The 72,089-nt window shown below is 35.8% G+C and overlaps 1 protein-coding gene and 1 non-coding gene across 2 annotated transcripts; one reads left to right on the top strand and one right to left on the bottom strand.

Annotated features, from left to right (window-relative positions):
* Nucleotides 1-16,267: 16,267 nt before the first annotated feature.
* On the bottom strand, nucleotides 16,268-17,756 carry LOC127082324 (dof zinc finger protein DOF3.1). Its single transcript, XM_051022563.1, has one exon. It carries the CDS (start codon nucleotides 17,425-17,427, stop codon nucleotides 16,603-16,605), a length of 825 nt encoding a protein of 274 aa, XP_050878520.1. The 5' UTR covers nucleotides 17,428-17,756; the 3' UTR covers nucleotides 16,268-16,602.
* Nucleotides 17,757-32,240: 14,484 nt separating this feature from the next.
* On the top strand, nucleotides 32,241-32,347 carry LOC127116321 (small nucleolar RNA R71). Its single transcript, XR_007801273.1, has one exon. It is a non-coding gene; the product is annotated as a small nucleolar RNA R71 (small nucleolar RNA).
* The last annotated feature ends 39,742 nt before the right edge of the window (nucleotides 32,348-72,089 follow it).

The following is a 72,089-nucleotide window of genomic DNA, read 5'->3' on the forward strand; positions in this document are numbered from 1 at the left end:
GTAGTTGAAAAAATCTTTCTTCTGCCCATGTCTACTGCATTAGGCATATTGCACAAAAATTCATGTGGGGAATAAAAGACAAGAGTCTTCGGGAAAAAGTTGTGAACGTGGGGTATAAGGATGAAATGGATAGGGTACTATAGTACTCGTCCCCATGCCTGCAGTTTAAAAAAATCCTCGTATCCAAACTTATACCTGCGTGAGCACCAACATTTGTACCCATACTCGTACCCTATGGGTACTTAAGTACCCATACTCGCACCCGTTTACCTGTATTTATAATAAAAAATTATCGATAAATTGTAATTTATCAAATCATTTTAAGTTTTAGGCGACATTTAAAAAAATTCAAGAATGTCATTTTTTAGTTGAGAAATAAACAAACACTTTTATTAAAATGCGAACAAGTTTAATAGTGATGATTTAATAAAATTGATAAGCATACATGTGTATATAAAAATAAAATAAATATATATAAATATATATTGTACGGGTATGAGACGCGGTGGATAATAAGGTACCCGTACCCGCACCCATACCCGCGTGGGCACCAACATTTATACCCGTACTTGTACCCCATGGGTATCTAAGTATCCATACTCGCACCCACTTACCCGCATTTATAATAAAAATTATCGATAAATTGTAATTTATCAAGTCATTTTAAGTTTTTGGCAACATTAAAATAAAATTCAAGAATGTCATTTTTTAGTTAAGAAATAAACAAATACTTTTATTAAAATACAAACAATTTTAATAGTGATGTATTTAATAAAATTGATAAACATACATGTGTAAATAATAATAAATATATAAATATATAAATATATATTATGCGGGTATGGGGTGCGGTGGGTAATAAGGTACCCATACCCGCACCCATATTCGTGTATTTTAGTAGGTAATTCCCCGTGTTCATACTCGTATCCATTTTGTGAGTTTTTACCATACCCATTATGGGTAATTTTTGCGGGTATCCATCGAAGATGGGTACAATTTCCATCCCCATCGGGGTATGCTTTAAATAAGTCATCATTCAGACACTATCATGAGGAAATTAGATTGTCAAATGCGGTGCATTAAGGTTGATCGATAATATTCTAGTAGAGAAGTGGAGTAGGGCATTTGACGAGGGTCGACGATGGTGCCACATGACAACAAATCTTGTGGAATCAATAAACTATATTTTCAAAGTCATTAGAAACATGTCCATAACCGCATTAGTGAGAGCAACCTATTTGAGATTGGGATCACTGTTTGCAATCAAAGGCAAAAAATGGAGTTTAGTGTTATAATTGGGCCAATTGTTTAGTGAAAGTTGCATGAAAGTGATGAAGGATGAAACTATGAAAGTTAGCACACATGTGGTTACAAGATTTGATCGTTATAGATACATTTTCAATGTAGAGGAGACAATGAACCACCATGAGGGGAGGCGAAATGGACACTAGTGGGTCGAACTACATATAGGTTAGTGTGATTGCATAAAGCTCCAAGTCTTCCGTATGCTTTGCTCCCATGTCATTGCGGCATGTTCAAGTGTTTGCCAGGATGTTTGGATCTATCCCCCGTTTACAAAGTTGTAAACGTATTAAGTGTATACAACAATAACTTCCATGTGGTAGCAAAGGAGGAATATTGACCTACATATCAATGAGATATAATTTGGCACAAAGAAAATATGAGAAGGAAGAAAAAATGTCGCCCTAACAACACGCGTATTAAAATCGAAATGGATACGGCTGACAAATTGGTAAGATTGTGTGGTATATATCGTCATCCCGGACACACACGGAAATGTTGTCCCAATGTTGGAATAATCTTTGCATGATAAATTATTATGTTGTTAAAAAATATATATATATATATATATATATATATATATATATATATATATATATATATATATATATATATATATATATATATATATATATATATATATATATATATATAATGACTTTTGGTTACGACAAAACCAACATAAACACGCCTAAAACAACAACACAAACAACAAATAAAAAGACTTAATACCACAACATATCTAAGAGCATATAACAATCACAACAATATCATCTGATGCAAACATCATTGTCATCTTTAACTGGCACCCGCATAGCTGGATATTATCATTGTCATCCGCAATAGAGATGTATGAAACAAGTCTCTCAATACTTTTAATTTTTTCACCATCATTAATCTCTCAAAGTAACTAAATGATCAAGTTCCTCTCAAGTTGCTCGAAACTCCTGATGTTCCAAAAAGACATCTTTATTAGAGGCTTGGTTCTCGAAAAAAAAATACTCATATTTTTTACTACTCACGTTAAAACAAATAAAAAAAAGATTAAGAAGAAAATGAGAAGAGATGTGAAAAATGATAGAAGGCACATCTCTATTTATACTAAATGATGCGTATTAAAATATAATATTTTAATTTTTTTTTACAATATATTAAATCCATATAAATTGACACCTTCTCCTTACACTTAAACATAGACGCCAATTAGATTGATTTGGTCTATATGAGATATCAATTTAATTGACTTCAGTGTTTATTTGTATAGTACATGCGCCAATTAATCTATCTTCAATGTTGCGCATAAATTTGTTTAATTTAAAACATGAATAATATAATAATTAATGAAAAATATGATTATTTAAAAAAAAAGTTATTTAAAAGAAATCCAAAAAAAATTGACATATCCATGGAAATAGATTTAAAGGCAGACACCAAATAATTTGACGTCCCAGGTAGAGAAATGATTTAACACAAATGCATGTTGTAAGAAAAATATAACATTTTGTGTCATAAAATTAAAGCATGACAATTTAGGAAATATTGAAATATTTTGAAATGCATGTTTTTTATTTATTTATTTAGAAAACTAGGTTATTGTTATAAAAAAAAACTCGGTTATTCCACCATTTGAAGGTGAGTTTTCATCTCACAACCTTAACTTCTAAACCTACCATTTTGTAAGTTGTGATAACTAATCTCTAAAGCCACTTTGAGTGACCATGTTAACTTCTAAAACTACCTTTTTAAAGTTATTATGGGGACTCAATTGATCATATTATACATATTAACAAAATAAAAAATAAAAGAGAAAAAATAAGATTTTTATTAAAGTATATCTTATCAAATGTTATGAATGATAAAAATAATACTCCTTCCGTTCCTTTATAAATGTCACTTTTTTGCAAAAAATTTGTTTCTATTTAATTGTCACTTGCAAAGTTCAAGGTGTATTAATTGTAATTTTGTCAAAATTACCCCTAGATAATGATTGGAGAGAGAGAAAAAGTAAAGTGAATGTAATAAATAATTAAGGGTAATATAGGGAAAAGAAGAATTAATGTTTGAAAAGTAACAATAATGATTAGCTTCCTTGATATGTGTAAAAAGTCAAAAAATGACACTTAAGAAGGAACTGAGGGAGTATTAACTAAAAGATATTAGTAGAATTGAAAAAAAAAACATTGAAAATTAAGATGAATAATTCATTTTAGAATATTTTTTTATTTCAAAATTATTCATTATAAGACCGGGAGTATAATTTGTTAATTTGAAAAAAAAAAGCTTTGATATTTCAATAAAATCGATTTGATAAATGTTTTAAATACTATTTAACTAAATTTATAATTGCATGTAAGAAAAATGATATTCTTCACTAAAATTTTACACCATACCGTATTTCATTGTTCACATGGTGAATAATAAAATATTATAATGATAAAATAATTTTTTTAAAATAAAATATAATTTTTTAGATTAAAGGAGATCAATATAAAATTAGGTAATTTATCAATTTTTTAATTCATTAATCAACATTTTATATTTTATTAATCAATTTTATTTTATTATTAAAAAATATTTTTAATATCTGAACGTTTATTAATCAAATTTTTATTTTTTATTAACCAACTATATTTTACTACTAAAAATTATTTTTAATATATAAACGTTTATTAATCAACTTTATAATTTTATTAACGAACTTTTTACATTTCATTAATCAACTTTATTTACTATTAAAATTCATTATTCATACACTGTTCACAAATACTATTCACAGCCACTGTTCATGTGCATGTTCACTTTTCATGTGCATGTTCACTGTTCATGTCACTACTCGACATATTTGTGAAGAGTGACTACTCTATAGTGTATGATGATGGTGTATATAATTTTTCTATGGATACAAATTTATATAATATATCTTTATTGTACATTCATTTTTTAAATAAGATATTCCCTTCATCCCATCATTACTGATTTATTTGGAATAAAAAAAAAATTCAAAATCAATTATACTCTCTAATTAATATTAATTTCCCTATTCTCAATATTTGATACTCCTCTAGTCTCACAATGAGTGATCAATTGACAATTTCACACCTATTTTAAAAAAAATGATATTTTTACTAAATTACCCCTTATCAATTATTAGGAATAGGGATGACAATGAGTAGGATTTGGGCAGGGTACTATAGTATTCGTCCCCAAGTCCGCAGTTTAAAAAAATTCTCGTACCCGAGTCCATACCCGCGTGGACACCAATGTTTGTACATATACTCGTATCTTATGAGTACCTATGTACTCATATCCATATCTGTTTACCCGTATTTCTAATAAAAATGATTGATCAATTATAACTTATCATGTTATTTTAATTTTTTTAACATTTAAAAAAATAAATAAACATTTATATTGAAACGCTTAGAAATTTAATAGTGATGTTTTAATAAAAAAACTTTATATTAACATGTGTACGTAATAATAAAAATAAAAATATATATATAGTGCTGACATGGAGTAGACTGGGTACTAAGATATCCGTACCCACACACATATCTGTTTATTTTAGTGGATAATTGTTTGTGCCCGTATCCGTACTCATTTTACGGATTTTACCTTACCAGTTGTGGGTAATTTTTGCGGACACATAATAAGGATTAGTACAATTGTCATCTCTTAGATGGTTGAATTGAAAAATGTGTATTAGAAATTAAAATGATTCATCCATTTCAGAACACTTATTTATTTCAAATGGACACTCATTTTAAAAAATAGTTTATTAAGAATATTATTCTCTGTTTTATTTATTTATTTTCTTAATCAATATAAAATGGTTAATTGAATCATTCATTATGAGACGAATGAAACAACAATATTGAAATATGAAATGGGTACATTGACACTCTCTCATCTATTTATATGTACTGATCCATCATATGATTTGAATTGACAAGATCATTTGACAACTCCATATATTTCTTTTATTTTTAGAATTTTTTAATTAAAATATTTTTTTAATAAAATACATGTTTACTTCGTTAACTATTTAAAATATTTTATTAATTATTTAGAGTATTTTATAAAGGATAATGCTAACTTTAATTAGTTATAAAAATATTTTCTTGAAACTTGTGTATTATCTTTATAAAAAATTTATAATTAATATTTTTATTATTTTTTTCAATATAAATTTTTTATTTATAAATTACTTAATATGTATCCTTGGGACACAAGTTAATATTATCCTTTCATAAAATCTCAAATCCAAATAAAGGTAAGAAGAAAAAAAATCGTCAACTATCTATTATAGAAGTTAAAATGAGTTTTGTTAACGAGACTTAAAAAATAGATTTTGTTTGGTAATCCATTATTTTATGGACACATATTAAATATCATGTATTGAAAAATAAGGACCAAATATTCATGTATTGAATTTTCCTCTTTATTATCTTTTAATTTAATAATATAAATTCTATATTCAATAAATAAAATATTGTAGATTCAAATATAATTATTACTTCAGTTAATTTTTTAAACGAAAAATAAAGTATTAATTATCAACACTAGAGGGTAGAATACTAAATTTAAAAAAGTAATAAAATACTAATTTAACCAATTATTGTCCGTTTCCTCTTTTCTATTATTCTATAGACATGATATTTTATCAAGTAAGATCTAAATGTGATAAAATTACATCTAAAAAAAAACCTTGAGAATAAGAATATTCATGTAGTCTACAGAGGTCTATTGTTTGTTGGTCTACAATCTATAACTCAGCAATAATAGAAGAAAAAGACAACCTAAAACAAACCTTAGAAACACTATGGCCTAAGATACCCTACCCTGTTATTTCTATTAATTTATTACAACATCATGTGATTATTGTGAACTATATGAGTCCACATAATATATATTATTAAAATATTTTAGCTATAAGAATTCTTTGTGGCCCAGTGATAAAGAATGATTCTGAACAAGTGGTTGTGATGAATATTGGGCAGTCAAATCATTGTAACATCACTACAACATATATCCATAAGAATCTTCCATCACATTCTGTCAGTTTAGCTTTGCTGGACAGACCCCATTTCAATACTCATCCATCTCCATCACAACAAACCACTCACAAACCATTAAAATTCATAATTATCATAATTTCTAACCCACATGCACTTAAAACATATATTAATTACATTTGATCATATCGTTTGTATTCATAGAAAAACATAGCATGATCCTTAAACATAGGTGAATATCATTCATTATGTTTTTATATTTATCTTATTATTAATAATTGTAATTATGATGAGCATGATTTTAGGATCATGTTTGTATTGTTGATGTATATTTAAACACAAAACGTATGAACCAAACACAACACTATGTATATATATTTTTTAATTGTGTTTAAGTCTAATATCCATTATAAATTGAGAAAATGTTAGGTTTATAACATAAATGACTCTATCCTTAATGTCTTAAGATTTCTTTTGAATACATAGTCTTAGATTTTTCATCAAGTGGTATCAGATTCTGATTAGGTATGATAGATGAACATAAGTGGATTCTAGTATAGATCAAGGTTAGTGATGTAGGTGACTCTCACTTGTGAGAAAGATGGTTAGAATTCAAGTGTGAGTGATTGAGCAATACAACGACTATAAATGGAGGAAATGTTGGATATATAAGAGAAAAGATTCATTCCCCTAATAACTTAAAGTCTTCGGTGGATATGTGATGTCAAGGTCTCTAAGATCCTAACGTTTAGCCTATTGGCACTTATAACTCTCCCCAAACTTCCTGACAAGTGGTATCAGAGCCTTGGTTAGGCTCGGTGGAGGAAACGAAAGTGGATCCTAGTATGGATCAAGACTAGTGATGTGGGTGACTCACATTGGTCGGAGAGATTGTTGAGATTCAAGTATGAGTGGTTAAGTCACACATTGCTTAGAAATGAAGGATATGTTGCATATATATCAGAGAAATGACTCATACTCCTAATACCTTAAAGTTTTTTATGGATGTGTGGCGTCAAGCTCTCTTGGATCCTGAACGTTTAGCCGATTAAAACTTATGACGTTTTTCTCTCCAGACTCTCAAACAAGTGGTATCATAGCCATGGTTAGGATTGGTGAGGTAGTAGAAGGATCTCGATCCATTCAACCTAATCATGTATGCTGCAAACACTAACTAGAAAAATGAGCTTCCATCCAATGTTTATGTCAAGTTAGGCAGAGACTACTATCCACTTTGCAAATATTTGGTTTTACAATGGATTAAAGGATGCAGAATTAATGGATATATGTTCGGGGATAAGGAGTACCTATATCATTTTATTAACACAACTTACACAATCAATAAAATCAATATAGACTTTGAGGATTTACTAACACATGACCAAGCATTACTACGCTAGTTAATAAATTCCATCGAATCGATATTTCCACACAGTCGATGCACTGGGAAAGATCTAAGCAACTCTAGGATGAAGCTCTGAATCTTGCACCTGGTCAAAATGAAGACTATTTCTGACAACTTGAAACTTGTAGGACTACATCTCTCTAACTCTAGCTTTATCATTCAGACACTGAATGGTTTAGACTCACAATATGAACCTGTAGTAGTCAAGTTATCTGACCAATCTATCCTTAGTTTGGTTGGTCTACAAGCTCATCACCTGGCTTTTTAGAGAAGATTGGAACAATATAATACTTTCAGCGGCCTCAATCTGAATCTCTTTGTAAACTTCGTTAAAACTGGCCCTAAAGGGAAAAAATGTTGATCAAGAGGAAATTGAAGAGGCTAAAATTTCATAGGCATGAAAAGCAAGAAAGGAAGAGGCAGAATGTCGAAACCAATGTGTCAGGTATGTTACAAATTTGGGCATATACATTGCAGTGCTATTATCGCTTTGATAAGTCCTACACATGTATAAATCAATATGTGGAGGGTGATAGACAAAGAACACACAGTGGCAATGCCTTCATAGCATCACTCTATCATAGTCAATGCTATGAATGGTACTTTGGTAGTGGAGGTGCTTTGATAATGGAGTCATTAATAATGTGACAAATCAAGCTGACAAACTTCAAGAACTTGGTGATAATACTTCTAACAACTCTTTATTATATGAAATGGGGAAAAGCTAAAGACAATTGCTTCAAACTAATCCAAATTAAATAATCTTAATCTACATGATGTGTTTTATTTTTTATAAGCAAATTCATTCAACAAGGAGTACTAGGGGTACTCCATCCTAATGTACAAGATTAACAATATCGCCACCAAAAATCACCAAAAACCTATTGAGTGTGTATAGATTAAATAGTGATAGAAATATATTAGTTGATTTGATTCAAATTGTTTCTTGGTGAAGGACAAATTGGCATGGAAGTCCTTGTTATAAGGGATAATTAAAGATAACTTATACCAACTATCAAATAATAATCTCAAAGAAAATAAAGATTCCATCACCTACATGTCCACTACTACGAAACACCCTTTTTGCCTCAGTTGGAAAAGGGATTTTACCTCACTTTCATATGCGAGGTAACGAAGGGTGTCATGAAAACTTGTCAATTTTCCCTTCAGTTATAATTATAGTGAGGGGGAAAAGTGTATTGGTCATGGGTTTGATCCCTAACATGGAATTTTGGAATTTTTAAAGGGCGAAAAACTCATTTTCCCTTGGTTGTGGATTTAAACCGAGAGGAAATTTTGAGTTGAGCTTAGATATCTAATGTGGATTGCTTATTTCACTAAACCCTAAATGAACATATAACCTTTCAAATTGATTTAGAAAATAACTATATGAAAAATTATATTATATTTGAAGAATAACTTACATTAATGAATGATTTTTGAGCATCTTGTAACTCATTCTTTGTAACTTATTCTTTGATGGTTAGAATTTTTTTTTCAATGTTTCAAATTCTTCATTCAACACTTACTTATCTACTAATCAATTCTTCAAAACATAAAATTTGATGTTTTGCAAAACGAACAAGTATAGAAGAAAGAGTTGAACGAAAAATAAAAGCATTGAGAAAAATTCTAACCGTCAAAGAATGAGAGATGGATATTAAGTTACATAATGCTCGAAAAACATTGATTAATGTAAGTTGTTTCTTCAAATAAAACTTAATTTTTCATATTATTATTTTCTAAATAAACTTGACGGGTTATACGTTCAAAGAGAGATTAGTAAAACAAACAATCGATATTAGATATGATAAACACAACTGAATTTTCCGTCATTCTGGTATCCTCTTGAAACAAGGTGAAGGTTACACAAAGAATAACAAAAATAATATTTAAATCGCAATCTCAAACTCAATCACAACAACTAAACGACAACATATAACTTTCAAAAGATTTCTAAGAAGAACAACTAAACAACAATAACTCAAAAACAATAATCTCAAACTCAACAAAATTACAACAACATCAACAATAAACCTATCACGTACTTAACTCAACAAAAACAACAATATACAACATTCAATCCCAGTCTAAACGACAATAACAACAACTTAAACCAATAATCTCAATCTCAACAAAACTATAACAACATAAACAATAAACTTATTACATACTTATCTCGACAAAAACAACAACATATACCATTCAATCTTAGTCTAAAAAACAACAACAATAACATTAAACCTCTAGGATTTAGGATCTCAACAAAAATAATAACAACAACAACAACATCATTAATGTAACATGAGTAGTGATACGGGACTTAAATAAAATATGAAGGAAGGCGTGCCACTTTAAAATGAAATAAAGCATTAAAATTAAATAAAAACATAAACTACATTTGCTAAGATTGAAAGTGTGTCCTTGAGTTAGTTTTCCCCTCGATTTCCTACTCCAACCGATGGAATAAATGGAATTTATTTATAAAAAAATTAAAATGTGGTACACCCAGGAAATACACATCGGTTATTTATTGGCTGATGCGAAAGGTTTGTCATAAAATATATTATTTGTAATAGTTGTGAATCAAAGAATATTGGCCTGGAAAGCTTGGTCAACCCAACAATAAATTTTTGGAAAAGATGATAAGAGATTGCAAAGTTAAGATGTCACCAAGTGATCAATTCTCATTTTGTGAAGCCTGTTAACTTGGAAAAATCCACCTATTGTCATTTAAGTCCTCTTCCTCTCATGATAAGGAACCCCTAGATTTAATTTGTACTAATGTGCGGGGTCCACCTCAATTTTTTCTTCATTTAGTTTCAAATATTATGTGCACTTTATTGATGACTTTAGCATATTTACATGGATTTTTTCCTTAAAGAAAAAAAAATCAGAAATAATACATGCCTTTATCAAGTTTAAAAACATGATTGAAAATCAATTCATCAAGAAAATAAAAAATTGTTCATTGTGATGGCATGGGTGAATATAAACATGTTCGAAAGATTGTCATAGAATCCTCCATTTAATTTAGAATTTATTATATGTATACCTCTTAACAAAATGGTAGGACTGAAGGAAACATAAACATGTAATTGAACTAGATCTAACTATGTTAGCACAAGCTAAAATGCCTCTTCATTATTAGTGAGAAGCATTTTCATAATTGTCTACTTAATATATAGAATACCTTGATAACTCCAAATAAGAGTAGATACCCCTGAATGTTAAAAAAGGAACCAAACTATAACACTTTAAAACATTTTGGTTCTGCCTGTTACCCATGCCTCAACCCATACAACCAACACAAGCTATAATTTCATACAACTAGATGTGTATTCTTGGGATATATCAACTCTAAAAAAAGGATATAAGTGCATCAATTTTCATGGAAGAATAATTATATTAAGACATGTGATTTTAAATGAATCTTTTTCCCTTCCACGATGTTCCTTGATACCAAAAAATCCTTAAAAAACACTAACTAGAAATAGTTCAGTTTTGTTACCTACTTGTTCTACAGGTGCCACTACACAAGATTCAATTGAACCATGTAACACCACAACAAGTGATCATTAACACACACTCAATTGAATTAAGTGACAATAATGTAGATGAAGATATAGTCGGAAAAATGAATCATTTGTTAATACTAATAAAAATATAGCACAAGAGATAAAAGAAAATAACTCCTTGACTTAGAAGAAAGAAACAACCCCGCAATAACTGGAACAACTCAATAGCAAGCCCAATAGGACAATACCAGCATACATTGGATGAGACCCATACGTAAAGTTAGAATCCACAAGTAAAATGAACCCTATGTTAGAATGATAAAGGATAACTCATAATATAAAGAACCGTATCGTGTAAAAAAGAGCACTAGACAGACCAATATGGAAGGAAGTTATGGATAAGGAGTACAAATCTTTAGTGTCAAACTAGACATTAACACGAGTACCATTTCAGGTTTAACAAAACATCATAGATTCAAAATGGATCTTCAAAACTAAGTACAATTCATATGGCTCAATTGAGAGGAGGAAATCAAGACTAGTGGAAAAAGGTTTTCAATAAACAATTAGACTTGACTTTGATAAAAACATCCAACCATATTGTAAAATCCAGCTCTATGAGAATAATCTTAACCATGATTGTTCATTTTAATTGGCAAGTGAGACAGCTGGACATAACAATGCTTTCTTGAATGGAAAATTCAAGGAAATAGTGTTTATGCATCAACATGAAGGGTATATAGACACTACAATCTCAATCATATTTGTAGATTATCCAAGGATATATATTGCCTAAAGCATGCTCCAAGGGCATGGTATGACAGTCCATGAAGAACTCTTGTAATTTGGGGTTTCCAAAATTCAAAAAATGACACCTTATTATTTTTCCTAAGATTTACAAATCACACTACATTCCTTTTAATTTATGTTGATGACATAATAGTGATAAGTAGTAACAACAAATTTCTAGAAACATTCACCAATCAAGTTAACATTAGCTTTTCTCTAAAGGACCTAGGACAACTACACTACTTCCTAGGTTTTGAAGTTTACATAGATGACAATGGGTTACATGAACTATGCTAAGAGATGTCACCATTATGGTAGATATGGTCATATAAGACCATTTTTGCTTTAAACTCTATGGATATTCTTAGTATTATAGTGAGCCAAAGTCCAAAGGAAAGAAAGGGAAGAAAACTCAAGCTAAGAAAGTGTGGAAACCCCAGGAAGTTGTCAAATGTCTCTTAACTCATGTTTCTCTTAGAGTTTTTTCTAGAAAGGATTGGTATTTTAATAGTGGATGTTCACAACATATGATTGGCGAAAGGAGCCATATTGAAGAGTTAAAGCCCTATTCTAATAGTTATTTCACATTTGGTGATAGAACTAGAAGAAGAATTAAGGGGATAGGTAAGCTGGTGAGTCCATATTTACCATGTCTTCATGATGTGCTGCTAGTAGAAGGATTAAATGTTAACTTGATTAGCATAAGTCAATTATGTGTTCAAGGTATGAATGTTAGCTACAACAAGTCAGAATGTATTATCTCTAGCAAGGATCAAGTGGTGTTAATGAAGGGTTCAAGATCCAAAAATAACTATTATATGTGTATTTCTCAACCATCATCCAAGGTTAAGAGCATGAAGGAGATCATATCTGAAGATGGTGTCAATGGGTTACCAAAACTCAAAAGTGAAAAGGGTAAAATTCATGACGCGTGTCAAGTTGGAAAGCAAACCAAGTTGTCATATAAGACGTTTCAACATCTTACTCGTGTTTCAGAATTGCCACTTATGGGCTTTAAGAGACTCATGCAAGGAGTTGTCATTGAAGGGAAGACTGATGGGCAGGTCAGAAGTCCACCCAACAATGAACAACCAATAGTGGTTCAGAAGAAGTAGATAAAGAAGATTAGTGATTATGTCATAATTCTTCCTATTGGTGTTCCTTCTCATAATTCATGTGAAATGTTTGGTGAAATGTCACACAAGATGTTGGAGCATTATGTTCAACAAATGCAGTCTTAAATTGAGACGGATATTGTAGGAAGTTTTACCTACTTTCTTGGTCTACAAGTTAAGCTACTAAGAGATATTTTTACCAAATCCTTAGATAATGCTTAAATTAAAAAGTTAAGGGGTGCTCTTGGTATTTGGATGTGTGAAATCTTATAACAATTAATGCAAGGGAGGCTTGCAAGAAGAAAGGTTTGTGGAAAGATAATTTTTGTGAATGTTCCTGCTGCACCCATGGATAATGTATCATTCCATTATGAAATCAGTGTTCATAATTGGAAGTATCTCTTCCAAAGAAGAATTTCTTGTGAAAGAGAGTTAAGAAAAGAAGCTTTTGATTGTAAAGATATAATGGAATTGATAAAAGATGTGGATCCTTGCCATGAAAAGCTAGTTAAGGAATTCATTTTGAACATTACTACGAGTGTAATATTGAAGGCTATAGGGAGTATAGAAAAATGTATGATAAAGAAAAGTGTGTGAAGTTTTCACCACCAATTATTGATGATTATTTGGGCAGAAGCAAGGTTACCTCTATTGACAAGATTATGACTGAGGATGAAGAAGAACATCATGTTAAAGTACTGAAGTATAATAAAATTATGGAGCTTCAGAGTGATGCTCAGTTGTTGAAGACAATACTGATTACTGGAGCATATTATCCTAGGTTGATGAAGGAGATTGAGGTTAAGAATGAAGATATTCCTCATGGTTTGCTGAATTTTAGTTTCAAGCTGAATGTTGGGAGAGATGTCTCAAACATTATGTCTTACATTTGTGCACTTGTTGGTGAAACTGGTCTGGTTTTCGATGGAGAAATATTAGAGATTTTTCACCTCTACAAGTTATTATTGTTACTGATATTTTGGTGCTCCTTTGATGATTGCAGTCTTGTGTTCTTATTCTACGGTACTTGTTCCCTTCTTGAAGAAGTGGTTAAATTTGTGCTTTGTCTAAAAATAGACAAATGGGGAGATTGTTGTTTCTTTCGTTGGTTTACTTTTATAGAAAAAGTGGAAAGAAAGACGTCTAGAACATGTTGTGGGACATTTTGGTGCATAGACTGCTAGTACTACATTTGGTTAGAAAATATGTCTTTTGGATGTTGCTTGTTAATCCGAATCAATTTGAAAAAAGATTTGGATTTAGAAGATTGGACATTCTTTGAAGGAAGAGTTCTCTACTTTGAGCTCTTTGGTAGTATTCCTCTAGCTTTCTCTCTTTTCACGCATTTGCCAAATTGTGACAAAAAGGGGGAGAAATGGTCTGTGTAGTGGAGTGGATAATTTGACTATTGACTTTTGGTGTATGGAGTTCAACATATTCTAATGACTTTGTTGATTGGGACTATCTGGTGATGACTGATATGATCTTGATCTGACTGTGTGCACACATATTGAAGCAACTTCCCTGGCATTTGACCTTCAATATTGACTGTGTGTTAATTTATCTAAGTGTTAGTAGTAGCTTTTATCCTTCAATCTACTGACTACTAACTATGTCTACATGCATGACTAACCCATCCTGAATGATTGCATGTTGATTGATTTTGGAGCATTGTTGTTGTGTGGCATTTGTGATGAATGTTACATATTTTCGTTGTTGATAATTAAATTGTATGCTCTGATAATCTTTTATTGCATGACAAATGTTCTGATTGAATGAGTGATATCTATCTTGAAGATTGTTTTGTCATGATTTGGAAAAGGGGAGATTGTTGTTTCTTTTAGATTGATTGCATTTTATAAAACAACATCATGGAGAAATGTTCAAGTTTGACAAGCTAATTCAAGATGATTTCTAGTGCAAAAGGGACACATGTTGGATACGATGTTACAACATATGGGTACGACATTTGGGTCTTCCTCAACATGCCAGATTGCTGCATTTTGAAACGATTTGAAGATTCAGTTATACTTTATTACTTTTATTTATCAATATGATTATATGATTTGGTAGGCAATTGTGAAGATCAAGTTAGATTTAAATTTGAATTTGAAACAAACAAAATCATATCTTTTTGTTGGAGATATTTATGGAACAAATCTTATCTATTAGATTGTGCAAAGATTCTGGACAAAATTAAATTAAAGTTCCAAGGAGAAAAGCTCAGAACATTTTTGCTATAGAAGGAGCTTAAAACCTACATTGGAAAGTGAGCAATACATTAAAGACCTTTAGAATACTAGATTTTTTTGAATCCTTGTTATTGCTTTATGTACACCACACTGTGTTTCAGTAATTTAACATAGTTGTAGGTTTGTCTAGTTGAGTTGTAATACTCAATATTGATTTTGAGTTGTAATCACTAATCACGAGTTGTGTGATTTAGAAGAAAGTGAGAGAGATTCTCATATTTAGGGGGAGACTTAAATAGAAAGTCATTAGGTAGTGTTAAGAAGAGATATTGAACAATATACGGTTGATTGTTGTTTGTAAGACTAATTATACTAAGCTATTAATAGTGAATTTCTTTTCTTGGATAGGAAGTCAACCCTCTAGACGTATGGGTTGTTGCATCGAACCGGGTTACCAATTATTTTGTTCTTTATTATATTTTTGCTTCATCATCTTGTACAATTGAATCTGTGTTATTTGTGGTGATTCTGGTTTAACTTATCGAACCAATTATCTAGGACATCGCGTTCGATATCTACCCCCTGAGGAACAGAATTTTGATTTAGCATTTTATCATTCTTGAAGAATTAGTTTTTTTTGTGAAGATTGAAATACCAAATGAATTCTTTTATTATGCAACACCCTAAATCATCCTAAATCAGTTCAAAATTGTACCTAAATGTCTAATATGTGTTTTGTCAAGATCACACCCTATAAAGAGTAGTTCAATGGTGCACATTGGATTTGAAATTCTAAAAAAAATTGTGTTTTAATCATTACCTCACACTTCATATGAAAAATATGTTTAGACTCTAACTCGTCCCAACAAACATGACAGGATCATTGAATGACGAGTCTAACACCAATTTACCATATGAAATGAAACAGAAATGAATAGGTAAACACAATGGATTACATTAATTAATTAGACCTTCTTACTTGAATCTCAAGCTGAAACTAAAATAAGTCAGCTTCAAATACTTGGTAAGAAAATTACAGGTGCATATACTCATACACACCAGTCCATAATATGTTCCATCTGAAAACAAGAACACTTACTAATATGTATCAAACACAAAAACACCCCAATTAAATATAACTATTCTATAGACATTGGAAACTAAACTACCATGTGTTAACAAACACTAAAATTTGAACTCTCAGAATCCTGGATCATGGTTCAACCAATTAACCTGCTCGAATCAGGACGAAACTGTCTGCTCGAATTAGGGCTTGATATCAGAATCATCCCAAGGAACATTAAGATCAGTTGAGACCAAAGAATCAATATCTTCCCAACTCCAATAGTTTGACATTTCCATGCCACTACTTGCTGTTGCAGGAATGTTCTCCCATGGCTGTGTAATAGCACCAGCACCACTAGTACTTGGCATTATAGTGTTGTTAATAGTTGAATCTTCCATGACTTTTAACTCTTCACCATAGCTATATGCATTGGATGATCTCAAAGAGCTTGAGTTTGAGAATGGGAATATGAGGCTTTGGTTTTGAGGTAAATCCATAGATGAACTCAGAAAGATACCATTGCCAATACCAAACTCTTCATTATTACCTTCTGATGAATCTCTAGCACTCATCAGATTCTGAGATGGAAAAAAAGAAGGTGGATGAATGATAGATTCATACATAGAAGGTGTGGTTTTGCTATTGGAGGTGGTGGGGGTGGGGGTGGTAATAGTAGTTTTTGAGGAGGTGCTAATAGTAGTTTTTGGAGAGGTTGATTTTTTGACTCTCTTATTCTTTCTAACACCACCAACAGGAACATTTCTTAGAGTTCCACCTTTAGTCCAATGTCTTTTACAAGCTCTGCAGAAATGACGAGGTTGAGACTTGTTGTAGTTGTTGTAGTAACAAAATTTGGTGTTTGAAGAATCACATCTTGGACAATTCACAGCTTCTAATTGATGATTTTGTTGTTGTTGTTGTTTTCTCATAGGTGAAGCTTTTGGTAGTTCTAAGTTTTGATCTTGTAGCAAGGTTTGGTTCCAATCAATCCCTCTACTAGTAACTTGTTTAGAACTCAAACCCATATCTTAAGTTCAACCTTCTAAAATAAAGATTTTCTTGTGTGCAATTAGATGGAAAAAAAAGGTGATAAATTTTGGTCCTTTGATTCAAGAGCAAGAAAAGAAATTAATAAGGAGTTGATGAATGAGAGTGGTTTGGTTTGATAGAAGGAAAGGGTTAGGAAGGTGAGAAGAAGTGAACATGTATTTTCTTTATAAGAATATGTCTATATCTAATACTTACTTATTTATGGCCTTATCTATCTGTAAAGGAATAATAATTATAACAAGGTCAAAAAAAATTACTTCAAACTATGTGTGGAAAAAGAGAGAAAGAAGGGGTATGCTTTAGTTTTGATTGTTACTTGTGGGAGTTTAGTGTTTTAATGCATTTTTATTGGGATTCTGATTCGCTTGAGTCATTTTGAACTTTGAAGCATTTATATAATTATTTTGTTTTCGTTAAATCAAGATCAGACGATTTATATTTTTAGATTTAATATTTATTATTGTTTTAAAAACTTAAATTTATATCAAATTTGAATCGTTTAATCTTGGTTTAACGGTTATCAATGTTATGACTACGTAAATATGATATAATGCAGTAGATAATCAAGTTTTCTCTCGTCACAATTCTACATTAAATCGATCAAAATTGATTAGACAAAATTTTAAATTAATATGTATTTTTTTAAAAATATATATATTTAAAATTTAATTCGTTAGATCTCGATTTTACTAACACATGTATCAATTCTATGAATGCGTGAATTTGTAATAAAAAGAAATTTGAAAATTGTAGGAGAGATACTTAACTTGTAAGTTGAAGGAAGGTGGTTGACACGTGGAAAGCCATAAACCATTGATAGTGCTCTATGTTTTTAGTTGTAAAAGGAAAGTTGATGAGCATGATGTTATAGACCATATACTATAATAATTTCAAGTATAGTAAACTTGGACAACGGCCACCAATACAAACACAAAGTTGGCAAAAAAGAAGACAAGTACACAAAGGTATTGTTTTTCTAAATTGATCATTAACATAACATTAAGGGAAAGGGGAGGGTGGTAATAGTGGGACCTTAGATTCTCAACTAGGTTAAAAACAGTTGGCAACACATGGTTTTTGTTTTGGGGCCACAATGAAAAGAATAGATAGGTGTAGTGTAATGGTGATTTATGGTCCTATATCATGTGATTACATGTTGCAAGTTGGGTATATCTATATGTTGCATGCACGTGTAGGTCTCGTGTCTATGGATTATAATGCTCTTCATCCATAACAAATTAACCGATAATGTAATACCGAGATCTCGATGTCAATTGGACAATATCATAAAATGCTAATAACTGGCTTACTAAATTTCATAATGTGTATGATATAATTATATTAATATAAACAATAGAATGATTTGAGACATTTTAAAATACTAGGAGGGACACTTTCACGTACGAGTGTGTTGACAGATTAATTCGAGTACGGTGGGTCGGTAGTCGACACGTTTGGACAAAGAATAATTGAAGTGTCATACAAGCACAGAAGCATTTAAAATTACACAATGACAGCAACGTGTATAGTAATGTGAATATCCAGTTTATTGATTTTGTATGGGGAAAAAACTATCTAGTATTGATTTTCATTAAGTGTTTTATTTATAATATTAACATGTTTAGATTATTTCTCATTCTAGCATATTATTTTGTTTATGTTTTGATCTTTCGTGCTAGAAAACATTCGGTTGATTATGAATTTAGTCAAGTCTATATAATTTTAAGGATACATTATCTATTATCTTTTACTTTAAATAGAATTGAAGAGGTATTTGTAAATGCTCCGACGCTCAAGGTAGTTCAAAGTATTGACGGTCAAATATGAAAGATATTTAGGTTAGAAATTTGTGTGTATTATGATTTGACGTTTGTGGTCCTTCGTATAGGACCTTTTCTAGAGTTTCTAGGGTCTAGAATCTCCGGAAAAATTATCTCATTTGAATAGAAAAATGGCATAGTATAATTCACTTTATCATCGGGAAGTCTATCTTTAATCGTTTGTCTGGATCATATCCTTCTTAAGGCAAGTTCATAGTTGTTCCGAGGACCTAAAACGTTCTTTTGATTTACAGTTGTGGATGTCTTTTCGTCCCTTAACGTTATTGGACTGATGTCATTAGGGTATGCTAGTATGAAAGCCCATAATTTTATTGGACTGTGTTCTTTTGGGATTCAAACATCATGGGACCGTGAAAAGGGTCGTGAACCAGGAAAGAACAGTTTCCCTCCAATCCTAGTTCAGCGTAGCGGGGGTGTGGCTTGTGATCTTATACCATCTTTACCAACACTCTAGCGATCTTTTATCATTTGACTTTTATCGAGTTTTGAGATCTTCTGATTGGTCAATTATCTCATTTCGATGTGGGGATTAGACTCGGTCTAATGTGATTTGTTTGTCGTGCTTTGGTCTTGGATCTCGGGGTAGACCTTTGTGTGTGGACTTTTGATTTATTTCTTTATCTAATAACACGATCTTTCATTAGTGGAAACTTGTGCAAGCAGGAGGTGAAGTTCAATTTAGTTTATTCTCATTTCTTGACTTTGTCGTTTAGCGTGACGTAATGTAACTTGATCACACTCCTAGTGTTTTTAGGTAATGGGTGTTATCTTTCCTAAGTAATATGTGTAATTATTGTTACATGGGGAAATGCAACTACCTAGGTTTACTGGTGACAGACGTTGATCGATGATTATCGCCTCGTGCCTGGGGATGTTTTGTAAGTAACACTTTTTTCTTACTTAATTTTCTTGGAATTCAACATTCTCTGCTATTCTTGTTGCTTCGTCTTCTGTTATCCATTACATTTGGTGAAATTTTTCTGATGAGTTCCTTTACATGTTCTTCTTGTATTTCTTTTGTTTCTTTCAATTTATACGTATTTTACTAATGTGTAAATGATTTTCCTTCTTGTAATGTTTTTGTGGGGACTAGAATTTTAGGGTTTTCGAGTAATGTTTTGTTGAGAACTAGAATCTGTGAAATTTTAAACATATGATTTTTCTCTTAGGAGACTCTTAATTTTTTGGGTTTAAGTATATGATTTGTTAGAAGCTCCGAGTGTGAAAACTTCGAACATATAGGGTTTATATGGTTCATTGTTATGATATAACATTTCCTTGAACATGAAACTATAGATGATTCTTTGTAGTTTCCTCCTGTGGATTCATTGTCATGAAATAAATTAGACATCTAGATATTAGTATAAATATAAATGTATATAGTTTCATTGTGCATTATTGATTTTTATCTTTACTTTTTGTCATGAGGGATGGGGTCTTAGTTGATCACGATGAATTTTTAGAGTTTTGGTTTGTAATGCTCTTATCTTCTTTTTCTTTCTTGTTACTCATTAATTTAGGAATTTTGGTAGCAACGACAACAAGTGAGACAATCATTTATGGTCATATGAAGGTGAATTTGTATCTTCGAATTCTAGTCCTATTGCAGCACGTTCTGAGTTGCCTCCTAACTCACGAAAGAAAGGGTAACAGAGATTCAGGATGGAATAAATGCTCCACCTCCCAATAAACCAACCTTGAGACTAATTTTTTACCAGAGTCTACGTTAATAAAATATATTTTTCCTAAGAATTTTTCTAGACATACATGATGCTATCAAATGTTCAAAGAGGTAATTTTCAAGAAGATGATGCATTTGGATTTTTCTTACTTTGAATTCAACTAAGTTGTAGTGCACCCAATAGTTAATAGAACAAAAGCATCCTAGTGAATCTCACTCAACCTGAAATGTAATAAGAACACAACACTATAAATAATTGCTTAGTTTTAGGATCACAATAATTTAGATGTAGAGTAATACCATTGTCATCATATAACCTAGGTTAAGGGAAAAATCAACATCAATTTATAACCTAGCACCCACACAACTCAGCACCCTATTATAACCTAGGTTAAGGGAAAAATCAACATCAATTTATATTACTATATGATAAGTGCCAAAAGATGATATTTGTGATTTCTTTGCAATTGTGCATGAATTTTCACAATTAACCAAGATTGGAACACAAAGCAAGAAAGAAAACATCCCACATGTTCGACAGGCGAGCATCTAGCGAGACCCAAACGAAAGCTCACCTAGCAAGCCAACAATGAGGCTCAGGAGTGGAAAAACATATGCAAAAATCATCATTCTCGTCATGCGAGCCTCAAGCGAGACATCTCGCCCAATGAAGCTTCAGCGAACACCAAGGGAGTTAAGTCATAGACTTTCCAAAATCAAAATGTTATATTCTCGCCAGGCGAGGCTACAACGAGGAAGCTCTTCAGGTGAGACAAGAAGGTTTGAGATGATGATCTGACAGATACTTCAGAGTGAATAAAGGTTGCTCGCCAGGCAGGGAAATAGCTCGTGAGATAAGAGCAGTACGACACAACCACTATATATAGGTTCAGAAACATTTCAGCCGGGGGACTCTTGGAATTTTTAAAATACAACATTAGAGAGAGAAAGACATAAAGAGGAGTGGAACTTGAAGAATACAAGATGGATACACATAAATCGTCGGGAAATCACAATTGATGCTCATCCATCTTTATTTCTTCTCATCTGTAATCAAAGCTACCATGAGTAGCTAAATCTCTTACTTGTTGGGATTGGATGTAATCCATTGGTATAATATGCATTCATTATGATAATGGTGTTATATATGAATTATTCGTTTATTGATATTACCTTATAGATTCAAACCGTTATTGAGAAATACTCTTTGAGTCTCGATTTAAGATAATCATTTATTAGATGCTAAACTCTAGACATAGATTTAGGTTTAACATTCACCATAGTATCGAATCTTAATGTTATTGTATTATTTAATAGGCTGAGAGATCGTCGATTAAACAATACGGTTTAACTCTCGTCAGGGTTTAAACATAAACACTGTTAGCGAGCGATACGTGATAATATTGATCAAATGACTAATCTTTGTATAAGTGATCAGAAGAATACAAGCATAATCGGTGGATGAACCCTAATCAAAATAAGTTGTCTTATCTTTGAAACTTCACTTATCATTTACCTTTTTTACATTACGTACTTTATGCAAACAAACAACTCGACAACTTTTCACTTAAACTATACAAACTATTAAATGGAATTAATATCGCATCAGTCCCTGTGGATATGATAAATAAATACTTACTTTTAATTTGAATACTGCAACTATCAAAATGGTATTGTTGTCGGGAGTGGATTTTAGATGTTATAAGCATTGCAACAATTCATATATGTTTAAGAAATTTTGCAAACTTTATACTGTACAGATATTTTTACATATCATGTTGCTCACTTGTGTGGTTAGTTTGTAAATTCTATGTATGTGAGGTAAAAATACGGAAGATCAACTTCTTTTTGATACAAAGATCAAAAGGACAATCCAAAGGAACAACAACAAAACTAGAAGACGGAAAAAAAAACTAGCCAAGCAACAAGGAAAGCCTTATACATTAAATTCTTCTCCACAACAAGAGCAAGTTATGGCTGAGGTCAAAGACAACACCAGAAATATCATCAATAACAACCCATACATAGTTGAAAGTATACCATGTCACAAAAGCCCGAGGCGATTGGCTCACATAGCTAAAACTCATACAAATTCCAGGAAAGCAGAGATGAAGACATGATTATTTTAGATTATTTATGAGAATCCTTTCTCCAATCTTGATCAAGAAGATCCTTTCACTCATCTCTCCAAATTCTATGAATTGGTCGGTACACTTGGAGCTTCTGAAGCAAAAGAGAAATCCATATTTATGATACTCTTTCCTCATTCTTTGATTGGTAAAGCTAAGGATTGGTATATAGACCAGCCAGAGCACATCATGACCAACTGGAACATTCTTGAAGAAAAGCTTCTTAATCGGTTATTTCCGCATAACAAGTCCATGGATGCAAAGACCGCAGTTACCGTGTTTGCCCAAGGTTCTACATAAACACTTTAAGAAGCATGAGAGAATTACAAGTCTATGTTGAGAAAATGTCCCAATCACGGTTTCAATGATATTACACAACTTCACATTTTCCGCAACAGACTTCAGGCGCATCCTAAACTTTTGTTAAATGCAACAACAACTGGTTCCTTGATGTCTAAGAGTGCAGAGGATACAATAGCCATCATTAATCGGATGGCACTTAATGATCATCAAGCCCACTATAATAGAGGTGCATCACGATGAAAAAGCTGGTATTATTGAGTTAGGAACGAATGATGCAATCTTGGCTCAAAATAAGTTACTTACTCAAACAGTGGAAGAACTCGCCAAGAAACTTTCAAAACTTCCATAACAATTCAAGCAGATGCACCACAAATATCTTTTTATGAACTTCTCATAGTTGATCATTCTAATGGCTTTTGTACTCCAACTGATGAAGAAGTGAATTATATGGGGAATCAACAACAAAGGAAAGCAACATATCAAGGTAATTAGGGTTATCAATACGGAAACAACACGATTTATGGTCAAGGTCTGAGACAATATGTAGGGTCGTCAAACAGGCAGAATCCTTATCAGAACTTCAATCAGAATTGTCTACATTCGGACAAAACTTCAAAGTTAGAAGACACATTGAATCAGTTTATGCAAATGTCAATTGCGAATCAGAAAAATTTTGATGCTTCGATAAGGAATATTTAAACACAAGTTGGGAAAATTGCAAAATAATTAGTTGATCAACAATAAGTTAAAATAAAGAAAGAGTTGTGTTTGAAAAACAAGAGTGAGAGATAAAAGAAATTGAGGAGGAGAAGGAAGAAGAAAAAAATAATAAAGAAGCATTAGTTGAAAATGAAATAGAAAATAATAAGAAAAAAATGAGTGATGAGTAGAAACTGAAAAATCATAAGAAAGGAAAAGAAAAGATGAAGAGTATGGCAATGAAAGATCTTATGTATCCTCAAGCTCATGTTAAGAAAGACAAGGAAAGGCAGTATGCAAGGTTTCTGGATATTTTCAAACGGTTGCAAATAAATATCCCATTTGTAGAAGCTTTGGAACAGATGTTGACATACTCTAAATGAAGGACATTCTTACAAAAAAAGAAGGTATATGGATTATGAGACTATTCATTTATATGCAAGTTGTAGTGCAATCATTCATAGAACCATTCCATAAAAAGAGAAAGATCATGGTCATGTCATGATCTGTCATAATAAGAAGCGTGAACATAAGAAAAATGTTGATTGATATTGTCTCAAGTATAAATCTGATACCATTATTAGTAATCATGCAGATAGGTGATTTGGAAATGAAGATACAAAGATGACATTGCAGCTAGCTGACAAATCCTTACACGACCATTCGACATAGCTGAAGATGTTCTGATCAAGGTGGATAAAATTTTGTTTCCTATTGATTTTGTGGTACTGGAAAAAAGAGGATGACGATACTCCCCTAATCTTGGGTCGACCATTCATGAAAACCGCACGAATGATGATTGGTGCTAATGATGGTATAATACAGGTTTGATTCTAAGATGAAGAAGTGAGTTTTAACCTGTTTAAAGCAATGTAGAATCCAAGAGAAAAATGAATTTGTTTTAACTTGGACGCGGCTCGTGAAATGATCATGGATGTGCAAAAACATCAGTCAAAACAAGCAGAGAAATCAACAAGGGTTGAGGAATGCTTGAATGAGCAAGGCGCGTCAACAAAAGCTCTTATTCTTAGAAGGACATTAGAAGAGTTGAAACATGAACAAACTAAATCTTCCAAGCAAGTGAGTAATGGTTTCTCCAAACTTATCAAGTCAGTAAGCAATATGCTTACAAAAATGACAGTGTGCGATGTAAAGAATTTGGAAGAATCAGCTTCAAAAGAGGACGGGAATCCCAAAGAATAAAATTCAAAATAATGTCTAGGTGGTGAGATTGATCAATTCACCACAACAACCTCACCAGCTGATCTCTTAATCACATAACAGACAATGATCTAACAACGTTAAACAGGCGCTTGTTGGGAGGCAACCTAACTTTGTGAGTTTTTAGAAAAATTCTTGCATAGTCGATATAAAAAGAGTGGAAGTGGAATACAAATTCATGTGAAAAATTCTGTAGAAAAATAGAAATCTGGAAAACTCCCCAGGCGAGCAATTTTTTCACCAAGCGAGACAATTCTATTTGTTCTCACTGATTTCTCGCTTTGTCTCGCTAGATGAGAATTGCAGATTTAGTAAATGAATTAAATGTCATTTACTGCTAGCACCCAAACATCCACCCACTTTTCCTTTTCTTTGCACGCATTTTTATTGCAAAATAGAGGGAATTTTCAAAACTGTTCATTGGACCTCATTCAAATCATTTTTCAAAAATCTCTCTTACACTTTAGTTCCTATTGCATGCCCATTAGCACATATCACTTTCAACCTTTCAAATTTCTAGTGTTTCAATCAAAAGCTACAACTTCGGAAAATTAGGACTCAAAATAGATTTTCCATAAACTCGGAAGGAGATCGTAAATTAATGGCTCAACAGTTGGAGTTAACGAAGTGGGGGACTGATCGCTCTATTCGCAAGTGCACGAATCACATTAGAGTAATATAAAAGAATATCGATCCCACAGAGACCAAATCGTCAATCTATCGATTACTATTGTTACGATGTTTATCTAAGGCGGTACAAAAGAGATATTGATGTTGCAAAATAACAGTAAATAAAGGAAATAATAAATACAATGCAGATAAAGACATGTTTGAATGTATTTCACGTCAGTTAAACGATGTTTCGATTGTCTAAATAGAACTACTTATAGGGCAATATTTTCTACTGTTGAAAAGAATCTATTTAATAGGAACTGTCGCTTTCGCGTATTCAGAATCGAGTTTACCCTTAAATTAAGGTCTTTTATTGTCACTTATAAAAGGTGCGCAGAACGCTGAAGTAGGAAGCTTATTTTTAAGAAATAAGACTCGTAAACTTAGTTGAAAAGTGATTTTGATTTGGAAAGTTTACCCAAGGAGTTTCCTGATTTTAAATCTATCAACGTGTCCGAAAATAGTTTCATAAATCGTTTTTCCTTAAAGTGATAAAAATTCCTAATTAACTAAGCCAAGGTGCTTTCGCATTCCTTGAGTAGTTAAAACTAACCAAGTTTGTTTCAGAAAACTCGAATTAAAAATCAAAACAGCCTTTAAAACATTTCTACTGATTCAATATGTGAAACATCTCTTTAACCGTGATCCTTACATTCTAACCTTTGAAAGATTTAGCCAGACATGATAATATAAACAAACACAACGATATTGATCATGATGAAAAGTTATTTTAGAATGTAAGGCGTAAAGAACAAGTAAAGTGTGTAAAATAATTAAAACGAGCAATAAAGATAATGGCGAGAAATTTAAATAAAGTAAAGACAATGACAGGAATTAAATAAAGTAAAGCATAACAAGAAATTAAATAAAGTAAAGCATGACAAGTAAAATAAATAAAATCGATTAAATTAGAACCTGCTTCAAATGGAGGCTTTAAATCTGGTACAAGGAAAATAAACCTTTGACTTTAAAGATAAAGACGACAACAAAATCAAAGTGCTCCAACTCAATTACACTACGGTGCGATAACCCCTCGATGTGACAGATTACCGCTTTTACAGATGATAATATAGTCTTAGTGTTGTAAACTAAGTTGGATGATTTGGAAATGAACTAGAACGCCCTATTTATAGAGGAATTCAGCAGCTTGCAAAGACCATGATGCCATTCTACTTCTCCTTAGTGGGAACGTGAAATGCAAAGGTGGCGCCCGCCATCCCTTCATGACGCCCACCATGTGTGTGAATGGGAAAGTTCATGGGATCGTGGAGGTTACCTCCTGGTTGAGGGATGATGTGTCATGGCTTCTCCTATAGTGGCCGCCATGCATAACGCCATGTGTACAATATTTGCCGAAAAACCCTAATTTTTGGTCTTTTTGCTTCGTTTCTTCTAAAAAGGTCCCGAAAGAACTAAATATCTGAAAACAGCATAAAAGAGAGTATAACACAAACAAAATGGTAATAAAGACCTAATAAACATGTGAAATCCGAGTCAAAAACGCGGTGTGATTCAGTGTGATCAAATTCTCCCACACTTAAACCTTTGCTTGTCCTCAAGCAAAACTATTTATAGCTCATGCAAGAAAAAACAGTATCAACCAGAGTTAATTCAAGGCAAAAAGGATTATCAGTTCATTCAAGGAATGTATCGATAGGTACTAACGAATCGAACTAAGGATATTGTAGTGACACTTCCCGCAAATGCAATCATAGGCTTTGTTTCTATACAAATCAATCCACATCACCCAACCATACCTAGGTCTTTTTTTCATCTTCTTCAAGTCCTTTTCATTCAGGTGCAATCACATTAAGCCCGTTATCCGTACATACTCTAAGTAAGGTGACCGGTTAGTGATTATGATCTTAAGCATGGGGCTCTAGTACATAAGTTGGTGTAACCCATTTATTTAACTCAATTTGTAGTTGTGGGGGTTTGGATCGCAATCCATCCTACCAAGTTCAGCACCAGATACCTCTGAACCAACCAACAATAGGCATATTATTATTATTATTATTATTATATATATATATATATATATATATATATATATATATATATATATATATATATATATATATATATATATATATATATATATATATATATATATATATATATATATATATATATATATATATATATATATATATATATATATATATATATATATATATTTTTCTTTTGCATGTTTCGCAAATGTCTTTATTTTGCTGGCTTATATGATCGTGTGAGAGTCACCTAGCCCGGATTTTCTTACAACTAGAGAACAAAGCAGGAATCTTTGTGATCATTCACTTATTTTCATCGGTCCCCTACGTAGAGCATGCTTAAGCCGGAGCCGACTGCGAGGATAAACTACTTAAGGACTTATTTGGAACAAAAATTAGGGCCACAATATATGGGGTATCGAGATCGACTCTTATAATCATGAAGCATACGGTGTTAAGACAATATCGATTTTTAGAAAAAGTTTTCCCAAGTCTTTTACGTCCCGTCATAAACCTGTCTTATAGCCTGAATATTCAAGATGCACTGTGATCTTTGCTCACATTTTTTTTGGTAAGGTTAAAGAAATGGGAGAAATACGGATACACTACACAGATGACTCGTCAAACACATGTTATTTTATTGAAAAGAAAAGGCAAACAACTAAAACGCACAAAACATACTAAAAATAAAGGAAAGTGATAAAAAGTGATAAACATTCTCCTCCCATACTTAAACCGAACATTATCCTCAATGTTTCGATATGAGATAGGATAGGAGTAACCTGGAAAAGAGAGAGAGAGAACTATGGGTGATCTCCGGTACCGTCATCGTCATCGCCCTGGTCAGGATGCCTTTGTCGACGACGCCTACTACGAGTACTAAGTCCTTCATGCAGCTGCCTAGAGCGACCTAAGAGAGACCCTTGGTTGGCCTCGATAAGTGCGAAGTGACGCTCAGTAGCCTGTCGTTGGCGATGCTGCTCATTAGTGATTGCAAGTAAGAACTCAATGATAGTCCGATGTGCTTGCCCACTACGTTGCTTGGAGGATACCATAAAACTCATATTATCTGTCAATTGTTGGTTTATGGTATTCAGAAGGGTGTCACGCCTTTCCTCTCGAGCCAGGTGCTCGCGCCACGTCTTCTCAATGATGTAAAAACCGGGAGCGGTACCTGCAAAATGGTTAGAAGAAGAAAGTGCAGTATGTGCAGGTGATGCAGTAGGAATATCATGAGCAGGTGACTGGTCGCGCCGATCATACTCATCATTGGTCCCTTGCCTATCGTCCATAGGAATATTAGGTGGCAAAGGACCGGTAAAAGGTGGAGCATCGAGATCATACGTCCAGTTCCTTACATGTCGCACGTCTGTACACTGAGAGCAAGGTAAAACAACAATGGGTATAGCTACACCATGGATCATGAGGTTATAACCACCTGCTTGCCGCACCTTGCATAATTTCATATCCTTCAAAAAAATTAAGTTAATGGTGCGGTGAGGAAGTGGTTCTAAGGTGGCTAACTCAACGTTAAGATTTAACGCTCTAGCAATAGAAGTAATTAAACCACCAAAAGAAATGGTTCCTCCCTTTTTAAGAATGGCGGACATATGTGAAAACATAAAAGGAACAGGATTGATCCTTCGATTAGTGAGGCAATTCTCAAAGTCAAACCCACATACCGAGAAATCATCCATGAATACTTCCATAATTCCGTCGAGATAATCTGCGATGATTGACATCATACAACGTTGGAAAGTTGATGGTGCATTGCAGAGTCCAAACGGCATTCGTCTGTAAGCAAATGTTCCGTAAGGACAGGTGAAGGTTGTTTTCTCTTGATCCTCGGGGTGTATGGGTATTTGGAAAAATCCAGAATATCCATCCAGATAACAAAAGTAAGAGTGTATGGCAAGACACTCAAGCATTTGATCTATGAATGGAAGGGGGAAATCTTCTTTCCTAGTTGCCTTATTGAGTTTCCTATAGTCTATGCACATACGCCATTCGCCTTCTATACGTTTGGCCACATGCTCGCCCTCCTTGTTCTGCACGACTGTGATGCCTCCCTTTTTGGGTACCATATGTACATGACTTACCCATTTACTATCGGAGATCTGATAGATTATACCAGCTTCTAGAAGTTTAAGGACTTCCTTCTTTACCACCTCACTCATTACAGGGTTGATTCTTCTATGATGTTCTCTGGAAGGTTTTGAATCTTCCTCTAGCGAGATCCTATGCATACACACGGATGGGCTTATACCTTTTAAATCAGAGATGTTGTATCCTAAGGCAGATGGGTATCTTCGTAAAACATTCAAGAGTTGGTTTGTCTCGTCATGGTTTAAGGTGGCACTAACTATTACTGGACGGTTCATTTCTTTATCCAAAAACTCATATCTTAGGTTCTTGGGCAATTCCTTAAGTTCTTGAGCTGGTTTTTGAGAATTTGGTGAAAGGTCCGGAGTAAGGGCCAAACATTTGTTAGTGTGAGGTTTTGTTTCCTTTAGCTCGTCATCCTTTTCATTCGGTTTTAAAAATGGTTCGATCGCAGGTTCTTCTTGATCAAATTCCCTTATGCATTCATCTGTGATATCAATCGCGTAACATGCGTCTCCTATGATTGGTTCCATCAGGAACTTTGAAAGAATAAACTCTATCTTTTCATCCCCTACTTCGAAAGTTAATTTTCCTCTTTTAACATCTATTATAGCTCCGGCTATTGATAAAAATGGTCTACCTAAAAGGATAGGGATATCGTCGTCTTCCTTGATATCCATGACCACAAAGTATGTCGGGATATAAAGTTGACCGATCCTAACTGGGATGTCTTCTAAAATGCCTACAAGATACTTAATAGGCCTATCGGCTAATTGGAGGGACATCTTAGTTGGTTGTAATTCTCCTAAGTTTAACCTTTTACACACAGCTAGGGGCATTAAACTCACACTAGCACCTAAGTCTAGGAAAGCTTTGTCGATCACATGACTCCCTAGAATGCAAGGTATAGAAAAACTCCCAGGGTCTTTCTCCTTCTTAGCAAGTTTATTTACGGAAATAAAGTTGCATTCCAAGGGTTTGGGATCGTCAAGCCTACGCTTGTTGGTTAAGATGTCTTTGAGAAATTTGGCGTAAGATGGAATTTGGGTGATGGCTTCGGTGAAAGGAATCTCTACATGAAGCTTCTCTATTACTTTTATAAACTTTTGGTATTGGTTATTGATTTTGGTTTGTTTAAGTCTTTGCGGATATGGGATTGGTGGTTTGTACGGGGGTGGTGGTTTGTAAGTTTTATCCTTGGCTTCTCCTTCTTGGTCGGTTTGTTTTTTGGGTTCCACTGGTTCTTCTCCTTGGTTTGTAGGTATATTTTCTTTAGAAGCTTTGGACTCGCTCATTGCTGGGTTATGAGGCCCTTCGTAAGCGGTCCCACTTCGTAATGAGATAGCGTTAGCTTGCCCTCGAGGGTTGAGTTGAGGTTGTCCAGGGAATTGTCCTCCAGGTGTAGTTTGTGGGGCTTGGTTTTGTGCTACCTGTGAGATATGGGTTTCAAGCATCTTGTTGTGAGTGATTATATGATCAACCTTGGTCCCTAATTGCGTTATCAGTTCGTTTACGTGAATGTTCTGGTTTAGAAGTTCTTTATTTTGCTGAGTCTGGCCTGATATAAAGCTTTCCATGATCTTCTCAAGGTTAGGCTTCTAGGGCACAACTTGCATAGGTTAATTTGGTTTTTGGGCTTGATAACCTTGTGGTCTTTGAGGTGCATAATTTTGGATAGGGTTCTGGTTTTTATAGGAAAAATTCGGGTGATTCTTCCATCCAGGGTTGTAGGTGTTTGAAAATGGGTTACCTTGGGCGTAATTCACTTGGTCGGTGTTCAGGTCGTTCAAAAGGTTACATTCCGCCGATTCATGTCCTTTAGATCCACAAAGTTCACACTCTGTGTGGACTACCGTTGCGGTGTTAGTGTTTGTAGAAATATGTTCGACCTTAAGGGCTAAAGCGTCCATTTTCGCCTGCATTATGTCCATAGAGCTTATCTCATGCATTTCACCTTGGGTTTTGTTTTTCTCTATTGATGCTCGTTCAGTTCCCCATTGGTAATGGTTTTAGGCCATATCCTCAATTAGGTCACAAGCTTCAGGGTAAGGTTTGTTCATCAGTGTGCCACCAGCGGCAGCGTCGATGCTCATCTTTGTGTTATAATGGAGTCTATTGTAGAAGGTATGAACGATCAGCCATTATTCTAGGCCATGGTATGGACAAACTCTTAACAGCTCTTTATATCTCTCCCAAGCTTCAAAAAGTGATTCTCCTTGGTTTTGAGTAAATCTAGTTATTTGGTTTCGAAGAACAATAGTCTTACTGGGGGGAAAATATCTAGCAAGGAGTACTCTCCTAAGGTCTTCCCAGGTAGTTATTGAATTAGCTGGAAGTGAATCTAACCATGAACGTGCTCTATCCCTAAGGGAGAAAGGAAATAATCTTAAACGGGTCGCATCAGGTGAAGCACCGTTGGATTTAAAAGTGTCGGCCAGTTGGATAAATACTTTTAAATGTTAATTTGGGTTCTCAGTAGCGAGACCCGCGAATTGGTTCTATTGCACTAATTGCAGTAAAGATGGTTTTAGTTCGAAATTGTTGGCAGGAATGAGGGGGTTTACTATACTAGAACTAGGTTCCTCGTCAGAGGGTTGGGCAAATTCCTTAAGAGGTCTCCGGTCGCGATTCTCGGCCATAGCTTTCTTAATTCGGATGAGTAAGAGGCGTGTACGAGTGTAACATTCGGGTTCCGCTAAAGGATCTACTAAATTTTTGGTACTACGGGTTCTTCGCATTTACCGGCTAATAATGCCTTAGTCTAGAAGGTGTAACAACAGGGTATGAATTTAACAAAGTTGGTCCCCGACAACGGCGCCAAAAAATTGATCGCTCTATTCGCAAGTGTACGAATCGCGTCAAAGTAATATAAAAGAATATCGATCCCACAGAGACCAAATCGTCAATCTATCGATTACTATTGTTACGATGTTTAGTTAAGGCAGTACAAAAGAGATATTGATGTCGCAAAATAACAGTAAATAAAGGAAATAATAAATACAGTGCAGATAAAGACAGGTTTGAATGTATTTCACGTCAATTAAACGATGTTTTGATTGTCTAAATAGAACTACTTATGGGGCAATATTTTCTACTCTTGAAAAGAATCCATTTAACAGGAACTGTCGCTTTCGCGTATTCAGAACCGAGTTTACCCTTAAATTAAGGCCTTTTATTGTCACTTATAAAAGGTGCGCAGATTGCTAAAGTAGTAAACTTATTTTTAAGAAATAAGACTCGTAAACTTAGTTGAAAAGTGATTTTGATTTGGAAAGTTTACCCAAGGAGTTTCCTGATTTTAAATCTATCAACGCGTTCGAAAACAGTTTCATAAATCGTTTTTCCTTAAAGTGATAAAAATTCCTAATTAACTAAGCCAGGGTGCTTTCACACTCCTTGAGTAGTTAAAACAAACCAAGTTTGTTTCAGAAAACTCGAATTAAAAATCAAAGCAGCCTTTAATACATTTCTACATATTCAATATGTGAAACATCTCTTTAACACGGTCCTTACATTCTAACCTTTGAAAGATTTAGCCAGACATGGTAATACAAACAAACACAACGATATTGATCATTGTCATACCCCAAAATTTGCCCGTTGATACTACAAGGCATCTGTCAAGGCATTCCGACTTGTTTGCAAGGCACCGACTCTAAAGGAACGAAAGCCCAGCTCACAACGGGCCCAATCCAAAGGTGGCCCAAAACAGCTTGCTCGCTAGGCGAGCAATTACTTCGCCTAGCGAACACTTCATCATGACACTCGCCCAGCGAAGCATCAGATCCAGAAAAAGCCCAGAACTAGCTTGCTCGCTAGGCGAGCAATTCCTTCGCCTAGCGAAGCTTGCGAAAATCTGAAGTTTTGGACCTCATCTTAAGCCCATTAGGTCACCACCACTACTACTATAAATACCAGGCACCTCAGCCACGAAAATGGACAGACCGAGACGGACGGAAAAGAACGGAAACCCTGGCACAGAAACCCTGCTGATCCAGAGAATTCGGAAGACGGAAACCCTGAAGGCCGCTCACCCGCCTCGAAGCTACCACCGCCCAGCTCAATCCGATACCCAGAGTGATCAGTCCCGTTCAACATAGCAATTGCAAACAGGTTTGCGTATTATCACTGTTATATGCTTCCAATTGATAATCGTTACATACATAACGCATCATGATTAAATTTTGATATGTAATCTGATTTCACATGCAAATTTAAGTATGCCTGAACATCATGAATGCTATCCATGCTGTGCCTGTAATTCAATGTCATAAAATTCCAGGTTCCGGAGACGGTACGATTGCCAAATTCAAAATCCGTGGCCGCTCGCTAGCACATCGCTAAGCGAGCCTGTAGCGAATATTCGCTAAGCCTTCGCTAGGCGAAGCAGAGGCGAACGTACCAGTAGCTGTTGTAACACCCCGATAAAATAAGGCTAATTATTTAATTTGAATTAATATAATATTTATTAATTTAATTAATTAATTGGAAATATTATTGGATTATTATTATTATTTTGGAAAATATATATATCTTGGAAATAAGAGAAAGAGCCCATTTGGAGTAAAAAGGTTTTACGTGAAAAGCAGAGAAGCGATCGTGAAAGAGGAAAAGGGGCAAAGAGGAAGAACCAGAGAGCAAAGGTTGGAGAAGAGCTTGGAGCTTAGAGATTTTGCCGGATTAACTCAGGTAAGGGGGGTTTATCGTCGTTTAATGGGTATTATGGGTTAGCATGTAATGGGTAGTGATAAACCGTTGAATTGACTCTAATTGGGATTCTTGAATGCTGAATAATTGAGTTGGATAAGTTGTGTTGAAACCGAAATTGAATCTGTAATTGAGTGTGTTGTAATTTCCCTAACGTATAGCTTTTTACGGAATTGGAATCGGAGGTCCGGAAGTCCTCCAACGGCGGAAAATGCGGAGAATTCTGCATTCTGCTTTGTGTTAGCGCAGGAACTGCTATTTTGTCTGCGTTAACCGGTTAACCCAGGGCGTTAACCGGTTAACACTGTTACGAATTGAGAATTAGTGCTGTTTTGCCTGCGTTAACCGGTTAACCCAGGGCGTTAACCGGTTAACACTGTTAAGTTTTGGGCAGTGAGCGTGTTTTGCCTGCGTTAACCGGTTAACCCAGGGCGTTAACCGGTTAACACTGTTGCAGAGTGGAAAAATTGGCTTTTTAATGTTGTGTACATAATTGAGAGTTGGCCTATGTTGGCGTATGATGTAATAGGGATTATTTCCCGCTGTTTTGAGCAGTATAGGTATTAGTAGAGTGTGCTAATACTGTGTTTAATTGATTTACATGATAATGATGTGTTGATACATGTGTTGATGATGTATGATGGTATGCATAATGATGTGAATGTATGTATTATGCATGTATGTGTGAATGGACTGTTGTATGGCTTAGAGTGTGAGCATATATCCGTTGTGAATTGTTGTTGATGCTGCATTGCTAGATGATTAGCGTGCATAGCATAGCCTTCGGGGCTGTAGCTAATTCCCATGGTGAGGAATTAGTGAGTGAACCATTGTGGGTTTGTTGTTGATGTTTGCATGCTAGATGATTAGTGTGCATAGTCTAGCCTTCGGGGCTGTAGCTAATTCCCATGGTGAGGAATTAGTGAGTGAGTCAATAGGTCTCAAATGAGTGGGACTAGTGAGCTTAGTAGCCGTATCTGGAGGGATCGGTGAGCTTGAACTATATGTTCAAGAATAGTCGGTACCGCATGTGTGGAGTCTCATTGCATAATGTATGTATGGCGTATAATATGAATGGATGTATTCCAATATTATACGTGTGTTTGTGTTGTTATGGAGTATGATTTGAGATTATACTTGTGCTGTATATTGATGTTGAGCTGATGTGCTGTTACTGATTGTATGTTGCGATTAGGGTGATTAATGTGTTAAGTTACTTAACATGACATTATATTCTATAATGCTTATTATATTGATTGAGGAACTCACCCTTACAACCATTTTTCAGGTAACGAGAAATGAGTTGAGTAGAAGCGAATGCTTGGAGTCTAGTGTAGTCTCCTTAGTGGGTCGTGCTCTGATAGATGTAACATCGGGATGGGACGTTTTATGTTGTTGAATAATTTACAAGTGAATGTTACATGTTTTACATGATTGAGGAGATCTCTATCTGCTGCGTTTTATGCAAATGTTTATGTTTTGAATAAATAAAAGAGCATGACCGTCATATTGTTGAATATGGTGGAATATTGTGTGTGACACCCTTGAAGGGCATAATTACTCTGATTGTTATATGTTTATTATTTTTAATTAAATATTTGGGGTATTTTAGAAGGGTGTTACATTAGTGGTATCAGAGCATAGTCGGTCGAGTCGAGTCGTAATTATTCTGTTTCCCCTGTACGGGATAGGTGTTGTGTAACCCTATCAGTACTTATTGTTTTAGTTTGTTTGGGTTTTCAGAATAGAGATGGCTGGAAGAGGTAGGGATGATGCTGCGATTGCTGAGGCTCTGGGTATGCTAGCTGGAGTACTTGGAGGAAATCCGAATGTTGTGGGAATGGGAGCTGCTCGTCAACTGAGTGAGTTCCAGAAGAACAATCCTCCAATGTTCAAGGGAGCATACGATCCAGATGGCGCTCAGAAGTGGTTGAAGGAGATAGAGAGGATCTTCCGAGTGACTGAATGTGCCGATAACCAGAAGGTCAGGTTCGGTACGCATATGCTGTCAGAAGAAGCTGATGATTGGTGGGTTGCTACCCGCACTGAGTTGGAAACTGCTGGGAATGCTGAAATCACTTGGGCTGTGTTCAGAGAGAGATTCCTGAGGAAGTACTTTCCAGAGGATGTCAGAGGAAAGAAAGAGATAGAATTCTTGGAATTGAAGCAGGGTAACAAGTCTGTTACTGAGTATGCTGCTAAGTTCACAGAGCTGTCAAAGTATTATACTCCCTATAATGAGGCTGCTGGAGAATTTTCGAAATGTGTGAAGTTTGAGAACGGGCTGCGTCCTGAGATCAAACAGGCTATTGGATATCAGCGGATCAGAGTGTTTTCTGACTTGGTTGACTGTTGCAGGATTTTTGAACAGGATTCCAAAGCCAGAGCAGAGAGCTATCAACAGAGAGTTGATAGGAAAGGCAAGAATCAGAATGATCGTGGAAAACCGTATGCAGCTGGCAAGGGTTTCCAGAAGCAGAGTGGGATGAAGAGGCCTAGTGGGGGAGACTCTAGTGCTCCTGCTAAGTGTTATAGATGTGGTCGGGCTGGACATCGTGTCCATGAGTGTACCAGTGCTGAGATGAAGTGTTTCAAGTGTGGCAAAGGTGGTCACTTGGCTGCAGAGTGCCGGTTGAAGACTGTGACTTGTTTCAACTGTGGAGAGTTGGGTCATATCAGTCCACAGTGTCCTAAGCCGAAGAAAGAGAATCAGTCAGGAGGCAAGGTCTTTGCTTTATCGGGTTCTGAGACTTCTGCAGATGATCGTTTGATCCGAGGTACGTGTTATATTAATGGCTTTCCTCTTGTAGCTATTATTGACACCGGTGCTACTCATTCCTTTATATCTTTGGATTGTGCTGTGAAACTTAAGTTAGAGATATCTGAGATGCTTGGAAGTATGGTGATTGATACTCCTGCGAAGGGTTCAGTGACTACTACTTCAGTTTGTTTGAATTGTCCTTTGAGTATTTTTGGTAGAGACTTTGGGATAGACCTTGTGTGTCTTCCGTTAGTGCAGATTGATGTTATCTTGGGTATGAACTGGTTGGTGTTTAACCGAGTTTCTATCAACTGTTTTGATAAGACTGTGATATTTCCTGAGGCTGAGGAAGGAAAGAGTTTGTTTCTATCAGCCAGGCAGGTGAATGAGGAAGTAGCAGACGGGGCGGAGTTGTTTATGCTGTTAGCGACTTTAGAGGCTAAAGATAAACTGGCGATTTGTGATCTAGCCGTGGTGTGTGATTTTCCTGATGTGTTTCCAGAAGAAGTGAATGAATTACCACCAGAGCGTGAAGTTGAGTTCTCGATTGATTTAGTACCTGGTACTAGACCGATATCGATGGCTCCGTATCGTATGTCTGCTGTTGAGTTAGCTGAATTGAAGAGTCAGCTGGAAGATCTGTTGGATAAGAAATTTATTCGTCCGAGTGTGTCACCGTGGGGTGCACCAGTGTTATTAGTTAAGAAGAAAGAAGGTACTATGAGGTTGTGTGTGGACTACAGGCAACTGAATAAAGTGACGATCAAGAATCGGTATCCTTTGCCGAGGATTGATGATTTAATGGACCAGTTGGTTGGTGCGAGTGTGTTCAGCAAAATAGATTTGAGATCGGGATATCATCAGATACGTGTGAAAGTTGAGGATATTCAGAAGACTGCTTTCAGAACAAGGTATGGACATTATGAGTATTCTGTAATGCCTTTTGGCGTGACTAATGCGCCTGGAGTATTTATGGAGTACATGAATAGGATTTTCCATCCGTACCTAGATCAGTTTGTTGTGGTGTTTATTGACGACATTTTGGTGTATTCGAAATCTGAAGAAGAGCATGCTGAGCATTTGAGAGTGGTTTTAGAAGTTCTACGAGAAAAGAAGTTATTTGCTAAACTCTCTAAATGTGAATTTTGGTTAGAAGAGGTTAGTTTTCTTGGTCATGTGATTTCAAGAGGTGGTGTTGCTGTTGATCCTTCTAAGATAGAAGCGGTATCTAAGTGGGAAGCTCCGAAGTCAGTTTCTGAGATAAGGAGTTTTCTTGGACTTGCAGGTTATTATAGGAAGTTCATTGAGGGATTTTCTAAGTTGGCGTTACCGTTGACGATGTTGACTAGGAAGGGGCAAGCGTTTGTTTGGGATTCAAAATGTGAAGAAGGTTTTCAAGAGTTAAAGAGAAGGTTGACTACTGCTCCTATTCTGATATTACCGAGTTCGTCGGAATCATTTGAGGTTTACTGTGATGCTTCATTGTTGGGTTTGGGTGGTGTGTTGATGCAGAATAAGCAGGTTATAGCTTATGCTTCGAGACAACTGAGGGTTCATGAGAGGAACTATCCGACACACGATTTAGAGTTGGCAGCTGTGGTATTTGTTCTGAAGTTGTGGAGGCATTATTTGTATGGGTCAAGATTTGAGGTTTTCAGTGACCATAAAAGTTTAAAGTATTTGTTTGATCAGAAAGAGCTGAATATGAGACAGAGGAGATGGTTAGAATTTCTGAAGGATTATGACTTTGGTTTGAATTACCATCCGGGTAAAGCAAACGTAGTGGCTGATGCATTGAGTCGGAAATCATTGCATATGTCTATGTTAATGGTTAAGGAATTGGATTTAATTGAGCAGTTTAGAGACTTGAGTTTGGTGTGTGAGAGTACTCACAATAGTGTTAAATTGGGAATGTTGAAGTTAACGAGTGGTATTCTGGATGAGATCAGAGAGGGTCAGAAATCCGATGTGTTTTTGGTTGATAAGTTGACTTTAGTGAATCAAGGCCAAGGTGGTGAATTCAGAGTTGATGAGAATGGTGTTTTGAAATTTGGTAATCGGGTGTGTATTCCGGACGTTACCGAACTTAAGAAGAGTATTCTGGAGGAAGGACATCGTAGTGGTCTGAGTATCCATCCTGGAGCTACGAAGATGTATCATGATTTGAAAAAGTTATTTTGGTGGCCGGGAATGAAGAAAGAAATTGCGAGTTTTGTTTATTCCTGTTTGACTTATCAGAAGTCAAAGATTGAGCATCAGAAGTCGTCTGGGCTAATGCAACCGTTGGCTATTCCAGAGTGGAAGTGGGATAGTATCAGTATGGATTTTGTTTCTGGTTTACCGAGGACAAGTAAGAATTTTGAAGCTATTTGGGTGATTGTAGATAGATTGACGAAGTCGGCTCATTTCATTCCGATCAGAATGGATTATCCGTTAGAGAGATTAGCTGAGTTGTATATTGAGAAGGTTGTAAGTTTGCATGGTATTCCGTCGAGTATTGTTTCGGACAGAGATCCTAGATTTACATCGAAGTTCTGGGAAGGTTTGCAGAGGGCTTTGGGAACTAAGCTGAGATTGAGTTCTTCATATCATCCGCAGACTGATGGTCAGACTGAGAGGACAATTCAGTCACTAGAGGATCTTTTGAGGGCGTGTGTTTTTGAAAAAGGAGGTGCTTGGGATTGTTATTTGCCTTTGATTGAGTTTACCTACAACAATAGTTTTCATTCGAGCATTGGTATGGCACCGTTTGAAGCTTTGTATGGTAGGAGATGTCGGACACCTTTGTGTTGGTATGAGTCCGGTGAGAGTGTTGTGGTTGGACCGGAGATTGTTCAACAGACTACGGAAAAGATTAAGATGATTCAGGAGAAGATGAGGATTGCTCAGAGTCGTCAGAAGAGTTATCATGATAAGAGGAGGAAGTCACTTGAGTTCCAAGAGGGAGATCATGTGTTTCTTCGTGTTACTCCGATAACTGGTGTTGGTCGAGCTTTGAAGTCGAAGAAGTTGACACCTCGATTTATTGGTCCTTATCAGATTTTGGAAAGGATAGGGGAGGTAGCCTATCGTGTCGCTTTACCGCCGTCGCTTGCGAATTTGCATGAGGTTTTTCATGTGTCTCAGTTGAGGAGGTACATTCATGATCCGTCGCATGTAGTCCAAGTAGATGATGTACAGGTGAGAGATAACCTGACTGTTGAAACATCACCTATGAGGATCGAGGATCGAGAGTTGAAGTAGTTGCGGGGTAAAGAGATTGCCTTGGTGAAGGTAGCTTGGGGAGGACCAGCAGGTGGTAATGTGACTTGGGAACTGGAGAGTAAGATGAAGGAGTCTTACCCAGAGTTGTTCGCTTGAGGTATGTTTTCGAGGACGAAAACTCTTTTAGTGGGGGAGAGTTGTAACACCCCGATAAAATAAGGCTAATTATTTAATTTGAATTAATATAATATTTATTAATTTAATTAATTAATTGGAAATATTATTGGATTATTATTATTATTTTGGAAAATATATATATCTTGGAAATAAGAGAAAGAGCCCATTTGGAGTAAAAAGGTTTTACGTGAAAAGCAGAGAAGCGATCGTGAAAGAGGAAAAGGGGCAAAGAGGAAGAACCAGAGAGCAAAGGTTGGAGAAGAGCTTGGAGCTTAGAGATTTTGCCGGATTAACTCAGGTAAGGGGGGTTTATCGTCGTTTAATGGGTATTATGGGTTAGCATGTAATGGGTAGTGATAAACCGTTGAATTGACTCTAATTGGGATTCTTGAATGCTGAATAATTGAGTTGGATAAGTTGTGTTGAAACCGAAATTGAATCTGTAATTGAGTGTGTTGTAATTTCCCTAACGTATAGCTTTTTACGGAATTGGAATCGGAGGTCCGGAAGTCCTCCAACGGCGGAAAATGCGGAGAATTCTGCATTCTGCTTTGTGTTAGCGCAGGAACTGCTATTTTGTCTGCGTTAACCGGTTAACCCAGGGCGTTAACCGGTTAACACTGTTACGAATTGAGAATTAGTGCTGTTTTGCCTGCGTTAACCGGTTAACCCAGGGCGTTAACCGGTTAACACTGTTAAGTTTTGGGCAGTGAGCGTGTTTTGCCTGCGTTAACCGGTTAACCCAGGGCGTTAACCGGTTAACACTGTTGCAGAGTGGAAAAATTGGCTTTTTAATGTTGTGTACATAATTGAGAGTTGGCCTATGTTGGCGTATGATGTAATAGGGATTATTTCCCGCTGTTTTGAGCAGTATAGGTATTAGTAGAGTGTGCTAATACTGTGTTTAATTGATTTACATGATAATGATGTGTTGATACATGTGTTGATGATGTATGATGGTATGCATAATGATGTGAATGTATGTATTATGCATGTATGTGTGAATGGACTGTTGTATGGCTTAGAGTGTGAGCATATATCCGTTGTGAATTGTTGTTGATGCTGCATTGCTAGATGATTAGCGTGCATAGCATAGCCTTCGGGGCTGTAGCTAATTCCCATGGTGAGGAATTAGTGAGTGAACCATTGTGGGTTTGTTGTTGATGTTTGCATGCTAGATGATTAGTGTGCATAGTCTAGCCTTCGGGGCTGTAGCTAATTCCCATGGTGAGGAATTAGTGAGTGAGTCAATAGGTCTCAAATGAGTGGGACTAGTGAGCTTAGTAGCCGTATCTGGAGGGATCGGTGAGCTTGAACTATATGTTCAAGAATAGTCGGTACCGCATGTGTGGAGTCTCATTGCATAATGTATGTATGGCGTATAATATGAATGGATGTATTCCAATATTATACGTGTGTTTGTGTTGTTATGGAGTATGATTTGAGATTATACTTGTGCTGTATATTGATGTTGAGCTGATGTGCTGTTACTGATTGTATGTTGCGATTAGGGTGATTAATGTGTTAAGTTACTTAACATGACATTATATTCTATAATGCTTATTATATTGATTGAGGAACTCACCCTTACAACCATTTTTCAGGTAACGAGAAATGAGTTGAGTAGAAGCGAATGCTTGGAGTCTAGTGTAGTCTCCTTAGTGGGTCGTGCTCTGATAGATGTAACATCGGGATGGGACGTTTTATGTTGTTGAATAATTTACCAGTGAATGTTACATGTTTTACATGATTGAGGAGATCTCTATCTGCTGCGTTTTATGCAAATGTTTATGTTTTGAATAAATAAAAGAGCATGACCGTCATATTGTTGAATATGGTGGAATATTGTGTGTGACACCCTTGAAGGGCATAATTACTCTGATTGTTATATGTTTATTATTTTTAATTAAATATTTGGGGTATTTTAGAAGGGTGTTACAGCTGTTCTTATGTTTCGTTTTATGTTTGCCTTATTGTAATCATGCATTATTTGGCCTTATGACTATTGTGTTCATTCTGTAGTGCAATTTTCAATTGCACTTTAACTTGGTATTCTCACCCGTGTGTTTAAATTGTGTTAAAGCTTGCATATTCTCGAAGAAGCGGCCGGCTAGGTATTCCGCTTTACTTGTGGGATACCCCTTTATGGAGATGGATTTGGAATTACATGATCACTTTTAACGTTGCCTAATTAATTTTAAGGAGGAGATTCATCCTAATTGCCTAATCAATTTTAATGTGGATATGTATCTTAATTATTTAAATGACTATAAGATGGAAACCCATCTTAAATACTTAATTAATTGTAAAACATGGCCTTCGAATATGTGATCTTGGACCTCTCTTTATTGCCTTACGATATTACGGTATTACGGTCATGTCCCGCGAATGTAGGGATACACTTAGCAACGGCCCTTCGGTTAACTCATCATAAATCATCATAGTCCCTCGGATGTTGCCTTCGAAAATACGATTTTGTCCCTCGATGACCCTTCGGTGTAGCCTACGGTTAAATGATGATCGTCCCTTCGAATGCTAAGGTATCCTTACAACTGTTGCCTTCAATGACCTATCGATGACCCTACGATGATCCTTAAACATCCAAAGGGTAAAATTACTTACTTCTCAATAGTAAGGACAGTTTTACCCTCATAAGGATAGGAAACGTTCATAACGACCTTAGGAAGGTATAACTCTCAATTGCTGGATCATAACCTAAAACATTTTCCACCCCTCACACTTTGCAAATCCTAGAAAATCACCACTTGGTATATATTCACATTAGAATCATTACCAAGTTATATTTTTCTAAACTGTTTTTCAAAATCAAACGAGATAAATGCTTTGTATACATTCATACGAGAATCATTACAAAGTTAAACTCTCTGTTTCGAAACATTTTTAAACAATTCACGAACACTTTTCAGACAAAAATATAAGTGATCCAGCAATTAAGAGCCCATGGATAACCATGGATACAAAGGGTGCTAACACCTTCCCTTTGTATAATGTACCTTCCGAACCCAAAATCTATTGAGGTCTTTCCTGTTCTTTTCCACCTTTCCTTATTGGATAAAAGAAAAGTCGGTGGCGACTCTTGCTATCCGCGACATTGCGATAAAAAGCAAAACACCCCAAGTCAGTTCACCGTATGACAGAACTGGCGACTCTGCTGGGGAGTTTAAAAAGAGAGGTTACCTTAAAACAAGATCACTTATTTGAATTGTTTGATTTACTTTTAAGGGATTGCTTGGGTATCCTATGCTTGAGTGAAAGATCCTACACCCGGATCTAGTGTACCTTAGGTAAGTAGCAATAGATCATCGCGACTATCCGGCGTATACTGGAATGGTCAAAATGATGGCTACGGTTAATGTGACACTTTGGATGTCCTGATGTTCCTCATGTTCACTTGAGGAAAAATTTGGCTTCCGCGTGGTGTCATTAAAGCATTAACCAGACCTTTAGAACCCTAATTGACTCATCCTGGCCATTAGAAAGTAGTGAGATAACTGACTTCGGTTCCGACTGGGGTTGGTTGAGACTCGATACTACACTCTTTGAGATTGGACTTTAGGGAAGCTTCGGTCAACCACTTGGTGTTGCACTGAAGCGGACTTAAAGGAAAGTCAATGATTTGAGATCCTTCTAGAACCCGGTTACTATACTAGGACAGGTTGAACCAACCAAACTTCAGTGGGGAGGGTACTCACCTATGGAACTCATGCAAGCCTTAAAACCTAGGGATGACCGTTGTATGACTTGTGAGTGCTTGTTATTTACATAACATCATAACATCATAGCATCATAACATCATAACATCATGACATTGCACTAATCATTTCAAGGACTTAGGGATTTAACTTGGCTCTATTTTGTAAGGCTATGGCTCCCAGGAAGACCATCCGGATCAATTTTGCAGTCATTTCCCCTCAACTCAAGGATTTAGTGTCAGAACTCCCGGATCAGGCTCAGTTCATCCAGAAGCATGGTTCTCTCCTCAATTTGGTTACCACTGGTTTCAAAGAAGATATGATGAGAGTCCTGTTCCAGTTCTTCGATCCTAAACATCATTGCTTCACGTTCCCAAATTATCAGTTGATACCTACATTAGAAGAATTTTCCAAGCTACTTGGGATACCTATCCTTGATCAAATACCTTTCAGTGGTTTGGAAAAGGTCCCGAAGTCCGAAAAAGTTGCTGCAGCTTTACACATGACAAAGTCTGACATTGAGACCAATTGGGTAACAAGAAGTGGAGTTAAGGGCTTACTTGCCAAATTTCTGATAGGTAAGGCCCGAGAATTCCTAAAAGCTATGAATGTCCATGCTTTTGAAGATGTCCTGGCATTACTGATCTATGGTTTGGTGTTATTCCCTAATCCAGACCAGTTCATAGACGTGAATGCTATTAAGATATTTCTCACTCATAATCCTGTGCCTACCTTGCTTGGAGACATCCTGCGTTCCCTTCACACTCGTACTATGAAAAGGCAAGGGACTCTCATGTGCTGCATGCCTTTACTATCTAGGTGGTTTATTTCGCACCTTCCTCCATCAGTCTTGAAGAATGAGCAGGGTTTGAAATGGTCTCGAAGGATAATGTCGCTCTCCCATTCAGATATCCGTTGGTGTCCTAATCTCAAAGAAAATGCTATCGTCATTGACCGATGTGGAGAATTCTCTAATGTACCACTCATGGGGATAAGAGGAAGTATTACTTATAATCCTGCTCTAGCCCTACGTCAGTTTGGTTGTGCTCGAAGAGATGGCCCACATGAGATAATTATCCAAGGCACTGTGTTTGACTATGACAACGATTCCCAAGGTCTCCGTCAAAGATTTGTACGGGCTTGGGGCATGGTGAAAAGAAGCATTCTAGGACCGAAAAACTCTATTCCTATGGAGCCTTATCTCAGATGGGTACGCGCAAGAGCTCGTGAACTTGTCATGCCATATCTTGCGGTCGGACCATTGGCGGTTGAACCAGAAGTCGAAGGAAGCACTCCTCAGATCATCCCATATCCAGATATGCCTACCGATGTTGAAGAGTTGAAGAAATCCTGGATCCAGTTGAGAGAGGAAAGGGATACTTTTGAAGCCCAGTTCTGTGCTGCAAGGAAGAAAGTGTTAGAGCTCACCAGCCAGCTTAATGAGGAACAGAGACTCAATGCATATCTTCGCCCGAAAAGAAGCCGTCCCTGGGAGACCTAGCTTTTATTGTACTTTACCATTTATTGTAATAAACATTGATTAAAAATTATTAATAAAAGTCCTTTCTTTTTTGGTAGTGTATGCGGAGTTAAATTCCAAAAGTCCTTGGAAACATTTCATGCATCGCATAACATAACATAACACTGCATAACAGGTATTCTACAAGTTCAATGTTCTCACGGTCTTAATTGCAAACAGAAAAATGGATCTCGAACAAACTGTCAAAGATCTCCAGACTCAGAACGCTCAATTCAAGGAGATGATGCTAAGCTTATCCAAGGGGCAGGAGGAACTGAAGGCTCTTTTGGTCGAAAAGAAGAAAGACAAGAAAGCTGTGAGTTTCATTAACCCGGGAAGAAGGCGCAAAGGACAGGCTACGGGAATCAAATTTGGAATCCCGAATGGTCCAGAAGAGGGGGCGGAGAATGATTCAGAGGAAGAGAATGCTGATTTCTCCAACCCTGACGATGACGATGAAGATTATGAAAATGAACAGTACTCTCCAAGAGATGATAAGTACAAGTTGCTGGAAGAACGTATGCTAGCTATGGAGGGTCAGAAGGCGCCCGGTCTGGATTTCGAAAGTTTGGGTCTGGTCTCCGATGTGACCATTCCTCGCAAATTCAAAATCCCCACTTTCACTAAGTACGATGGTGCGTCTTGTCCTCAGATGCATCTGAGAGCTTATGTGAGAAAGATTCAGCCGCATACCACTGATAAGAAACTGTGGATCCATTTCTTTCAAGAAAGTCTGTCTGGCACTCAGTTGGAATGGTATTATCAGCTCGAGAGCTCTGACATCCGCACCTGGACTGATTTAGCAACAGCTTTCTATAAGCAGTACCAGTACAATTCTGAATTAGCGCCTACTCGGCTACAGTTGCAGAATATGGCTATGGGGTCTAAAGAAAGCTTCAAAGAGTATGCTCAGAAATGGAGAGATTTGGCTGGCAGAGTCAAACCCCCTATGACTGACCGAGAATTAGTAGACCTGTTCATGGGTACCCTGACTGGCCCATTCTACAGCCATCTACTGGGGAGTTCTTCATCAGGTTTCACTGAACTTATACTGACAGGTGAACGGGTGGAGAGCGGCCTTCGAAGTGGAAAGATACAGGCAGCTACCTCTACAAGCAGCAAAAAGTCCTACTAGGGGAAGAACGAATCAAATGCTGTGTACGGTCAAAAGGGTCGTAACAAGAAAAACCGTGACCATGACATCGGAGCAGTTACGATTGCAGCACCACCATCTCAAAACTTCCAGCCCAAACAAGACAGGCCAAGAAGGCAGTTCACCAGGATCAATATGACCTTGGCACAGGCACTGCAGGGAATGCTAAAGGCAAAGTTGATCGCCCTTAGAGATCCTCCTACGAATCCCAACACTTCCTCTTCTCGTTATAATCCCAATGCCAGGTGTGCATATCACTCCGATAGCCCCGGGCACGATACAAACGATTGCTGGCCATTGAAGAATAAGATTCAGGATATGATCGAAGCTGGAGAGATTGAGTTTGAGCCTCCGGAGACTCCTAATGTCATCACTGCTCCTATGCCTAACCATGACAAGACTGTTAATGCTGTAGATGACGGTTCTCACATTTCCAATGTGGCGGACTTAACATCTCCCCTCCCGATCATAAAGAGGAGTTTATTGCAAGCTGGTTTATTTCCAGGTTGTGCTGAAGATTGCAATCTCTGCATACTCCGGCCCGAGGACTGTTTGAAATTGAAGAATGGTATTCAACGGCTGATGGACGATCGTACAGTTCTCTTCGAAAGGATTCCTAAGGCGGAAAACTCTATTGAAGAAATATCTGTGATTTCTAGGTCCAAAGTTCCAGTGAAGATTACCGCTACCAGGGCGCCTGTGAGGATTACTGCTGAGCCCAGGGTTGCTCCCCTAATCATCACTGCACCTGGCCCGATCCCGTATTCCTCAAGCAAAGCTATTCCGTGGAATTATGGCGGTGATGTTTACGTCCATGGCGTGAAGCAAGTGGATAATGCTGCTAATACTAGTGGCATTGTTGGGACTAGTAAAATTACTCAAAGCGGAAGGATCTTCTCTCCAGAAATCTCACCTCCTGTCCTTGAAACTCGAGGAAAGGAACCAGTCAACCCTTCCCAGTCAGAGACACCGGTCGAAGTTACTCCCGAAGATATTGCCAAACAGGAAATGGAAGAAGTGCTGAAAATCATTCGCAAGAGTGATTTCGATGTGGTAGAACAGTTGGGGCATACCCCGTCTAAGATCTCGATGTTATCCTTGCTGTTATCTTCTGAATCTCATGCCAATGCATTGATAAAATTCTTGAAGACTGCTCATGTGCCTCAGGAAACATCTGTCGATCAGTTCGAAAATTATGTTGCTCACTTGGCTGTTGACAATGGCCTAGGCTTTTCCGACGCTGATCTGACACCAGCAGGAAAGAATCACAATAAAGCCCTGCATATCTCCATTGAGTGTAGGGGAATCACTTTGTCTCATGTGTTGAATGTGCTGCCGACAGCTGTGCTGGATAAGCTAGATTGTAAAAGCGTTGAACTGAAACCTAGTGACATTGTGGTACGTGCTTACGATGGTGCGAAGAGTGTTGTCCATGGCAAAGTAGTCCTCCCTATCAAGATAGGACCTCAAGTCTTCAACACTACCTTTCATGTAATGAACATTCGTCCTGCCTACTCCTGCTTACTGGGAACGCCCTTGGATTCATGGGGCAGGTGCTGTAGCTTCGTCTCTCCATCAAAAGTTGAGATATCCGATAGAGGGTAAGATTGTCACCGTGTGTGGAGAAGAAGAGTACATTGTCAGTAGTGTGCATACCTTCAGATACGTCGAGATGGATGGTGAATTCATTGAGACTCCTTGTCAGTCATTTGAAGTAGTTCCTCTGACCATTCCTGTCCTTAAGCTAACTTCCTGTGTACCCAAGGTTATTCGTGCTCCTCCTGCTATGATTTCTCTGAAGGACGCTCAAGTCGTGGTTGAAGATGGTGGTCGTACTGGCTGGGGTCAATTGATCGACGTACCATACAAGTCTGACAAATTTGGCCTGGGGTTCAGCCTTGACAAGAGTCAAATTAATGCTGTAGAAGATGCTGACAGCGATTGCGACCTGGATAGCTGGATTTTCCCAACAATTGGTGACGGACTCAATAATTGGAAGGCTGAAGACACTATCCCGATTTCCTTTAGTCAGGAGTAATTGTTATTGTCTATTTTAGTGTTGCAAATTTTTTGTTTTTTTTTACAATTGAACTTCTCCAAGCGTTGTGTCTATGCCCGGGGCACAATAGCTAATTTGTTAAGGGTTTTGTCATCTTCATAAGCATATTCATATTCAATAAATCAATGGACTTTTTGCATTCAAATATTGCGCTCTTTATCTTTCCTGTCATTTTTCAAACAAGCTATGTTTTCTTGCACACACTCACGTAACAATTTGCCGATCCATATCCACTATGAATCCTGTTGGTAATGACTCTGCTACTGTTCATTATGACTTTGAAAATCCGATCTACCAAGCCAAGGATGGAAGCGAGGAAGATTGTGAAGTCCCTGGAGAACTTGCCCGACTACTGCAAGAAGAAAAGACTATACAGCCGCATGAGGAATCAACTGAAATTGTAAATCTGGGTACTGAAATAAACAAGAAAGAAGTCAGAGGTTTCTTGGGGCACTCGAATTACATTGCCCGATTCATTCCACACTTGACTGCTACCTGCAAACCCATCTTCAAATTACTGAGAAAAAAAATCAAGAGATGGTATGGAATGATGAATGCCAAGAAGCTTTTGACAAAATCAAGAAGTATCTCCAAGAATCTCCCATCCTGATGCTACCAGTGGAAGGAAGACCTCTAACTATGTATTTGACCGTGTTAGAAAATTCAATAGGGTGTGCTGGGGCAACATGACGAGTCTGGTCGAAAAGAGCATGTCATACACTGCCTTAGCAAAAGGTACCGACTGTGAAACAAGATACTCACAGCTCGAGAAAGCTTGCTGCGCTTTGGCTTGGGTTGCTCGCCGACTAAGACAGTATATGTTGAATCATACCACTTTATTGATTTCTAAGATGGATCTTATCAAATATGCATTCGAGAAACCTGCTGTCTCCTGAAAGGGTTATCACTGATAATGGTACTAAATTGAACTCGGCATGCAGTTCAAAATAAAACACCATAACTCTTCTCCGTACCGGCCAAAGACGAACGGCGCCGTGGAGGCTGCTAACAATATCAAGAATATAACAGTAACATACAAAGACTGGCATGAGATGTTACCTTTTGCTCTTCATGGTTACCGCACTTCGACAGGGGCAACTCCGTTCTCTTTAGTCTATGGAAGGGAAGCCATCTTACCAGTGGAAGTTCAGATTCCCTCTCTAAGAATCATGAAAGGGGCGGGCTTAGATGAAGAGGAACGGATTCAGACTCGACTCGACCAGATAAATTTGATTGAAGAGACTCGCGGCTGTTTGTCATAGTTAGATATATCAGAAACGCATGACCCAGGCATTTAACAAAAGAGTCAAGAGACAGGTGTATCAAATTGGCGACTTGGTAATAAAGCGTATCATTCTACCACAAGGTGATCCCAGGGGCAAATGGACTCCCACATACGAAGGGCCACTTGTAGTTAAGAAGGTATTCTCTGGTGGAGCCATGATACTTGCTACAATGGACGGCGAAGATTTCCCGCATCCTGTGAACGCGGACATAGTTAAAAAATACTACGCATAAAAGAGACCCGCTAGGTCGACGTACCTAGGCAAAAGTAAGGGCATCCCGGCGAACCAAAAGGGTTCGGGCAAAAATTAGGGATAAACATATAAAGACGTACACCCGGCAAGTCGAAAACCTGAAAAGGCGGCTTAAGCAAAAAAGGGTATCCCGGTGGACTGAAAACCTGAAAAGGCGGTCCAGGCAAAAATTAGGGATTAAAGCGTATGACTATGCCCCGTTCTCTGTCAGCTTCACCCAAGTTCAAGGGACTGAACAAGCCAATCACTTCTATCCGACAGCAAGGTGATGAGATGCTTGAAGACATAATGACAGTAGTGGAATTAAAATCAATAGGACTTTTTCTGCATAGCTTTCTCTTTGTTTTCCTGACAATTTCCTCTTTCTAGGATTTCTGTCTCCCTGTACACAAATTGCCTGTTCGTAGGCCCCCTTTCAAAATCAATACAATTCATTTCCAAAAAGATGCTTTTGTTTTATTTTTGCTGTTTTGGTTGCGTAAATGTCCATTGATTTGATTTGAATTAATATATGCATTTGAATATGATCAATATTTATCAAAATACATGCATAGAATAGCAATAGCAATCACTACCCGAATTCAGGATCAAGGAGAAGGTCTAACCATACTTCCAATGAATTCGCTACCAATTTTATTCTCCCCAGCAAGCTTGTTTTTCCTCAGGAGAAATTGGCATTATTCCCCGGGCAAAGCCAGCTATTTCCCAGAAGAAGTCGATATCATCAGACAGATTGATCATCTCTTCCATCCCCAGCCAGGCTCTGTTGAATATTTCCACCATCAGACCGAAATCAACAACCCCCTGCCGAGAAAGGGTCATCATTACAAGTATCTCCAATCAGTAGATGGGGATTTATTTTCCCCAGTAGAGTCTCCAAGCAGAACTTCTCATACGCATAACTCATTCATTACATCATTTCACAGCATACGCATGCATACAACATTCGCATTTATTTCTTGGCATAACACGAAACATCTCATGCATCATGACATAGCATGAAGCTAACGTTTCTGTGCAGGTTAATTATCCTCCTGATATAGTCAAAATAAAAGGTTCATTCAGACATACACCTTTATCAATTATGTACAAAGTTCGGATACGTATTTCAGATACCATTCATGGGAACATTCATTCTGGCAACACTCCGATATCCTCCTAACGATGGCATCTTTAAGCTCATCCCAGACATTTATTGCAAGTACAACATATACAGATATCATCAGATGCTACCTAGTGTACGGTACATTTCTGAAGTGTAGTCTAGTGTACGACTACCCCCTTTTTATCATCAGATTCAGCCTAATGGACGGCTCATTCTGCTCAGATACGGTCTAATGTACGACCCAATTAGACCTTCGTCTCCTCAGATGCTACCTAGTGTACGGTACATTTCTGAAGTGTAGTCTAGTGTACGACTACCCCCTCTTATCATCAGATTCAGCCTAATGGACGGCTCATTCTGCTCAGATACGGTCTAATGTACGACCCAATTAGACCTTCGTCTCCTCAGATGCTACCTAGTGTACGGTACATTTCTGAAGTGTAGTCTAGTGTACGACTACCCCCTTTTATCATCAGATTCAGCCTAATGGACGGCTCATTCTGCTCAGAGACGGTCTAAGGTACGACCCAATTAGACCTTCGTCTCCTCAGATGCTACCTAGTGTACGATACATTTCTGAAGTGTAGTCTAGTGTACGACTACCCCCTTTTATCATCAGATTCAGCCTAATGGACGGCTCATCCTGCAACTCCAATACAGTCTATCATAAGACCCATTTGGATCTTCAACTCAGAGACGATCTAGCGTACGATCCATTCTGATTTTTCATCCTCGGCCAAGTCATCCGCCTAACGAACAGCTCACTCTGGTATTCAGATACGGTCTAGTGTATGATCCATTCTGATCCCTTATCCCCAGCAGTATATAGCATACTCCGACTCCCCGGCGAAGTCGACAGCATAATGGATGACTCACTATACGGTCTGACGTACGACCCGGTGTGACACCCATGTCTCCAGATATCGTCTAACGTACGACACAATCTGGAAATCTCCTCATCCAACTTCCTGGATGGCATCTTTAAGCCCATCTCCGTCAAGACTAATTGACAAGCGCAAATTGTTGGGGCATTCTAGTGTTCAATAATCTTTCACCTCCAGACCACGAACGGCACATACCATTCTACTCTCTCGGTTCAAGAATATTGAACAGGGGCAGCTGTCATACCCCAAAATTTGCCCGTTGATACTACAAGGCATCTGTCAAGGCATTCCGACTTGTTTGCAAGGCACCGACTCTAAAGGAACGAAAGCCCAGCTCACAACGGGCCCAATCCAAAGGTGGCCCAAAACAGCTTGCTCGCTAGGCGAGCAATTACTTCGCCTAGCGAACACTTCATCATGACACTCGCCCAGCGAAGCATCAGATCCAGAAAAAGCCCAGAACTAGCTTGCTCGCTAGGCGAGCAATTCCTTCGCCTAGCGAAGCTTGTGAAAATCTGAAGTTTTGGACCTCATCTTAAGCCCATTAGGTCACCACCACTACTACTATAAATACCAGGCACCTCAGCCACGAAAATGGACAGACCGAGACGGACGGAAAAGAACGGAAACCCTGGCACAGAAACCCTGCTGATCCAGAGGATTCGGAAGACGGAAACCCTGAAGGCCGCTCACCCGCCTCGAAGCTACCACCGCCCAGCTCAATCCGATACCCAGAGTGATCAGTCCCGTTCAACATAGCAATTGCAAACAGGTTTGCGTATTATCACTGTTATATGCTTCCAATTGATAATCGTTACATACATAACGCATCATGATTAAATTTTGATATGTAATCTGATTTCACATGCAAATTTAAGTATGCCTGAACATCATGAATGCTATCCATGTTGTGCCTGTAATTCAATGTCATAAAATTCCAGGTTCCGGAGACGGTACGATTGCCAAATTCAAAATCCGTGGCCGCTCGCTAGCACATCGCTAAGCGAGCCTGTAGCGAATATTCGCTAAGCCTTCGCTAGGCGAAGCAGAGGCGAACGTACCAGTAGCTGTTCTTATGTTTCGTTTTATGTTTGCCTTATTGTAATCATGCATTATTTGGCCTTATGACTATTGTGTTCATTCTGTAGTGCAATTTTCAATTGCACTTTAACTTGGTATTCTCACCCGTGTGTTTAAATTGTGTTAAAGCTTGCATATTCTCGAAGAAGCGGCCGGCTAGGTATTCCGCTTTACTTGTGGGATACCCCTTTATGGAGATGGATTTGGAATTACATGATCACTTTTAACGTTGCCTAATTAATTTTAAGGAGGAGATTCATCCTAATTGCCTAATCAATTTTAATGTGGATATGTATCTTAATTATTTAAATGACTATAAGATGGAAACCCATCTTAAATACTTAATTAATTGTAAAACATGGCCTTCGAATATGTGATCTTGGACCTCTCTTTATTGCCTTACGATATTACGGTATTACGGTCATGTCCCGCGAATGTAGGGATACACTTAGCAACGGCCCTTCGGTTAACTCATCATAAATCATCATAGTCCCTCGGATGTTGCCTTCGAAAATACGATTTTGTCCCTCGATGACCCTTCGGTGTAGCCTACGGTTAAATGATGATCGTCCCTTCGAATGCTAAGGTATCCTTACAACTGTTGCCTTCAATGACCTATCGATGACCCTACGATGATCCTTAAACATCCAAAGGGTAAAATTACTTACTTCTCAATAGTAAGGACAGTTTTACCCTCATAAGGATAGGAAACGTTCATAACGACCTTAGGAAGGTATAACTCTCAATTGCTGGATCATAACCTAAAACATTTTCCACCCCTCACACTTTGCAAATCCTAGAAAATCACCACTTGGTATATATTCACATTAGAATCATTACCAAGTTATATTTTTCTAAACTGTTTTTCAAAATCAAACGAGATAAATGCTTTGTATACATTCATACGAGAATCATTACAAAGTTAAACTCTCTGTTTCGAAACATTTTTAAACAATTCACGAACACTTTTCAGACAAAAATATAAGTGATCCAGCAATTAAGAGCCCATGGATAACCATGGATACAAAGGGTGCTAACACCTTCCCTTTGTATAATGTACCTCCCGAACCCAAAATCTATTGAGGTCTTTCCTGTTCTTTTCCACCTTTCCTTATTGGATAAAAGAAAAGTCGGTGGCGACTCTTGCTATCCGCGACATTGCGATAAAAAGCAAAACACCCCAAGTCAGTTCACCGTATGACAATCATGATGAAAATTTGTTTTAGAATGTAATGCGTAAAGAACAAGTAAACGTGTAAAATAATTAAAACAAGCAATAAAGGTAATGGCGAGAAATTTAAATAAAGTAAAGACAATGACATGAATTAAATAAAGTAAAGCATAGCAAGAAATTAAATAAGTAAAGCATGACAAGTAAAATAAATAAAAGCGATTAAATTAGAATCTGCTCCAAACGGAGGCTTTAAATCTGGTACAAGGAAAATAAATCTTTGACTTTGAAGATAAAGACGACAGCAAAATCAAACTGCTCTAACTCAATTACACTACGGTGCGATAACCCCCTCGATGTGACGAATTACCGCTTTTACAGATGATAATATAGTCTTAGTGTTGTAAACTAAGTTGGATGATTTGGAAATGAACTAGAACGGCCTATTTATAGAGGAATTCGGCAGCTTGCAAAGACCATGATGCCCTTCAACTTCTCCTTAGTGGGAACGTGGAATGCAAATGTGGCGCCCGCTACCCCTTCATGGCGCCCGCCATGTGTGTGAATGGGAAAGTTCATGGGATCGTGGTGGTTACCTCCTGGTTGAGGGCTAATGTGTTATGGCTTCTCCTATAGTGGCCGCCATGCATAACGTCATGTGTACAATATTTTCCGAAAAACCCTAATTTTTGGTGTTTTTGCTTCGTTTCTTCTAAAAAGGTCCCGAAAAAGCTAAATATCTGAAAACAACATAAAAAAGAGTATAACACAAACAAAATGGTAATAAAGACCTAATAAACATGTGAAATCCGAGTCAAAAATGAGGTGTGATTCAGTGTGATCAGGGACTTTGATCAATCTGCACAAGAATTTGAATCATGAGGTAGCTCAGGAATCTTATGTTAATGCTTTACCATATGAGGGTGAAGCCTTCTTGTTTACATCAATGGTGAGAGGTAGAGTCATCAACTTCAACAAAGACACAATTAATGAATTTATGTGGAATCCTCTGATAGTAAAGGAAGGTGGTTTATGCCCTTGTGGTAAATATCTCCAAAGGATATTGAACATTGAAAAAATTTATGCATCAATCTTTCTTGAAGGCCGGAGCGTTCAACTAAACGCTTTAAGAGTACCCCTTAGATATCAGAGAGATGACCTATCTTCAGTTACTCAAGTTTTCCCCTTTCTAGTCCTGCATAAAATCAGACCTAGAAGCCATACTTCTACCTTCACCTTAGACACTGCAAACCTTATGTTTCACCTTGTAAAGGGAATGCATGTGGATGTGGCTCGCATTGTAGCTAATGAACTTAAAATGGTGGTGGAAAGTGGTCGTCAACCAATAGCAAAACCTTCATTCCCTCTGGTATACCCTAGCTTAATCATGGAATCGTGTATGAGCATACGCGTGGTTTTACCACTGTGCGTTCACGAGACTATCATAATACCTATTAATGATGCATATATCTCAAGGTATTGTACCCTTAGGAGAACCATAGGAACCAGACAGGCACCTATAAACCCTTCATATACAACTAACCGTGGTTTTAGTGATTGGGACCCAAGGATGAGAGTTGCTTTTTCTCATACTCGTGACCAAAATGAGTCCATCCATATAGCTTTTGTCTTTATGTAGGATTCTATGTATAAAGCCCAATTGCATATGGGAAGATATGAGGAGGAAAACCAGTAGGGGATGGAACCAAAAGTGTTCCAGGGACATATTAACTGGCCCGAGGATAGGCAATGCAACCAAGGGGAGGCAACAACTGCTAGTAATTAAGAAAAAGAATATGAGGAAATAGAGACATGGTCAAGTGAAGAATCAGGTGAGGAGATGGCTTATTAGAATATGGATGACCAACAAGAAATCTTGCCATAACTGAGTGATATTTTTAAAAGCTTTCATTCATTTACATTATGTATCTTATTGCTTTTTGATTCATTTTATTCTGTAATGATCACATTGTTTGTTTGAATGTGGGATATTTTGTTGGTATTTTCACCATGACTTTTGGATGTTGGTTCTTTATAATTAGTTTGTTTGTTTAATTTGTGAAACAATTTTTGTGTGTTTGTTTTCATGATTGGTATAATTTACTTGGAGAAGCAAAAAAGACTCCATCAAATTTCAAGTTAATCAAAAATATATATAGTGGTGATGATAAGAACTTTGGGTAAATTGCGGATAAGAAAGGTACATGTTTATTTCTTTGTAGAATGTTAGCATGAATTTGAACTTTGTGCTTCATATAAATTAATTTCATGCATCATTTTTCAAAAACATGTTTCATGCTTGAATCACTTAGGTCTACACCAGAAATTGTGAGGAAACTGTCCATTATTCACTTATATGCTTTGGACGACTGATAATTCTTGTTTTAACTTGTTCGATTCATATTAAATACTTGCATTTGTTTTGAAATTTATGGAAGCATAGAAAGAATCAAGATAATTTTTATTGTGGAGAAAAACCACCGAGCCTAAAAGAGCCTCATCCTACCTGGTGAATGAGTGAGCATTTGTAAAATCCATTTGAGCCAAAAGTCATTAATGAATCAATTTTGAAGTCAAACAAATCACTAAGTAGACCACTTGGTGAATTTTTGTCTTTTATCCAAAAATCAAAAAGTTCACAATTGATCCATTATACTTTTTCCTTGAAATCAAACCCTTAAGCCGGTCTTAATTAATGTTACTTGCCAAGAAATAAAAGTATCTTGTTAAAAAAAGGAAACTGAGAAGTGCTTAAGTTGGGGAGAGGTTGCTTCATGGACAAGAAAACGAAGAAAAATGAGTAAAGGAAAAGAAAGATGCAATGAGAAAAAAGAAAAGAGAAAGAAAAATAAAAAAAGGAAAGGAAAGAAAAGAAAATAAATGATCATATTGTTGCATCAAAAGATATTGAGGCGTGGGAAGAAAATAAGAAAATGAAAGTATGGATAATGTAAAATTTTAAGATGCTCTTCGTTAACTTGGACCAATCTTGTTTTGATATCCTTAGAAATGACCTTTCCTTAGTGATCTATGCTTTAATAATTTCAAAGTGAATTGCATAGATGAATACATGAATTGATCAAGATGTTAGCAAGGTTATTGAATGAGAGTTCACTTCTCGCATGATTGAATTCAAAGTTCTTCATCCATTTTATGAAGAAGTGTGGTAGGGTGATTCAAGTAGAATTATGTTATCGCTTTAGAATCTATGACATGAGATTTGTGTTTAGAACTTAATTCATATTCATGTTTTGATTCTAGAAACGTAATAATCATAACATTCACATGTGCATTCTACACTTGAACTATGCCTTTTCTTCATTTGTATGAAAAGTAATGTTGATCATGAAGCTTGGTGAAAACTTCTTGCATTGAAAAGTTTTTAAGACTTTGATTCAGGACAAACAAAGACTCAAGTTGGGGAGAGTTGGTAAGTGCCAAAAGATGGTATTTGACCATATTAAATCTTGGAACTTATTGGCTCGAATTACTGTTTTCTACCATTGATATCACCAAATTATGAATAGAATTAAGTTTGATACATATAAGTGTTGTGCTTTGTGATTTATTTTCTATTGTGCAGGAATTTCCATAATTAACCAAGATTAAGAGACGTTACGTGACGAAAAATAAAGTGACAATTAGCATATATCGGTCTGTATTAGCATAACGACAACAAGTCAAAAGGTTGCACACTAACAAAATTACAGCAGATCACTAATACCAAATACGCATATCATGATTGAATCAAAATGAAAATGGTGTAGTGTAAATTTTTCGACAAAACTAATTCAAAATGATGACTTTAAAATAACAAGAATCTGCGCACACTTGATCACGACATGAATTCGACATTTACAAGGACCGGATTGTCGCAAGCATTAGCACATAGCAACACCGCATACCACAAACATAATGAAAACCAACTAAAATGATCTAAACATAAACAGATACACACAACCTCCAACATAATCAATAAAAAATGATTAATACAATCAACTTAACTACAAACAGTAAAATAACAGCAACACACGAAAATGTGAGTGACTCGAGAATACCGATCGAATTGACGAAACTGAGTTAACTTAGTAGTGCTTTATTGATGACTGGAGAGTTGAAGGTAAGAAGCCTCCATTGGAGAAGAGATCGGAATTATCTAATGCAGGGAAGATTTTGATGAGTTGTAAGAGAGATGAACGATGGTAGCAGAGTAGCAGTCAGAACGTGTAGCTGAATCACTTTGTTTTCCTCTTTATTTTTTCAAAGCTCTTTCGGCCATGTGAGATATTTTTTTGTTGTTGTGATGTTTAGATGGTCCGCTAAGAAGTAATGTTAACGTTGGTGGGAAAAAAAGGGTGGTATTTGAACAATGTGATGGAGGGAGTAGATTGATGCGGTTAAGGAGGATAGTTGTGATGTGTTAATTGTTGGTGATGGATCTATTGTGAAGAACTCGGGGAAGAATATGGAGTATGTTGTGATGATGAGCTAACAATGATAGAATTTATAAGCACGGTGGTCTCCGGAGGGAATAAAGGCGGTGGATCAAGGTGGTTGTCGAAGGAAGGAGAAGATGTGTTAAGGAGTTTTTACGTTGGAGTTTTGTTGGTCGTATGGTAGTGGTGCAAGGTGAACAGTGTGGAGGTTAGGGTATCTCCGCTGTGAATTTTTCATTGAGGTGAATGAGGAGTTGATTTGTGAATTGAAGGTTGGGGGTATTGGTCGTGTGAAGGGTGAGGTTGTAGGATGAATACAATGGGGGATGAGGTAAGATCGGTTTACTGAAAGGTGGGAGGAAAAGTCCTTTCCATTTTTGTTTTTTTAAGAGAATTTTTGAAGATGATGTTAAATGATGAAGTTAAGAAGGTGAAATGTCAAGAAAAAGTGTTTTTTCAGTGGAAAAGAGAAAGAAGAAGTGGGTGAGGGAAGGATAAACGTGTTAATGTGGAAAGAGTATATTCATTGGTGGGTCCATCATCGTTTGTGATAGAGAGACTTTAACGTGATTCAGAGATAATTTTTTTGTTGGGTTGTGTGTGTGTGCGTGTGCGTGTGCGTGTGCGTGTTGTGTGTGTGTGTGTGTCTGTGTGTGTGTCTGTGTCTGTGTCTGTGTGTGTGTGTCTGTGTTTGTGTGTGTGTGTGTGTGTGTCTGTGTGTGTGTCTGTGTGTGTGTGTGTGTCTGTGTGTCTGTGTGTGTGTCTGTGTGTGTGTGTATGTGTGTGTGTTTGTGTGTGTGTGTGTGTGGAGAGAGAGAGAGAGACAGAGAGAGAGAGAGAAGTGTATGAGAGATGAGAGGATGCTCACTCAAAAAAGAAAATAGAGTTTTTTTCCTTCTGTTACTGAGTGGGGTCGTCTTCATTCAATAATGTAAGAGCACTCTCTTAGGCTACGTTTGGCAATTTTTTTCTTCAGAAAACCATATTTTGAATATAATATGATCCAAGTGAATTATATGAGTAATTGAGAGTCATTGATTATCTTGATCCAATGATCAAGAGTTAACACTAGAGTTAGGGCTTGCACAATTAATCAATTTCCAAAATTACCCTTGAATATTTTGTGAGAAAAAAATGAGTTTTAAAAAATAAAATGAGATATAATTCACATCTTTTTTTAACAAATAAAATAAAAGTCAAATGATAATTTATTTGCCTCTATTTACTTTTTCTTGATATTTTTACAAAAGAACAAAAATAAAAGAAATTAAAATGAATAAAAGTCGAGCGCGGAAATGCTCAAAAAATAAAATGAATGCACTAAAATGATCTACGTGAAATAAACTTATGGAAAATAGAAAGATAAAGATCAAATTTTGCAATGAAAAGTCTCTGGTTGAAAATGCCTAAGCTGATCACAATGTGAATGCAAACGGGACCGAAAAATAAGACGAGCACACCAGGTTGAATTACCGAACCGTAGATCAATAAATCTGACAGTTGCATGCCCGATCTTTAAATCTTTCGCCTATTAAATTTACATGCATTTGAGAATCAATTCAACCGATCTATCTATAGTAAATATACGACAACACCGTCGCTAGTATTCCAATAAATGAATTACTTAAACTAAAATAAATCAAAAACCTCTTTTATGTCGGTTGAAGCCGACGCTATAATTAATGGCCTCTTAAAAAAGTAAGCACGCGATTTTATTCTATTAGTGCCGGCTTGTAGAGACGCATTAGCAACACTATTAGCGTCGAAGTCAGAATCGATGCTAAATTATTGAAATTAAAATGTGATTTTTTTAATATTGTGTTCTTAATAAATCTATTTGAAAATAGAAAAATACAGTAAATTAAACTAGTAAATAAATGAATAAAAAAGATAAACTGAAATCTTAAGAATTATAAAAATTCACAAAATTTATCAATATGTGTGACTATTTTCCAAATAAATAAAGTATTTCAATGCAACGACACTCCATCTTACTCAACACAACACCCATTTCATCCTTTGTTTTTAGTGGTAGACATGATCATTATAAAATTGATTGATCATTTCTTTAAATAGACCCACTTTCAAAAATAAAGACATATCATGCCGTAGATCTTTTATTATCTATGTAATTTGTATTGTATGAATCAACATACCATACCATTGCATGATCACCATACCATGAGATATACTAGTACTTTTCAAATACTTAAAAACTTAGTTATTGCTTCCTAATAACACTTGTCTAGTTTGTTCATACACTTGCAAACACTACTTATTGTTTGCATTACTGCAATAGCATCCAACAAAATTTTAAAATGATTTTGTCAATAATATACTGACAACCTTTGAATTGCTCATGCCTTCAACATAGTTTTTTTTTTGGAGAGACTCATAAGTTTTTTAATATTTTTATCATGATAAATTTCCATCTCAATAATATTGACTAAGATCTTTATGTCAAACTTCGTTCTAAATATAAATTTCAATTCATTTCAATTCATTTACATCATGATTAACAACAATCAAACTATCATACATGTATAGTAATAGAAAAACTAAAAAATATTATCATCAAAGACTTAAACAATTAAAAGCAATTAGCATTATAATAAAATAGATTTTCAATCAAATAGTTTCAAGTACATGGATAAGACATATTTTGAATTAATTTTTAAAATATTGCAGAAATTCTAAATTTAAAAGTAATGATATGTGTTTAGTAAATTAAAATTGATAAAATAACGATTAAATTTAATAGTAGTAGTAATTATTAGTACTATATTACATTGTCTGAAGATATATTTAAACAAAATGATTGCTAATTGATAATTCAGAAAATATCGTATTTCCCATAATTTATAGATTATTTTGAATCTTTTTCCTTTCTCTTTTATAGTTTTATGTTTAAATTTGATATTTGTTTTAGGTATTTTTGTCGCAGGAGTGTCCGTGCGAGAAAACGGTGCGAAATAGCAAAAACAAGAGCAAAAATGTCACTATGCCTTGTCATGACGCCCACCTTGTTGTCATGACCCCGTCATGACATGGCGCCCTGAAGACCGTTAGCAGTGCAAGACAAAATCAGAAGAATTTGAGTATCAGCTGGATAAAGGGTAGGTTATCAATACGTCAGGACCATGATGTCTGTCATGGTTTTGCAATTCAGAAAAATTATGCATGTTTTCGGACTTGGCAATGTAATTTTCCACCACTTTTTCCACTATCTCTTGCACGATTTAAGACACTCCTGTACAAATTTTAGGTTTATAAATAAGTCTCTAACATTCTAATTTTTCATACCTTAATTAATATATACGATTATATTTGAGATTTTAACATCGTTAATTATTATAAACTAAACATTAAAACTAGCAGTTATAATAATTAATTTATCGATTAATTATCCTTTATTTTTATTATTAATATTATTATTCGATTTGAATATCGTCGTTTTATTTTACAAACTAAACTTTAAAATTAGTATTTACAATATTTAATTTTAAATTAATTAATTAATTATTCATATTATTTTTATTATTATTATTTTTTTATTTTTGTTATTCTTATTGTTTAATTTGATTTTATTTGAATATTACTATTTTATTCTACAAAATAATCTTTAAACAAAATTAGTAAATAAAATTATCTTAAGTTAATAAATATATCAAATAATTATCCTTATTACTATTATGATTATTATTATTATTATTATTTCATTTTATAAAAGAAATATATATCTTATTTTCTATTAATATCCTACATGATCTTATGTCATGAAACATTAAGAAATCAAGCTCCCATACCTTTTTCACCAATTATTATGCTTGAACGTTTATAGAAACTATTGATGAAAGAGTAGTAGATATTTAATAAAGACATATTTACTAGGCAGAGTTGAAAAGTTAGAAGGTATGAGCAAAATGAGTTATACTTATATTATTTTAATATCTTGCAACAAGTATAAATATGGGTCTTTCCCACCCCATTTTCATTCATTCATTCACAAATTATCTTTCTTACCTCTTTATTTATTTCCCTCTTTAGTTTCTTCATATAGTAATATTAGTTTTAGTTATCGAGGTTCTCACGGTGTCGGTTCATAGGTTTTAGTGGTCAAAAATTTTCTAAAGTTTCAAAGGAGTTTTATACGGCAAAGTTCTGTCCAAATCATTTTTATAAGTAACCGGTAAACCGTTATAATATCCATTTATTTTTATTATATTATTTTAATTATGTTATTTATACATTGAGATATATTATTTTCCGTTCAGACATTGAGAGGTTTTTTTACCGAGATAACCCAGTTTTTCAAAAATAATCCCAAAATACCCCTGGTTTCAAAAAAATCCCAAAATACCCCACTTTTAGGAGGAGTCTCCAATTGAATTGGCGAATCCTCTTAAAACTTGAACGGAGGCGCCAATTGGATTGGCTAGGGCAGGTGCCCTAGCCAATCCAATTGGCGCCTATGTGTAGGTTTTAAGAGGAGTCGCCAATTCAATTGGCGACTCCCTCATAAAAGCCTCAAATGACAAAACCTCCAACATGAAAGTTGTAGATATTTTCAAGACAATGAATATGGACATAAATTTTGCATCATTTGGATTTTTTATGAGAAAGTTATGGGCACTTGAAGTTGGACTTCTAATTTTTTCAACTATTATCTGACCTATAATGTTTTGTATTATCACATGTGTTTCTTTTAGAATTATGAAATTTTGTCCAACATAACAATTTAAGTAGACATCTCAAACTTTCCAAGGCACTTTGTCCTACCTCAAAATCATAAAAAATGAAGGAGTTTGGTCCTTGGGAAGTTGACCCAAAATTAGGGTTTTAGTCAAAACATGTGTATGTGAATTTTGCCAAAATGGACCAACTTCAAGCCCTTCTGTTTGAATGATAAAAGCCTCAAATGACAAAACCTCCAACATGAAAGTTATATATCTTTTCAAGACAATGAATTTGGACATATATTTTGCATCATTTAGATTTTTTATGAGAAAGTTATGGGTACTTGAAGTTGGACTTTTCATATTTCAACTATTATCTGACCTATAATGTTTTGTATTATCACATGTGTTTCTTTTAGAATTATGAAATTTTATCCAACATAACAAGTGAAGTAGACATCTCAAACTTTCCAATTCACTTGGTCCCACCTCAAAAGAATAAAAAATGAGTGAGTTAGGTCCTTGGGAAGTTGACCCAAAATTAGGGTTTCAGTCAAAATGACCTATAATGTTTTGAAATGAATGATGACCTTCCAAGTTTCAAATGGATTTTTGATGAACATGAAAGTTGTTCATATGGAGAATCTTCTTAAAACTTGAATGGAGGCGCCAATTGGATTGGCTAGGGCAGGTGCCCTAGCCAATCCAATTGGCGCCTATGTGTAGGTTTTAAGAGGAGTCGCCAATTCAATTGGCGGCTCCCTCATAAAATGCCTATTTTGTCTTATAAATAGATGTGTTGTGTGATCAATTGTTCCACAACTCATATAATCATTTGGCTATCATGTTTAGTGTTCGTTGCCGATACGGTAAGGTGATTTATGCGAGAGACAAACCTCAAATGTTGATGCTGTTTTTGAACATCACCACGTTCGATCAACTGAAGAGGGAGTTGGTTCGATGGTTAGATGGGAAAATACCAGAAGGGGAAAAAATCAGAAGTATTGAGAGACTTGACAGTATCTTTGGTTGGGTGCGAATGAAGACTAATAAGGATGATAGGGAAATGATGTTCGGTCGAGACGACATTAATTTGATTGTTGTAATCAGTTAGAATTATTTATGTTTTCAGATGTTTTGTACTGATGTTTGTTGTGAAACTCATTGTAATAAGAACTTAATGATATATAATGATTGAATGTTACAGAAATACAATGTTACAAAAAGCTTAAGACCTAGATGATGCTCCTTGATTGGGACAGTTGTTTTTGTTGTGTCCTGGTTGACGACAGATACTACATAATCTTATCATTTTATGAATCTTAAAACCTACACATAGGCGCCAATTGGATTGGCTAGGGCACCTGCCCTAGCCAATCCAATTGGCGCCTCCATTCAAGTTTTAAGAGGAGACGCCAATTCAATTGGAGACTCCTCCTAAAAGTGGGATATTTTGGGAATTTTTTTGAAACCAGGGGTATTTTGGGATTTTTTTTGAAAAACTGGGTTATCTCGGTAAAAAAACCACATTGAGATATTGAACTTATAAAGTCCAAGATAAATTTTACCATTTTAAGCTATAATAATGCTCAGGTATTATTATAAAATTAAAATATTATTAGGAATATACTCTTGATAATTTTCTAAAACGAACAAATTCAAACGGGGTATAGTCTAATTTATAATTGAATTTAATAATTATTTAAATATAGTGGAGATTATTATTTAATATTTTAAAATATATATATATATATAAGTAACTAATATATATATATATATATATATATATATATATATATGTGTGTGTGTGTGTGTGTGTGTATGTGTGTGCGCGCGTGCGTGTGTTTGTGGTAGTTACACAAACCCTACTAGCGATAAATAAGTAAGGAGAGCCTATTCTCGAATAATGATTTTCACGAATCACTAAGCGAGGTTACACCGACCTTAATTATTTATCATAAGAATAATCTATGACAATTTGAGGTTGTATTGTGCTTGCACTGTTTAATTAATTGTCTAATTATTTATTTGATTTATACTTGAATGATTGTGATTGTTAGACTAAGAAAATTATCTATTAAGGAGAGAAACAACAAGATTGTTAGATATTAAGTGTTAGATCCCCAATAAAAGAAGAGAAGTTGAATACATTGAGTAGTTGTTTTTTGTTGGATTCTGGCTAAGGAAAGACTTTGTCGACTATGTCCTTTACGGTCCACCTCTCTTACTTAGGAAGTCAACCATACATTGTTAATTGTATAAACTGAACTGATTGTATAGAGATAAGGATCATGCCAAGAAGAAATACGACAAGATATTTGATGAATTTGGCACTAGTATCTAGATAATAAGTATAACCTGAAAGGTTGAAACGATATTTCCCAAGTATTAACTTAATACTTATGCTTGAGTGCTTCCACAAGTTGATTGAGTGATCATATAGACTTGCATTGAGGAATCTGTAAGTCCATGGCCGTGCGGTATGGGATGTACGAGGTAGATCGGTCGCCTACAATCCCGACGGAGATTATTATTTATGCATGCTAGGAAAGACGAGGTTCTTGGCCTAAATCCACATGGACGATCGACTTATAACACCTGGACTCCATATGAAGTTAGGTGGCGTAGCTCTTGGTAATTGGGAGTATGTTGGTGGCATGTAGTCTTGTGATATCTGATCTCGATAAATGGGATGGATATCCTTGACAGTGTTTAGTGGACTGAGTAAGTATATAGTTCATGGATGCATTAGAATAAGAAGATGTGGAGTATAGGTAAATATGGGATAAAGATACGCTTGTTTGAATAATTGTGGTTGTCATATATATTATTATTTTATACCTTATTCCCACTTTTAAACTTGTACATAAATCTTAGCCATGTATTCTTTTTGTCTTGCATTTTTGGATTGATCTATGACGATCAGGCGTCGAGCTAGACCGTTCAGGAGGGAAAGCTATGGAGTGACGGGTTACGATAACATCAATACTGAAGGTTTCTAGCATTTTGTCAAACGTTGATCACATTGCTGAAGGAAAATTGTGATCCAAAACGCAACGGAAATTAAAAATTTTCCTTTAGTGATCCTTACGAATGGTGACAATGCCTCTATTCAGTCCACACGAACGGATTCCTTCAGTCTTAGTGCTAGTTGCTATGGATGAAGGCTTTGAGTGTGTATGTGTGTGTGTGTGTGTGAGAGAGAGAGAGAGAGAGAGAGAGAGAAACGGAATTTCATCAAGTGAAATGCTTATGCACAAGGGTTCTATTTATAGAACCACTTGTGTGGGTCGCAAGCTAAAAATCCCACTTAAATGTATGTGGCACATGTCTTATGGTATATCAGAAATCACTTAAGTGCGTGGTACTTTACCATATTTCGTATTCTACTTAAGTGCATTGTACCTTACAATATTCTACAATTCACTTAAGTGCATCGTACCTTACAATGTTTCTTATTTACTCTATCTTTCATCAATTTGTCCTTTTGTGTGTAACCCTGTAGGTTTTCGCGACATTGGCAATTATATTAAATCAAGTATTTAACATAATAAACAGTGAGCGGTATCTAGCAACCCATCATTGCTACCCAAGCCACAAATATGTCATGTGATCTGACAAATCCCTTTTTGGTGATAATACTTGTGTGTACAATTACCCTTTTGCCCTTATGTCTATATTGAACACAAGGCATAGACTGTGTCATCCTTGTCCAGTTCAATATTGGACCCTTAGACCTTTATCCTGTTACGCAGGATGGACAAATTCCATCTAGGTCACTCATGTCCCTCAGCATGGTTCGTGGAGTATCCATCAACTGTCTTTATGGTCATCCAGTTACGAACAACGTTTGATCAACAATAAAGCACTCAACTCTACATCTAGGGTCCATAGTGGTTTCAGGTCGAAGGGTGATATACAACACTATCACCATGAGAATAACTTATGATACTTTGCATAATATTCTATGTAGTATTCTCATAGCGGGTCAATCCAGTATAAATATTACTTCTAATATTCATAATTATATTTAAGACTTGATAACTCCTTATCCATGATTCATGAGATGTGATCACCAGTCTGTATATACCTAATAGTCTTAATGCTTTAATGTCATCTCATTTCACAACAAAGCTCGACTACGAATACTTTAAGAATAGTGTCCTCATGTTTAATGGGATTTCATGATTAAGTCACACTTGATACATTAAACGGATTAGCTATTCCAGGGACTTTATCAAACAAACATAATAAAGAAAAAGCTTTTTATTATTAATAAATAATTCGATACAAGTACCAAAAGTATTGGCCTCTAGAGCTTACACCAACAATCGCTACTACGTAATATTATGTACAGTCAGTATAAGTGTCAGTCTCGTTGGACTTAGGAGATTTTTTTGTTATACTTCTTTTTGGTTCCTTTATGTACTTTCTTTTAAGTTTTATCTATGTGGCAGGGTCACTAGTCTTAACGGTGTCAAGCTCTATGTAAAATATATTGGAAATATATATATATATATATATATATATATATATATATATATATATATATATATATATATATATATATATATATATATATATATATATATATATGTGTGTGTGTGTGTGTGTGTGTGAAGCAGTATGTTTTAATTAATTCAGTCTTGTTATTTAAAAGTTTCAAAATTTCTGTATTTTTTTATAAAGATTTCTTAATTTTAATTAGAATTTCACTAATGGGACATAGGTTGTCTCATTTAATGGTATCAGAGTCAAACCTCTCCCAGTACGATGTGGTTCGGGAGCGAACAAAGCGGAAGCTGGTGGGCGTGTAACATCCGAGACCGAAGAGGGTGAAGATTGGATGTAGCACTCAAGGTCGAAGAGGGTGGAGAGTGGTCGCCGAATTCATATCAGAATGAGAGAGATCTTGAGGTTGCGCAAGAATGGGATTGCACGGTTGAAGGAAGGCTTATAAGAATTTATTGGTACTACTTATACCGATAAGATGCATTTTCTTTTCGGTAGCCTGACAAATAAGAATTTCATAGTTAAGCGTGCTTGACATGGAGAAGTATTTGGATGGGTGACCTTCTAAAAAGTTTCTCGAAAAATATGTGAGTGAGGACAAAACATGCTGAAAAGACTCGTGTTGGTTTGTGGGGTCAGTCAGTAATCTTGAAAGCAGTATGGGGCATTACAAGGTCCTTTGAATTTATTTTTCATATCCAAAAAAAATAGAATTTATTTTAGGCAAAAATTCAGTTTTATTAAAACGGTTATTTTCTCACACTTAAAGATATTTGCACTTTAGATTAAGATTCAACAAATTTTTAAATTGTAATTGGATCGTTCAAGGCATTAGCTTCCCGGATTTTTATTCAGAATTTCAATTGTATTAGAATTGGAGTTTTTTCTTATTATTTACATAATTGTTCATTGCATTTTCAAGTTCCACTTTTACTGTTATTACTGCTTTCTTTATTACCACCTCCACGTGTCTTTGTTACTTTATTATTATAAGTAGTATGTTTAACTTTAATTTCCAGTATTGTTTCTGTTCTGTTTGTAATATGTCTGACTGATTTCATAGAGCCTTAAATGTAAGTATCGTAGTATCGATGATGCTCGTATATAAGTCGTAAAAGTTAGTGTTAAAATGGATTTTTTTTGGCCTCGTTTTATTATGCTTTTAATTAAAATGTTCATAGCAAAAGTATAACTTAGACATGTTGGTTTCGATTCGAAAGAAAGAATTTGTATCCGACTTAGAAAAAAACAGTTTTTAATTAATTGCACTACGAAAGCACCTTTTAATTAATTAATAAAAATAACAATTTTTCAAAAAGAGATTTTAAAAACATAAACGGGCACGCGAAAGCGGCTGCTTATGCACTTAAAATCCGATATTAGACGAGTGAAAGTCGGTAATATTTTTAAATGTATTTTCTCACCTTAAACAACTTTTAGAATAATTAAAAGTAATTAATTTTCAAAAATAGAGTTTTGCATTTTAACACACTGAACACAAGAAAGCGGCAATATAGATTTTATGCTAAAACTTGATTCTGACTACGCGAAAGCGAAAGGTTCCTTTAAATTGATTATTTTTCTTATTAGAAAATATTATCCCAATTTAATCATAAAACTAAACGACTTTGCGGGTGATGTTGGTTGACGAGAGCCGCATTACAGTCTTTGTCTTTTAATTGAATTTTAAAACTAGCTTATTTCATTTCTTTTGTATCCGAAAATTATTATCCTTAGCATTAGATTTACAGTGTAGCGATAGATAACAATAGGTTGATAATTGGTCTTTGTGGGTTCGATTATTTTTATATTACTACGATATTTTTGTGCACTTGCGGACATATCATATTTGTGACGCCGTTGTCGGAGACCAAATAGTCAATATCGTGATTTCGTTGCTTCGCCATATAGACTAAGACATTCTTTTTATTCTTTTATTTCCCTTTTCTCGGTTGTATGTCAAGTACCCACTCATCCGGGGACGAGTTAGAAGAACCGGTTGATGAAATCGAGCGTTTTCATCGAATTAGATGCCGATTAGAACAACTTTGTGCCTAATACACTATTCATATGATTGTGTAAAATGATGAGCGTCCTCTTAAGGACTTTGATTTCCCATCTCAGGACGAGCCTCATTCGAGCATTGCTCCCCCGAATATTCAAGCTAACAATTTTGAGCTTAAACCCTCTCTGCTGCAAATCGTGCAGTAGAACCAGTTATCTGGAAGCCCTACTGAGGACCCAAATCTGCATCTTTCTGTGTTCCTTTAGTATGTTGACACGTTAAAGAGTAATGGCGTCGGTCAAGGAGCCATTAAATTACGTCTTTTCCCCCTTTCTATCTTAGACAGAACTAGAGCTTGACTACGGTCCCTCCCAGCTAATTTCATCACTATATGGAATGAGTTCAATAAGATATTTTTAACCCGATATTTTCCACCATCTAAAATGACAGTCTTAAGAAAACAAATCACTTATTTTAGACAAGCTAATGAAGAATCCCTCTTTAATGATTATATTTCTATTATTATTTTTCAATGAATTTGTACCATATTTTAATTAAGCCTAATATTAAAATTATTTTAATATAAGAATTTGGTATAGTTTTCTCAGTTGACAAAAATTAAAAGATTAATACAAAATTAATAATTTTATATATTTTAAATTGTTAGCCCCAATATTGTTTTAGATAAATAGCCCCCAAAGTTTCTACACGCATCCTATTTGGACCATATACATTATTTATGGGGTGAAAAAATATCTTTCATAAAATTCAAAATGTCCCTCAGATTTCTGAGATTCATCTCCATAAATATCTTGTCTTAAATCAAAACGTTAATTGATCCGAAGATGCATCTCTGTAATATTTTAAAACATACACCATTCATCCACTTTGAAATGCACTTTACACGTTTATTATTCCGGAGATGCATCTCAGTTTATTTTACAGAGATTTATCTTTGTAACCCATCACAGCAGTGCATGTTATATTTTGTTTATGTTTATTCAGATGAAGATTTATAAATGTTATGTACCATGTTATATGACAAGATTTAAACCATATCATCGATATGCCAAAAATGACATATAAATCCAGATGGTCCAAAAATGACATATACAAATAAATTCGAAATACACGATAAAGTAGAATGAAGTGAAAATAAAATACAGTCCATAATGAATCCAAAGTATAACTACTATATACTTCGACACTACTTTGTATGTCAAACTACATCTTATTTGCCTCATTTGGCTCATCAGCCTTCAATACCCTTGTCCTCTTGCATTGTCTCTGGTACATC

The sequence above is a fragment of the Lathyrus oleraceus genome, chromosome 1 (assembly GCF_024323335.1).
Source record: "Lathyrus oleraceus cultivar Zhongwan6 chromosome 1, CAAS_Psat_ZW6_1.0, whole genome shotgun sequence".
NCBI classification, from domain to species: domain Eukaryota; kingdom Viridiplantae; phylum Streptophyta; class Magnoliopsida; order Fabales; family Fabaceae; genus Lathyrus; species Lathyrus oleraceus.

Bases quoted from the DNA above. Each gene is read 5' to 3' on its own strand.
- LOC127082324 (XM_051022563.1), bottom strand. From the start codon at position 17,427: ATGGGTTTGAGTTCTAAACAAGTTACTAGTAGAGGGATTGATTGGAAC.